General features: G+C 41.4%; 3 protein-coding genes and 1 pseudogene across 3 annotated transcripts in view; 1 reads left to right on the forward strand and 3 right to left on the reverse strand.

Annotated features, from left to right (window-relative positions):
• Positions 1-1,437: 1,437 nt before the first annotated feature.
• Positions 1,438-13,085, reverse strand: psmb10 (proteasome 20S subunit beta 10). Its single transcript, XM_034234221.1, has 8 exons — positions 12,830-13,085; positions 11,096-11,189; positions 8,987-9,084; positions 6,173-6,313; positions 5,672-5,787; positions 4,629-4,687; positions 2,885-3,036; positions 1,438-1,649 (listed from the first exon to the last, which is right to left on the reverse strand). Exons 1-8 carry the CDS (start codon positions 12,892-12,894, stop codon positions 1,538-1,540), a joined length of 837 nt encoding a protein of 278 aa, XP_034090112.1. The 5' UTR covers positions 12,895-13,085; the 3' UTR covers positions 1,438-1,537.
• Positions 13,086-13,669: 584 nt separating this feature from the next.
• On the reverse strand, positions 13,670-30,735 carry LOC117558194 (carnitine O-acetyltransferase-like). Its single transcript, XM_034234220.1, has 14 exons — positions 30,501-30,735; positions 28,872-29,162; positions 28,357-28,475; positions 28,095-28,148; positions 27,406-27,571; positions 24,684-24,858; positions 23,253-23,431; positions 22,337-22,437; positions 19,391-19,510; positions 18,323-18,445; positions 17,020-17,155; positions 16,590-16,652; positions 15,979-16,116; positions 13,670-14,943 (listed from the first exon to the last, which is right to left on the reverse strand). Exons 1-14 carry the CDS (start codon positions 30,525-30,527, stop codon positions 14,728-14,730), a joined length of 1,908 nt encoding a protein of 635 aa, XP_034090111.1. The 5' UTR covers positions 30,528-30,735; the 3' UTR covers positions 13,670-14,727.
• Positions 30,736-38,636: 7,901 nt separating this feature from the next.
• LOC117558193 lies at positions 38,637-47,043 on the reverse strand (annotated as a pseudogene).
• Positions 47,044-56,119: 9,076 nt separating this feature from the next.
• The window catches only part of ptpa (protein phosphatase 2 phosphatase activator), a 20,008-nt gene continuing 18,627 nt past the window's right edge, over positions 56,120-57,500 (forward strand). Inside the window, exons 1-2 of the mRNA XM_034234222.1 lie at positions 56,120-56,229; positions 57,213-57,322. Coding sequence (XP_034090113.1) covers positions 56,166-56,229; positions 57,213-57,322 — 174 coding nt within the window. The 5' untranslated portion in view covers positions 56,120-56,165. The remainder of the gene's footprint in view (positions 56,230-57,212; positions 57,323-57,500) is intronic.

Genomic DNA, 57,500 nt, shown 5'->3' on the forward strand with positions numbered 1-57,500 from the left:
AGAGGTGGAGGAGAGTCAAGGTGGAGGAGAGTCCTCTCCTGTCAGACTGAGAGACTCAGTGAGCTAAAGGACTCTCAGTGTTATCTCAGTGGGTCTCAAACGTTTTGGTCACCATTAATGTAAACAATTATTTCCGAGCCACACATTTATATGATCATTATAGTTATACAAAAATAAGAGAATAAATGAAAAACAGGTATGAAATACTATATGACATTAAAAAAAGAATAAAGTTTAAAAGGGTGATTTGTAAAATATCCATAAAGAAAAAGTAAATCTGTTTACAGTTCCGTTTCATCTGGGTGTTGAGAGAGGTATCCATAGATCTCTTCATTTTGCTCTCAATGTGTCCACACACCACCTATAAAAATAGCACTTGACCCCTGCTTACACCTATATGCCGTGAGCTGATTATCGAGCCTTCGTTGTAACAGTTGCGGGTACACTGTGTATGTGCGTGTGGAGAGTGTTGCAGTAGACAATTCCACTGTAGCGACCGGTACATTAATGGGAAACCCTAAATGTTTGAGCACCCTCTATGAAACGTCAAGCTACCTCACACCCCCAAAAGAAGTCTTTGGCGTCGCCACTGAGCCTGACTATGTGTGTTGGGGGGCCCCGACTTTTTTTTTTTCTCCAAAGGGGGGGCCTGACAGAAAAAGTTTTGAGAACCACTGAGCTAACCTAACAACTAGCATAACATTGCTGTTTCAACTGCAAACCGCTTTAAATCCCTTTAAATATGGGGAAAATAGTATGTGGCCGACATGTTTACGTTTACGCCTCTTTAATAAACATAGATCTATATTTTCTTACCCAATAAAGTAACTGTAGACTTACCTGTTTAGCAATTTTCACGAATTCTGTTTTCTAAAACGCTGTAACGGAACATTCAGCACATCAACAACCAACCAACTGAAATTCAAACTAGTCGTCTCCGCCGGATCCACCAATCAGCGTTCAACAAGTGGGCGGGGTTAACTATTTGGGAGCGCTTGGTGAATTATATCTAGACGTTCTAAATGGGCGGGGATAAGATTGACAGTGCATTGAGTTAGGTTCGGTAACGGTGTTTGTATGCACTGGGCTGAAGCCATGGATGTATTAAGCGTATCTTGAAGTTGGATGACCAGTCTTTTAAAAAGTAATTCGGACCCACACATCAGGCAGACTGTTTTGACCATACTCTATTTATACATTCTAGATTTTGACCTATAATAGGATGATAAAACATATAATGGACTGCTAAAAGTCGCTATCGATTATTCATTCTTTTTCATATAATTTGTACTTAAAACAGATCAATGTATGTCGTGTGAATGTGTTTTTTAAGAGGAAGAAAAATGTGTCTTGCTTATTTAACACGCAAATAATGTATTGCAAAACTACTTCATACAATGATAATTGAAAGATACTAAGCAACATATTCCAAATCCATTCACCACACCATTTCATTTTTTATTTAGTACATTGATGAATTAGGCTACAACATATTTAAAAGGTTTTGGTCCACGAGGATACTTGTTTTATTGCATTTCTATTCAGTGTCCATGATCTGAACAGACTCGTCGACCACGACCAGAGGGAAGGGGGTCACAGTTTTGGTCAGGACCGCCGTGGTGCCAGGCTTATATCTGTACTGTCCCTCTCTGAAAAGACAAGAAGGAGAGAAAGTCTTATTATGTGTTGCTTAAAGTTCTCTGTAAAGTTAAAACTGCAGGGTCAAACAGTGCTGGAGCTTCAGGGCATTTGTTCTCAATAAGGAACTTTTTGTAGTTTATTAAATACTGTGTGTTGCATCGTTGGAGGTGCTCGGCCATAAGATTTTCATTGCCATTTCTACAATGTAGCTTATCCATCCATCTTCTCCCGCTTATCCGTGGTCGGGTCTCGGAGGTAGCAGTTCCAGCAGAGAGCCCCAAACTTTCCTTTCCCTGGCGACATCAACCAGCTCTGACTGGGGATCCCAAGGCGCGAAGAGATATAATCCCTCCACCTGGTCCTAGGTCTATCCCTTGGTCTCCTCCCAGCTGGACGTGCTTGGAACACCTCCCTAGGGAGACGCCCAGGTGGCATCCTTACTAGGAGCCCGAACCACCTCAACTGGCTCCTTTCGACGCGAAGGAGGAGCGGTTCAACTCCGAGTCCCTCCCTGATGACTGAACTTCACACCTTATCCCTAAGGGAGACACCAGCCACCCTGCGGAGAAAACCCATCTCGGCCGCTTGTACAATGTAGCTTATATTAAAACCTTTGAATCTTGAATCTTGAGGAATTTAACACCCATTAGTCCGAGACTTTGAAACGTTCCTGGACACGGCACAGACAAACGCTGATTGAGTCTTAAAAGATCTTTTGGATAATATCAAAAAATATCAAAATAAGAGTTTATTTTCCATGGGAACAAATAAGATAAGATAAGATCCCGATGTGGGACATGGTTGTGGTGTAGCAGCATAAAACATTACATTACATGTCACTTGTTAGACGCTTTTATCCAAAGCGACTTACATACTCAATACTGTGGACGATCCCCACAGGAGCACTTTGGTGTGAAGTGTCTGAGGGACACAACGACATGCTGACTGCAGTGGGGTTTGAACCTGTGCTCCCCTGATCCCAACACCAACGCACTACCCACTGCGCCACACACATCAAAGACATGGCATTGTACAATACAAATAAAAAAAGACTAGAAATAAACAAGAAATGGTGAATTTACAAATTAACAATAGCAAAAACTAAATATAAAGCAAGTTATTATATATACTTAAGTATGTGAGGGGTGGAATATAAAATATTAAACTGAATATATAAACGTAAATATGTACAAATATTAAATTGAGAACCAAAACAGGTAGAAAAGCCTTCATGACGGCTCACCGTTTGCCCTTCATGGCGGGCTTGTCGTATCCTCGCAGCATCTCCACTCCGGCCTCAGTGATGATGCACAGGTCCACGTTGCTTCCTGACCCCAGGTCACAGAAGATCCCCGCAGTGATGGCTTCTCGTACGAGCTGCTTCGCCTCCTCCAGCTGAACGGGAGAAGCAGGAAGACAATAAAAAAGGTTATTGAGACATAATTATAAAAGAGGATACAGGTAGTAGGTAGTAGGTACTGAACATTTGCAAAATCCTCTGCCACTGTAAAATTGTGAAATCTTGCTAAGTATATTTGTCTAATGTCTAGTCAGAATATGTCTTTACACTTTATATAAGACCTAATACTTAAAGGTCCCATGTCATGCTTTTCCGGTGATCACCCGTCCCCTTGTTGTTATGTAGCTTTTTCTGCATGTAAACGGTCTGCAGAGTCAAAACCCTCAAAGTGCACCCTGTAGTGAGTAAATCTCTAACACAGAGAAGACCTGTCTGTGCTGCCCCAGAACGCCTCGTTGGTGATTTCTCTCTTTCCATTGTTTACTTCTTATAGTGTAGTAAGTACAGTGACGTATTGGGTATAGTGATGTAACGACTTCCTCACACACACACACACACACACACACACACACACTCAATCTTTTCTCAGCTACAGCTCCGCCTGAGACGGCGAGACGCAGCGGGGCTCGGCCTGGACTCATTCTGAGCACACACGCAGACTCACAGCCAGGCTGCAGGTGTGTGTGTGTGTGTGTGTGTGTGTGTGTGTGGTGTGTGTGTGTGTGTTTGTGTGTGTGGTGTGTGTGTGTGTGTGTGTGTGTGGTGTGTGTGTTGTGTGTGTGTGTGTGTGGTGTGTGTGTGTGTGTGTGTGTGTGTGTGTGTGTGTGTGTGTTCAGGCTGGGTTTCGATGTGTCTCGCAGACCCCCCGCAGCAAGCCAGCTCACACGGTCCCCTCCTCACAGCAGCGAGCCCCGCAACGTCCCAACTACATGGCACCCAGACCCCACGCAGCATTCTCATCTGTTTGTCATTACTGGTGTCATTTCCTGGTTGCTAACGCCATGGTAACACATAATCACTGATGTTCAGCTGTAACGGTGGTGGACTCATCAGAGCAGAGTGGGCGAGCTGACCAATCAGAGCACACTGGGCTCATAGGGAGGGGAGGGGGGGGCAGGAGCTCCAACAAGGCGTTTAGGACAGAGAGTGAATACACATACTATACAGAGATGCTGTGAGAAACCAATGTGAGTTTGGAACATTGAACAATGTAAATCTGTTCTAGTAAACCTCAACAATGGAGTTATGATCAGTAGAAAAGGCCATGACATGGGACCTTTAAGAAGTAGTGATATATAAGGTCTTGTTTTTAGACATGCATCCATCTTTTTAAGTCAAAGTCTCTTGAAAACATCTGATTTTGAGTTGGATCTCAGAGGAAGCAGGTTTATTAAGCTGCTGTGTTATTTGTAAAAGATAGATCCTCACATGGAAACGGCAAACATGTTTATAGGGATGGGTTTATATCCTGTCAGATAATAAGAAAGCTAATGTAATAAAGTGGAAGCACATTGTCCTGTGTTCTTGTATTTAGTGATAGTTCTGCACCTCGATGATTTCTGACATCTTGTCTTGTTGTTGAATCCTTGTTGGTAGATGTTTATACAACAGCTATACATCTCCATGATGATATCATTTGCAACGCACAACATGCCTTCAGTGTCACATTGATCATAGTCAGCCTCACCTCCATGTTGGGTTTGAATCTGTCCTCAAACACAGAGACAGCAGCCGCAGCTCCAGATCCTGAAACAACATGTTTGTTTTACACCTTCCAGCCTGGTCAGCACCAGAGAGGCAAAAGTACACACATCCTTTCCTCAAGCAGAAGTACAGATACTCGTGTTTAAAGATACTCTGGTGAAAGTAGAAGTACTGACTAAACTTCTTCACTCAAGTCAAAGTAAAGAGGCTTTGAAATGTACTTCAGTAAAAAGTACCCATAACTAGCAGCTGCTTTAAAGAGTACCTGACCTCCCTTTATATTAATAGAACAATAATGTCATTGTTAGCTAATGAATGTTTCCATGCTGAACAACGGGCAACATGACAACGTTTCCATTGGTCCCTCTTCTTTAGAGAAGACCAGGAAATGATGGATACACGGATCGTGTTCAAATCAATAGGCACGCAATGACTCTAAAGAATAATGATCACGCATCAAACACACATTCAGACTAAAGGAACCAGCTGTTTGGAAATGAGAGAAGTAGAAAGTACAGGTATTTGAGTTCAACATGTAAGAAGTAGAAAGTACAGGTATTTGAGTTCAACATGAGAGAAGTAGAAAGTACAGGTATTTGTGTTCAACATGTAAGAAGTAGAAAGTACAGGTATTTGAGTTCAACATGTAAGAAGTAGAAAGTACAGGTATTTGTGTTCAACATGTAAGAAGTAGAAAGTACAGGTATTTGTGTTCAACATGTAAGAAGTAGAAAGTACAGGTATTTGTGTTCAACATGTAAGAAGTAGAAAGTACAGGTATTTGAGTTCAACATGTAAGAAGTAGAAAGTACAGGTATTTGTGTTCAACATGTAAGAAGTAGAAAGTTCAGGTATTTGTGTTCAACATGAGAGAAGTCAAAGTAGAAAGTCGTCAGAAAAAGAAGTAGTGGAGTAAAGTACTGATTCCAGAAAAATTTACTTAAGTACAGTAACAAAGTATTTGTACTCCACTACTTCCCGCCTCTGGTCAGCACACACAGAGTATACAGGGCAGGGAACTCTTACCCATGGTGAGGAAAGGCAGTTTGTCGTAGGAGCCGTGGGGGTAAACGCTGTACAGCTGAGGTCCCGTCACATCCACTCCTCCAACGATCAGAGAGGCACCGATTTGACCCTGGTACCTGAGAAACAACCAGACATCAGTACAGCATGCTTTCTCTGGGAGGAACACGTCCACCTGCACATGCATGGATATCAATACAGTAAGAGACTGAAGAGACAATAAGGGTGTTTCAAAGTGAAATACGTCAATCAATCAATCAGTGTTTATTTACAGTATATAGCCCAATACATTTGTCTCAGTGGACTTCACAGTTTGTACAGAATATCAATACGACAATACGACACCCTCTGTCCTTAGACCCTCACATCGGTAAACCTCGAAAGAAACCCCACAGTTAACGGGGAAGAAAGGGAAGAAACCTCGAGGAGGGCAACAGAGGAGGGATCCCTCTCCCAGGACGGACAGACGTGCAGTAGATGTCGTGTGTAACTCTGTCTGCTCACCTGAACAGCATCTGTTTCAGCTGCCGGGTCACCATGGTGACGAGTGCAGGTCGCCCGGTGTTGAGCATGTGCAGCTCCACGTTGGAAGACATGATCTGCGTGGTGACGTCAGCGTCTGCAGCGACGCCGGCTCCACAGCAGCTGAAGGACAGTGGACAGCTTCTTAAAGTGCTTTCTACTGCTGCAGATAACTTCAGAACCAAACTCTGATATGTCAGGTATTACCTCAATAAATGGTCAAACCCTCCACCTCTAAAACACTTTTATTTTGTAATCCTTTTACACGAGTAGCCTGACTACAATTCACTTAAAGCCGGGGTTTCCAAACTCAAGGACTTCATTGTATGTGGCCCGCAAGAGCTTGCAAAGAATATAATACGTTTATTATACGATTACACGCCGCTTAACAGAAGCACGTTGCCCATAAACTACATGTCCCACAATGCATCTCATTTTGTGACATGCACACTGAAGAGACTTGCAATTATTTTCCCTAGACTTCTGCTTTCAGACGTAGTTATTTATGAAGTTATTACCCTATCCGATAATAATCCAATGCAGAGGCAACGATGTAATATAATACATTATTTTATATCTTTATATGTATATTTATATAATCTTAAAGTTACAACCGGCCCTTTGAGTGAAACCATAATGCTGATGTGGCCCGATTGAGTTTGACACTCCTGACTTAAAGGAAATGTCTTTCTCATGGATTCTTAAACACAAGCACAGGAAGAGCATGTAAGTATATATACATATGTACTAGTAGAAAGGACATGAATAACAAAGAATACTCAAGATAACATGTTCCAGATAAGGTACACTGTTCTATAAAAGACCCATATATTACAGTAGCAGATATATACATATGATTGTATATAAATTACAGTTGTGTAAAATGTTCATTGTTATGGAGAGGGAGAAACTAAAACTATGAGGCAGTGAGTTCTCTGTCAGACAGATTGAACAACACAGTATGATGTCAATGTATGTAACACAAACACCTTGAGGAGTGTATAAGGAATAAAGGTCAAATGATACCGGGGAGTAATACTGTGAGATGCTGGGTTAGGGTCAGAGGTGGGAAGTAGTGGAGTACAAATACTTTGTTACTGTACTTAAGTACATTTTTCAGTACTTTAATCCACTACTTATTTTTGTGACAACTTTTTACTTTGACTTCTTACATGTTGAACATAAATACCTGTACTTTCTACTTCTTACATGTTGAACACAAATACCTGTACTTTCTACTACATGTTGAACTCAAATACCTGTACTTTCTACTTCTTACATGTTGAACACAAATACCTGTACTTTCTACTTCTTACATGTTGAACCCAAATACCTGTACTTTCTACTTCTTACATGTTGAACTCAAATACCTGTACTTTCTACTTCTACATGTTGACACAAATACCTTACTTTCTACTTCTTACATGTTGAACTCAAATACCTGTACTTTTCTACTTCTTACATGTTGAACACAAATACCTGTACTTTCTACTTCTTAACATGTTGAACACAAATACCTGTACTTTCTACTTCTTACATGTTGAACTACAAATACCTGTACTTTCTACTTTCTTACATGTTGAACTCAAATACCTGTACTTTCTACTTCTTACATGTTGAACTACAAATACCTGTACTTTCTACTTCTTACATGTTGAACACAAATACCTGTACTTTCTACTTCTTACATGTTGAACACAAAATACCTGTACTTTCTACTTCTTACATGTTGAACACAAATACCTGTACTTTCTACTTCTTACATGTTGAACTAACAAATACCTGTACTTCTACTTCTTACATGTTGAAACTCAAATACCGGTACTTTCTACTTCTTCACATGTTGAAACTCAATACCTGTACTTTCTACTCTACATGTTGAACTCAAATACCTGTACTTTCTACTTCTTACATGTTGAACTCAAATACCTGTACTTTCTACTTCTTACATGTTGAACACACGATACCTTGGTAACTTTCCGTACTACTACTTCTTACATGTTGAACTCAAATACCTGTACTTTCTACTTCTTACATGTGAACTCAAATACCTGTACTTTCTACTTCTTACTGTTGAACTCAAATACCTGTCTACTTTCTACTTCTTACATGTTGAACTCAAATACCTGTACTTTTCTACTTCTCACATGTTGAACTCAAATACCTGTACTTTCTACTTCTTACATGTTGAACACAAATACCTGTACTTTCTACTCTTACATGTTGAACTCAAATACCTGTACTTTCTACTTCTCACATGTTGAACTCAAATACCTGTACTTTCTACTTCTCACATGTTGAGCTCAAATTACCTGTACTTTCTACTTCCTCATTTTCCAACAGCTGGTTCCTTTAGTCTGAATGTGTGTTTGATGCGTGATCATTATTCTTTAGAGTCATTGCGTGCCTATTGATTTGAACACGATCCGTGTATCCATCATTTCCTGGTCTTCTCTAAAGAAGAGGGACCAATGGAAACGTTGTCATGTTGCCGTTGTTCAGCATGGAAACATTCATTAGCTAACAATGACATTATTGTTCTATTAATATAAAGGGAGGTCAGGTACTCTTTAAAACAGCTGCTAGTTATGGGTACTTTTTACTGAAGTACATTTCAAAGCCTCTTTACTTTCACTTGAGTAAAGAAGTTTAGTCAGTACTTCTACTTTTACCAGAGTATTTTTAAACATGAGTATCTGTACTTCTACTTGAGTAAAGGATGTGTGTACTTTTGCCCTCTCTGGTTAGGGTAGAACTGGCCTGTGTGTTGTCTCAGTAAACGGTGGCTCTACTCACTAGATGTTAGGAGCGATGAAGTGGATCTTCATGCAGTTTTTATCTGCCACCACCATGTCGTCTGTAGCCCGGGTGTCAGCTCCCAGGATCACTCCATCCTGACAGAGAGGAGAGAGAGAGTCAGCTGGCTCATATCAAGAGTGAAAAATGCTGCTCCAAAAACAGGTAGAAATATAATAAAAACAAGGTGTGTTTGTGTTGGGAACATTCTGAACGTCCTCTTCCAATATGAGAGTAACGTGATGACAAAGGTATCCCAACTGTAGCTGTGAACATGACAGGATGTGTGATTACCTAGAAGAGCATCAGGACTGTTTGAGGCAGATGATAGCTATGTGATTAACATGATGATTCAGCCTCTATGGAGAGAGACATCAAGCATGCTCATTTCTGACGTGGAGCTAATCTGAAGTAAACATTGAATACTGCTTTCTATTCCTCCATCTTGTGACTGTGTGACTCCCTCTCTTGGATATCAGCATGTGAAGGACACTGAAGGAACTAGTTGATGCTCTGTATGTGACGACTCCTTCCATTCTGGAGAGGATCACAGATTCATGGATCCTGAGGTTGAAGCTCAAACCGGGGACCAGTGAGAGTTTTCTAACAGCTTGTAATAAGTGAACAAATCTGCCAATAGAACAAGTACAAAATGGCTTCAGTTAGATAAATCAGATCTTGTAATTAGCTGGGAAAACTTATTTTGAACTATATTTAATTATTATATGTAACAGAATTAGGGAATTTGTTACAAAAAAGGCAGAAACGTTCAGACGTTTTCTGATGTTAGTTCGTGACTTTCCTATAAAATAAAATGTTTTTAAGAGAGCTTAAGATGAATTGTCTAAAAAAAGGACTTGAGTTATTAGGTCTTATATCAAGTGTAAACATATATTCTGACTAGATATTAGACTAATATACTTTAGGGCTGAACGACTAATCGATTTTAAATTGAAATCGCGATTTTAAATGACGCAATTATCAAATCGCAAAGCATGCGATTCTTTTTTGTTTTTAAATAAAAAAATGTATTGTTCTTCTTGTGTGTCAGTCATCCACACCAATCAGAAGTGCTGTGCTCCACATGTACCAGCCATTGTTAACCAATCAGAAGTGCTGTGCTCCACATGTACCAGCCATTGTTAACCAATCAGAAGTGGCCCATGATAGAAGGTGATAGACAGATTGATCCAATTACCTACCAAGTATTTTTGAAATACCTTTCCAAATGTCTTCTAATGGAGCTTTAGATGGTTTGGTGAAACAAAGCATCTGGGTCAGGTTAGTAATGCTCCATCACATGTTTCTATTACAGGGTGAATCTTAAACTGAAGCTCGACTTTAAAGCAACCCAACGGAAGTTTCATGTAAGTTTAGTTCTTTCACTCGTAGCTCGGGCTGTGGGGGTGCTAGAGACGGGAGCACGTTGATGCGACCTTCCTAGCCGGAGATATGGCCGCATTTTACAATAAACTTCCGTTGGGTCGCTTAAAAACAAATATCGCAAATCGAATCGCAATATCTGTCAGGAAAATCGCAATTAGATTATTTCCCCAAATCGTGCAGCCCTAATATACTTGGCAAGATTTCACATTCTTGCTGTGTGCTGCCGACGTACAAAGCGACCAAGAGCAGCAACCTGTAACATACATGTTAGTTTCTTACAGGTAAAGTCAGAGATACTTGCTTCATCCCCATCGGAAGAATTGTTTCAGGTGAAAAATGTAATGAGGAAACATTTATTTTGAATATGTTGAAAGTATTCCTGATGGCCGATAACACAAATCTCTTTCCTGTATGCAGCACAAGCCAATGCCTGCAGGATTCCTGTTTTCTTGAGTTTGTATCTTCATGGTTGATTGAACTTACTGTCGTTTCCTTATAGTGTTAGCTGAATGAAATGAAATATTACATCTGTCTTCGTCCATTTTAATAAATATCGTGAAGGATATTCATAAATCATCTTTAAAATGGCATGGGTAACAAGTAGACGAAGAAGTGTTGCAACCCTCCCCAGTTTCCCCTACAGCAAAGTCATCATATTTCCAAAAATACCATAATGTACGTTGTAGTGGCAGTTTCCGGTCCACACTGAATGCAGACCCTCACCTTGAAAACTATCCCAGCTATGGTGGTCCCGGTCTTTCTGGCGCCTGGAGCTTTGTATCCGGACTCTGACAAGCTGGACTCCAGAACTGCATTCCTGGAAAACATGAATGAGACAGACTCCTATCAACTCCTTCAGTGTACCAGTGATAGAGGTTTAGACAGAGATGGCAAAAGTACACACATCCTTTACTCAAGTAGAAGTACAGATACTCCTGTTTAAAAATACTCTGGTAAAAGTAGAAGTACTGACTAAACTTCTTTGCTCAAGTCAAAGTAAAGAGGCTTTGAAATGTACTTCAGTAAAAAGTACCCATAACTAGCAGCTGTTTTAAAGAGTACCTGACCTCCCTTTATATTAATAGAACAATAATGTCATTGTTAGCTAATGAATGTTTCCATGCTGAACAACGGCAACATGACAACGTTTCCATTGGTCCCTCTTCTTTAGAGAAGACCAGGAAATGATGGATACACGGATCGTGTTCAAATCAATAGGCACGCAATGACTCTAAAGAATAATGATCACGCACCAAACACACATTCAGACTAAAGGAACCAGCTGTTTGGAAAATGAGAGAAGTAGAAAGTACAAGTATTTGTGTTTCAACAGGTAAGAAGTAGAAAGTACAGGTATTTGAGTTCAACATGTAAGAAGTAGAAAGTACAGGTATTTGAGTTCAACATGTGAGAAGTAGAAAGTACAGGTATTTGAGTTCAACATGTAAGAAGTAGAAAGTACAGGTATTTGAGTTCAACATGTAAGAAGTAGAAAGTACAGGTATTTGTGTTCAACATGTAAGAAGTAGAAAAGTACAGGTATTTGTGTTCAACATGTAAGAAGTAGAAAGTACAGGTATTTGTGTTCAACATGTAAGAAGTAGAAAGTACAGGTATTTGGGTTCAACAAGAAGTAGAAAGTACAGGTATTTGAGTTCAACATGTAAGAAGTAGAAAGTACAGGTATTTGAGTTCAACATGTAAGAAGTAGAAAGTACAGGTATTTGAGTTCAACATGTAAGAAGTAGAAAGTACAGGTATTTGTGTTCAACATGTAAGAAGTAGAAAGTACAGGTATTTGTGTTCAACATGTAAGAAGTAGAAAGTACAGGTATTTGTGTTCAACATGTAAGAAGTAGAAAGTACAGGTATTTGGGTTCAACAAGAAGTAGAAAGTACAGGTATTTGAGTTCAACATGTAAGAAGTAGAAAGTACAGGTATTTGTGTTCAACATGTAAGAAGTAGAAAGTACAGGTATTTGTGTTCAACATGTAAGAAGTAGAAAGTACAGGTATTTGTGTTCAACATGTAAGAAGTAGAAAGTACAGGTATTTGAGTTCAACATGTAAGAAGTAGAAAGTACAGGTATTTGTGTTCAACATGTAAGAAGTAGAAAGTACAGGTATTTGTGTTCAAAATGTAAGAAGTCGAAAGTACAGGTATTTGAGTTCAACATGTAAGAAGTAGAAAGTACAGGTATTTGAGTTCAACATGTAAGAAGTAAAAGTAAAAAGTCGTCAGTAAAATAAGTAGTGGATTAAAGTACTGATACCAGAAAAATGTACTTAAGTACAGTAACGAAGTATTTGTACTCCACTACTTCCCACCTCTGGGTTGTATAGAGAGGGTAAAGGCAGAGCTACATGTGCACAGATCATGGTAGATTCGAGTCACTCAGTATTCCCTCCACCATTTTAGCAGTGACAGTAACAAAGGGACAATAGTTGTTGGTTTACCTGCGGGTGTTCTCGAAGCAGAATCCTCCAGTCTGAATCTCACAGGGCTTCGCGGAGTGCAGCATGTTCTCAGAGAGCAGAGGGTGAACACGGGGATCAAAACCTTCAACTAAAGCCCTCAGAAGTCAAGCGGCGGAGTGTCAGCACTTCTCAGGTTTTTACTTTTACTTTCACTTCTTTACCACAAGCCAAGCCTTCCTGCTCTCCACTGCAAAACATATCCACACTCCTATCAAAACATATCAACACACAATCAGACCTTTGTTCTCATTTTGAGTTTGAAATAGGATGAACAGAGATGTGTTTTGTTGACACTTGAATTGTCTCCCAGTTCAACTTGTATTTTCTTCTCCTGGATCAAATCTCTCAGGTGAGGAGTAAAGGAGGGGTCTCCGCCTCTAACTGTAATAACTTCATCTTAACTTTGGCATCATTTATGAAATAACTTCATAGTGAGTTAACTATGTTTCTGAATGGATAGCCTGTAAGTCACTCGCTATTACAAATGATTAAGAAACTAATGAGACAATACAACTGCTTAAAATATATACTGATCTTTCTTGCAGTGTATTACATTGCCCACATCATAGTGTTACATAAAAAACTGTCACGGTGAAACAATAAGGGACTCAACATGGTTCCTGGAGGCCTGAAATGTGAGCTGAACTACTTTCACTTTTTCTCCCTGCGTTTAATGAAGTGGAGTGGACCTAAAATAACCAAACATTCACTGTTCATTGTTCCTGCTCTTATCCAAAATGTGTTTTAAGATCGTGCTGAAATGTAAATCTACATTGAAACTCAGAAAAAATGCTTCTGTAAGGAAAAATCAGTCATAAGTGTTTTTGAAAACAATGTATTTCAAGTGTTGAACAAGTCAATCAAACACAGTGCTTCATGTTATTATGCATGTTTCCTGCTAGACTGTCCTCCCAATATGATTAGCATCACTTCTGCACAGAATCATTTCATCTCTTCCATTACTACTGTATGCAGAATATCACAAACACATGATGAAATGCTGACTGGCCAACATAGTCTATTACATGAAGACACACCCCTCCCATAGATACAGAGATCTTATTGAAGTTTACACACGGATAACTGGCGCATCACAACATCATCTTACATCAATATAAACACTTCAAAGTTGTTTAAATTCAAATGTTTTCTGATTAAATTCTGAATTGTGTCACTTCCTTGTTTGGAAAAGACACGGTGGGAGACATTAAGCAGAATACACCACTGGCTGTCGTATGGTAGAACATGTGGAAATCACAGGGCACAGATTAATACAATCATTAAATAAAACCATGGATTAATAAACTGCATGTTCTGAGTATCAATGCTCAGTGAAGACATGTTTATGGCAGCCACAAGACTTCATGAGTGATGATACAACACCATTCGTTGTGTGATCTTAGAAAGCCATGATTATTAATAGAGTGAAGAAGTTATGAACTTTATAAAATCCTTGGACTGTAAATATAAGACTTAGCAAAGTTATGTTAGAGCAGACATGTCCCCTGAGTTATCAAACAGTGTACATTTAAGGCACAGAGGCACAACCCAGAGTGTGTCATGTAAAAATAATGAATAACTGAGTTTCATCTCATCAGGTTTTTGTTGATATTAAAAGGATTTAAAGAAAATCCATCCACAGGTTCATTTGTGTTAATCAGTGTTACACTTTGAAACAGAACGGGCTGTAAATCGATTGTCCATCATTATGATTAGTGTGCATTGTACCAGCAGAGGAACAGCACCTGCCTGCCAGTCGTTACAAATCAGTAATCACACATTATTTAAAGTGCATAATCGATCAAATCAGGAGAATACTGTAGCTTGGACGTCCTGCCACAGATCCATTTCACTTCACAGGTTATTAAAGTCCTGCTTCACAGTTTGGCTCTGGGCGTTTGCTCCAGCAGTTTCCTCATGTCCTGCAGAGCTGCTTCCACAGCGCGGGCCAGATGTGCTGCGTTAGTTTCTGAACAGCTGTTGAAAGAGGACACTGCGAAGTTGATGTGATCGTCCATGGGGTTGTAGCACACGCCGTATCCGCTGGGTGAAACCGGGCCGAAGCACATCACACAGTCGGTCTTTGACGGTACCTTGCGAAGACATGAGAATGTAGTGTTAGCAGTTAGCCTTCTCCATCTGGAACTCACTCCCCAAAAACATCTGTGAATGCACTGACCTCCCCATGTTCAAATCACATTTAACAAAACCTCTTCAGAACTGCTTTAATGTGATCATATTTTTTTTAATGTAAGCAGAAACACATGGTACAAAACACATACGTGAAAGAACATACAAACCGTTCCCTTACAAAACAAATAAAAATGAAATAAAAACCCTCAGGACCACTTCAGAGACATGTTTTCTATAGATCTGAGGTCTATAATATATTCATGAAAAACAGTATAATAATACATTTTATTTCTATAGCGCTTTTCTTGAACCCAAAGACGCTTTACATTTGGGAGGGAGGGTAGACAAACAAAACAAAAACAAAAAGAAACAAAACAAAACAGAAAAGCAGTCAGGAGGAAGTTGGTTGAGGGGGGGGGGGGGGGGGGGGGCTTATGGATACAGAGTTGAAGAGGTGAGTTTTGAGGCGGGACTGGAACAGGGTGAGGGACTCAGACTCACGGAGGTATTGGGGGAGGGAGTTCCAGAGCTTCGGGGCTGCCACAGAGAAGGCTCTGTCCCCGATAATATTATAATATAATATAATACAATATATGACAGTATAATAGGGGCCCTTTAAGTCTTAGGAACACATCTATGCGCCGTTCACCCCCTGATCCCACTGGAAGCGTCTGCGCTGCGACCTCCTCCTGCGTCATAACCCACCAGGCGCGTTTCAAAACGTTGCGGAAGCGGAGTGTCGTGTGTGCAGCCTCGCAGTATTCCACCAGACCCGCTGCGCTGCGCCGCGTCAAAAATAGGATTCATCCTATATTTTAGAAATCCCTTGCGGCGAGGAGCTTCTGGGACGCTTCGAGCCGCGGCGCAGCGGGTCTGGTGGAATAGCACCCATTGACTAGAGTGGCCGCGATCGCTAAAAACGCCGCAGCCGCAGCGCAGACGCTCCTGGTGGGATTAGGGGGTAAGTAGTGGCGGTTCACAGCGCTGGTCCATACCTGACTTGTAGAGAGTTTGTACTCTAAGGCTTTGGAGTAGGCGGGGTCCGTGTAGATCTCAGGGACGGAGACTTTCTCCTCCAGAGCGATCATCTTAAGGCCCAGCAGGTGTCTGTCGATGGCCTGGCCGCTGATCGCCTGATGGAGAGAAGGATGTTAGTCACCAGATGTTAACTACTTATTAACTAGACATGCTTTATTCTGTATCTTCCTTGTTGCAGGAGCTAGACGTACAAATTCAATAATACAGTGTTTACCCAAGCAGTAGGTTGTTGTAATTATAAGTATAAGTAAGTATTGAAAGTGCCTCAAACAAGACAAAATAGTACTTGTGTTTTGGGGGAGTTGGTGGTGTTTAGGTGAGTATTTGGGCAGCAGGATTGTGTGCATGGGGTTGAGTCTAAATAAACTACAGTGTGTGTTCATGGTAACGAAGGAACATGTGCCTCAGGTTCTTTGTAAAACAATGCCTCTCGATGGCACAAAGGAAGAAGATATATTAAGCGTTGACACACACCGTGCTTCTCAGTAGGAAACATTCACTGTAAGTTTGAGCTTTGTTGACAATTATTACTAGACGTGTTGACTTTGTTCATGCTGTGAATACTCACCATGTTAGTATACGCCCTGTGAGCATGAACAGCTTTCTCCATTAGATCCACCTTCTCTGTGTTCTGGTGAAAACAGGAAAAGGCGGGAAACATTACAACACAAACTGTTTCTCCTCAACGTAGAATTGTTTCCTAGAAGAAGAATCTATACTCATTTGGGGACGTGCCCATAAAGCGTTTTGTCTCTGGCAGAAAAGCGCTTTCTTTAGTTTTTATACTGCCATTGTAACTTAGACTGACACAGACTTTGCTTTTTATTACCCAGCTCCATTACTATATGTATGTTTAAAACTGTTTTTAACATGAGCACCAATCAGAGGACAGATGATTTGCTGCCTGTGAAGAAGTGACTGACAGAGTTCCCTATGAACCAGCTGGTGTACCGCGTCAATACAAATACATCCCATACAAATGTCCCTTTTAATCACACCTGTTTGCTGAGGTCATCAAAGGCCTTGACGAAGGCAGCGGAGGCGCTCGAAGCAGATCTGATTGTGTCTGTGCGGCCGAATCTGAACATACGCAGGGAGGCGCTCTCGTACGTGGCACAGCAGCGCTGGTTCATCCTGAGAGAGAAGACCAGAGCAGTGTGCAAAAACTGACTGGTGGCTACTAGACTAATACAGGGTTCATACACTTTTTCACCAATGATTCTCCATGACTTCTCCATGACCTTTACCTCATTTTCCATGACTTCTCCATGACCTTTACCTCATTTTCCATGACTTCTCCATGACCTTTACCTCATTTTCCATGACCTTTACCTCATTTTCCATGACTTCTCCATGACTTCTCCATGACCTTTACCTAATTTTCCATGATTTCTCCATGACCTTTACCTCATTTTCCATGACCAAAACAAATCTCTTTCTCAGCGGTACCACTGCAAATTGTTTATTTTAACGTGGAACAGGAAAATAAGGTCTGCATATGAAATAACTTATATCAAATAGTAGGCTTACTAGCTCCGACAGGCTAAAGCCACTAGAGGGCGTGATTGTAAACATCTCTCACCAGAGAATTACCGCAACAGTTAAATGCCTACGTTTCATTACTATACGATAGAGTATGTATTATCATTATAGTATTACTATTTCGGCGATTAGATAAAATATAAATTATATTTGATGCAACTTTAGTTACATTTCCATGACTTTTCCAAAACTTTGGGAAAAATATTGTTTTCCAAAACTTTTCCAGGGCCTGGAATTTGCATTTTGAATTTCCATGACTTTTCCAGGTTTTTAATGACCGTGCGAACCCTGCTAATAATAATAATATTTGGGTTAACAAAACTCAAAGTGCTACAGAGTAAAATGGTTGAAACCAAACAACAACAAATATATATATTTAATAAAGTAAACAACGGAATAAAAACAGTGACGTTTAGGCCGGCATGGCAACAAGTGGGGTTTTTAAAGATCTAGCAAAAGGCTATTCTAAAAAGATGCTATGTTAGGCCTTTTCTAAAAGCATCCACAGACTAGGTAACATTAAGCTGTCTGTGGCTCTTTTCTGCTGTAACAAATGGAAATGTCCTCTCTGTGGGACGAACAAAGGTATTCTGATTCTGAATGTACCTCAAAACTTGAATCTATTACATCTCAGTCAAGGACACAATCTTCCTTATTGCAGCGTACATGATAAAGATGAATTTACATGAAGCTCTCTGGTTAGCTTAGCGTTAAAAGTCTCTATAAAAACCACTTATCTAAGTCTTCCCAGCCTCTCACCTGTAGTAAGCCAGCTGAAGCGCCACCTGTATGAAAGCATCAGGGCTCATCTTGTGGGTCTTTGGGATATTTTTACCAAAGTGGTCAAATACGATGACCTTGGTGTCCAGCTCCTGGGCCAGTCTGTGGGGGGAGAAATGAACCTCTCATTACGGGACCCCCTTGAAAACGAGATGGTGCATCTCAAGGGGTTTATCCCAATCAATAAAAATGTCTATATATTACCATCATAACATAAAGAAAACATACATATATAAATACACTTAATAATAAATGTTATTTGTAGAGCACCTTTCATGCACAGAAAACACAACAACAATATTAAAATAAATACAGTAACAAGATAAAACATCAACAGTGATCCCAATGAAATTCCCTTGAAGTAAAGCTGACTTTAAAATAGGTTAAAATATAACAATTAATTAAAAATGTGACATAAAAGCAAAGCAGAACAAAAACAGTAAAACACAGACAATGGGTTGGAGAAGTGAGAATTGAAAGTTAACCCAAATTAAAAGCCATATTAAAAAGATTAATTTGCTTTTAAACATTTCAAAGCAGTCACTAAATACTTGAAGAACTTTTAGCGGATACTACTTCTGTACTTTATTATTCTGAAATGGGCCATTGTGCAGAATGAGTACTTTTACTCTTTGTAATAAGTAACTTTTGATCTTAATACTTTGGTACTTTTACATTTTGAAATCAGGACTTTTACTTACTAGTAAAGGACACATTTAAGACCATTGTATTTGTAAATTTAACTTAAGTAAAGGCTCTGAGTACTTCTTCCAATACTGCAATTTACTGTGTGTGTGTGTGTGTGTGTGTGTGTGTGTGTGTGTGTGTGTGTGTGTGTGTCACCTGAAGCGTCTTGTCAAACCAGACCATAGTATTTGTAGTTTTACTTAAGTAAACTACTTGAGTACTGCTTCCAATACTGCAATGTACTACTGTGTGTGTGTGTGTGTGTGTGTGTGTGTGTGTGTGTGTGTGTGTGTGTGTGTGTGTGTGTGTGTGTGTGTGTGTGTGTGTGTGTGTGTGTGTGTTAGTAAAGTAATCCCTCACATGTCCATGGCGTGCTTGGCCTCCTCGATGTCCTTCTTGATCTCAGGCGTGATGTTGAAGTGCAGTTTTTGGGGCATGGGCAAAGGCACCATGGGAGTCCGCACCAGGTCTGGCTTCCTCCTATTAGCACAAACAAAAACGATCATCAAAATGGAATAAAAACTAAATAAGGTTGCAGTCAAATAGTGCTTTTTGCTTAGGACGGTTCCTAACTGAGTGATATGAGTACTTATAAGTGTCAGCCACGATTAGAGCTATTTCAACTCTGTAGAAGGAAATAAAAGGAGCTTCCTTCAGTATCTCCTTTACCATAGGATACATCGGACCATCCTTTACCAAGGGGAAGGAGACTCCCACAATTCCTTGCAGCTGCTATATTTAAAGTGCCATTACTCCATTTGGGAAAGCAACTCATGATGGACGAATGCACATGATGTCAATTAACGTGCGTACTAAGCATTTTCCATCTCATGCGATATATTGCCGGAGTGCTTCTCCGTTTGAACTTTCATTAATATGTTAAACCAAAAAGGAGAACTATGAATTCAACGTGAAAACACGACCAAAGGAAGTCAAACGTTCACTATGTTTTTCTTTCAGTCTTTATTTCGAACAGATTAAAAGAATAACAAATGTGAAAAACAGAATACCGTATTGTTATAATAAAGTATTTATCCACATTCATGGTAATATTTGTATATTCAACAAAAAAACTAAAAATGTCTTCATATTAATAATAAATCATATGTGTCCGAAAGGGAGCAGGAGGAAGCAAATGCTTATTAATTCCCACCCCTTACTTGATCAATGATTGTCCTTTAAATCATTATGCAAGTTATTCCTACATACATTTATACATATACAATAATTTCTCATCTTCAATCACTTTCTTCATTCTCATAGTTTTCCCAAAAAGTGTTTCTGTACATCCTTTTAAACTGAATTAAGCTTGTGCTTTGTTTTAACTCCTGCTCCAAACCATTCCATAAAATCACCCCACAGATTGTTAAACTCATACTTCTCAGAGTTGTTCTGACCTTGAGTTTCAAATGTAGATTTCCTCTCAAATTATAACCACCCTCTCCGTCTACGAACAATGTTTTTAATGTCCTAGGAAGTAGATTATGTCTGGCTCTGTACATGATTTGTGCCGTTTTAAATGTAACCAGATCAATGAACTTCAATATGTGTGACTTCAAAAATAATCCATTAGTGTGTTCAAGATATCCAACATTATTGATAACTCTTATAGCCCTTTTCTGTAATGTGCATAACGGCTGTAGGTTGGTTTTGTACGTTGTTACAGCCGCTGCTACCTTGTGCCCTTAACTCTGGTTGTGTGTAGATGTAAATGAGCTGTGCAGTTCCTCTGCTATCATTGGCCGTCCCGACCTCTCAACATCCGCGGGGATTGGACAGACGTCACCCTATCCCTGCTCGCTTCTGCCACGTCATCCGGGGGAGGAGTATAAAGGCTGGGCACGGACACCATTCGGGAGGCTCTGTATTGTGTGACAGATGCCTCAACCCTCTCATTGTGACAAAGCCTTCGTTCTGTGATTCTGTTAGCAGTGTGTTACCCAGGTGGTTAGCGCCTGTAGATCAGCATTCTTGTGTGTATTGCTTAGACCCAGGTGGTTAGCGCCTGTAGATCAGCATTCTTGTGTGTATTGCTTAGACCCAGGTGGTTAGCGCCTGTAGATCAGCATTCTTGTGTGTATTGCTTAGACCCAGGTGGTTAGCGCCTGTAGATCAGCATTCTTGTGTGTATTGCTTAGACCCAGGTGATCAGCGCCTGTAGATCAGCATTCTTGTGTGTATTGCTTAGACCCAGGTGGTTAGCGCCTGTAGATCAGCATTCTTGTGAGTATTGCTTAGACCCAGGTGATCAGCGCCTGTAGATCAGCATTCTTGTGTGTATTGCTTAGACCCAGGTGATCAGCGCCTGTAGATCAGCATTCTTGTGAGTATTGCTTAGACCCAGGTGGTTAGCGCCTGTAGATCAGCATTCTTGTGAGTATTGCTTAGACCCAGGTGATCAGCGCCTGTAGATCAGCATTCTTGTGAGTATTGCTTAGACCCAGGTGATTAGCGCCTGTAGATCAGCATTCTTGTGAGTATTGCTTAGACCCAGGTGGTTAGCGCCTGTAGATCAGCATTCTTGTGTGTATTGCTTAGACCCAGGTGATCAGCGCCTGTAGATCAGCATTCTTGTGTGTATTGCTTAGACCCAGGTGATCAGCGCCTGTAGATCAGCATTCTTGTGTGGATTGCTTAGACCCAGGTGATTAGCGCCTGTAGATCAGCATTCTTGTGAGTATTGCTTAGACCCAGGTGATCAGCGCCTGTAGATCAGCATTCTTGTGTGGATTGCGTAGATCCAGGTGGTTAGCACCTGTAGACCCGCACCAGCTGTGTTCTTCCACAGTGAGATTTTCTTTCCTTTTGTATAGCGGGGCAACTCTCTTTTAGAGACCCCTTTTGTTGGATAGTGACAGCTTGACCCGTTGTTGGGCCAAGCTGTTTGTGTAGCCTACATCATTTTACTTACTTGCAGTAACAATTAAACCACCGGTAACGTATACCAATTCCAATCTGGTCGTGTCGTGTCCTTTTGGTCCTCCTAGCCCAATTGGGAACGTAACATACGTGTTTCCCCAAATCTCCACACAGTAAGTTTAGTTGGGTAAGTGATTTTTCAAGCAGGTTTATTTGTAATCAACATGTTTGAATGATGATATGCACAGAAGTAGATGTGTATATGTGTGTAATCCATATATTTCATTGGTTATTATTTATTCATACAGTTTCGTAACTAACTGGGATCCATGTTGATTCACACGAGTGGACAGTAAGGGGAAAACATTTCCTCTCCGTCCTGCTCTCTTACTTGTTGCTGAACTTCCTACAACAAGAATAGATACAAACGATCTTAGACCTACTTACGTGTATTCCACAACATGGTCGATCAGGGCCACTATCGGCGGGCCCTCAGCTGGGGCGTGCTCATAGTTCGCACCACATGTCCCGTCTTCTCCAATAATAAACTGAGAGGAAGAACAGACACAGAACGTGTAAAACATTGGCATTCAATCATCTTAGCTTATCAATTCTGTTAGAGCCAGGCAAGTCCTTCTGCTCAAAATCAAGTGTTGAGTTTACACAGGGGTATCGGAGTACTTCTTCCAATACGGCAATTTACTACTGTGTGTGTGTGTGTGTGTGTGTGTGTGTGTGTGTGTGTGTGTGTGTGTGTGTGTGTGTGTGTGTGTCTAATACTTTATTACTCTGAAATGGGCCATTGTGCAGAATGAGTACTTTTACTCTTTGTAATAAGTAACTTTTGATCTTAATGCTTTTGTACTTTTACATTTTGAAATCAGGACTTTTACTTACTAGTAAAGGACACATTTAAGACCATAGTATTTGTAAATTTAACTTAAGTAAAGGATCCGAGTACTTCTTCCAACAGTGCAATTTACTACTGTGTGTGTGTGTGTGTGTGTGTGTGTGTGTGTGTGTGTGTGTGTGTGTGTGTGTGTGTGTGTGTGTGTGTGTGTGGTCTAGCATTACTATACTTGTGGGGACCTAAATCTGTTAACATAGTCACATGTGGGGACTGGCTTCCCTTATGGGGACAAATTGGAGGTCCCCATGAGGGGAATCATTAATTTTAGGGTGAAGACTTGGTTAAGGGTAAGGTTAAGGGTAAGGGTTAGGGTTAGGCATGTGTTGGTTATGGTTAGGATAAGTCTCCATGAAATGCATGTAAGTCAATGTAATGTCCCCTGAAGTGATGTATACATGGTGTGTGTGTGTGTGTGTGTGTGTGTGTGTGTGTGTGTGTGTGTGTGTGTGTCACCTGGAGCGTCTTGTCGAACCAGCGGTTGCCACTGTTCCACTGGCTGCCTCCTCCGTGCAGCATCTGGACGGCGGCAGAGCTGCGGTACGTCTCATCAGAAACCTGAGGCATGGCTCCGTCCAAACACAGAGTGAAGATGCTCCTCTGGATGGCCCACACCGACTTTTTGTTGGTCTTATCTAGACATGTCAGATAACCCGCAAACATGAGACTCATTGTTTTCTTCTGCTATCGGAGAAGACTTCACGTCACTGATATCATGGCAGTTATCGTGGCTTCCTTCCTTGTTTTCTATCAAGCCACTAGACGCCTTCAACAGACATTTTAAACTTTTTTTCTGTTGGGAAAATACTGAATGTCCTCTTCCAACATGAGAGTAACATGATGACAAAGGTATCAACTGTAGCTGTGAACATGACAGGATGTGTGATTACCTAGAAGAGCATCAGGACTGTTTGAGGCAGATGATAGCTATGTGATTAACATGATGATTCAGCCTCTATGGAGAGAGACATCAAGCATGCTCATTTCTGACGTGGAGCTAATCTGAAGTAAACATTGAATACTGCTTTCTACTCCTCCATCTTGTGACTGTGTAACTCCCTCTCTTGATATCAGCATGTGAAGGACACTGTTTGAGATTTTGAGTAAAGTCAGAATTTTGAGATTTTTCGAAAAAATACATAATTTTTAGAATTTGAGAAAAAAGACAGTATTTTGAGATTTTTTGAAATAATTCATAATTTTGAGAAAAAAGTCCGAATTAGTAGATTTTGGGGGAAAAATATCATAATTTTGAGAAAAAAGTCAGAATTTGTAGATTTTGGGAAAAAAAAATCAGAATTTTGAGAAAAAGTCAGAATTTTTTCAGATTTTTCGAAAAAAGACATAATTTTTAGAATTTGAGAAAAAAGACAGAATTTTTAGATTTTTAGTCCGAATTTTTGGGGGAAAAAATCAGAGTTTTGAGAAACAGACTGTTCAGGAACTAGCTGATGCTCTGTATGTGATGACTACTTCCATTCAGGAGAGGATCACAAACACATGGATCCTGAGATTGAAGCTCAAGCCGGTGACGAGTGATATTTTTCTAACATATTCTTTCCTTTATATTCGTCTCTCACAGTCTACTCACAGTTGATAAGTTGCTTGGCCTCCGTTAATGGGATGATTGTGCAATGCTCAAAATAAAATAAACAACTTAGGTATTCTTTCTTGCTTTCTTTCTTGCTTTGATAAGGCTTATATAACTTGATAACTCAAAGGAAAATTGAACGGTAAAAAACTGTGCTTCGACGGTGTCTTTAAGAGGTTGCCCATCACTGCCGTGGGAATTGTAGTCTTTTATGCTCTGGTTGACTACAGACGTCACGATTAGGTGGCCTTTCTTATAAAAACGAAATACTGGCTCAAACAGGAGTGTTATCTCACCCTTGTTGAGGTTGACGTAGGCCTTGCCCCAGGAGTCTCGATGCTGCGTGGTGAGGATGCCCACGGGCTCCATGTTTGTTTGAGAGGAGGAGCTGCAGATCCTGTCCAGCTGAACACAGAACTGATCCGCTGTCAGTGGAGTGCCATCACTGTTGTACACCTCCAACACAAAGAACTGAGGGCATGTGGAGGGAAGACAGGAAAGGCTCAGTCAGGCTTCTCACATAGTAAGCACACAATCATCATAATTTTACTCAATCTGGACGACTGAACTCTACTGTGCTTGTTGACTTTTCTAGAGCATTAATGTAAGACCCAGTGAAGCCAGGTTACTCAAAGAGCCATTCTAAATTTGACTTGTGATCTGGATTAATACTGTTTCCAGAGCATCCTTGTCTTTATCTGTGATAATTAGGCCAATGGAAAGACTCAGTCAGGCTTCTCATATTTAGTTAACAATTGTCAAATTGACAGAAGAGTGACTGTGCTGGCAAATGTCATCAGCTGATCAACGTTTTAACAAGTCCAAGTTAAAAGACAAAATAACAGCTGGATTCTGTGCAGTGTGTGTGCAAGCCCGTATCAGTTTCCTACAGGTGTACTGGTCCTACCCCCTGGTGTCTCTGGGGATAGGACCTATAATCTCCAAAGGTGAATCTTGCACCTCTTCGTCATATGTCTCCAGAGAATCCTTGTCTTTATCGGTGTACACAATCATTATTTTACTCTATCTGGACGACTGAACTCTACAGTGCTTGTTGACTTTTCTAGAGCATTAGTGCAACGTCCCCACTAGAGATGAGGAAATGCAACACACACCAGTTGGAATTGGTATAATGGGTTTATTTTAAATAGCAAGTAACAAAATGGAAGTAGCTAAAAGGGCACAGGTTGATAAGTAACCAAACAAAAAGGAGGACTCTAAAAACAATCACAATCTTCAGGAGGCGGACCAGGAGATGGCAGCCAATGACGTCAGGGCAACCACACAGCTCATTTGCATATAACACAAGTTAACACAGTTAAAACGACCAGGAAGGCGACAGTCGTAATAGTGTAAGACCGTGTGAAGCCAGGTTACTCAAAGAGCCCTTCTAATGTGATCTGGATTACTACTGAGCAAAACCCAGAGGTATCGCGCTCAGTGGGGGATGAAGATTCCCCGCTGAATCTCTATTGAGCATGTTCCACTCTCTGATTGTTCTTGGAAACAGTGAGTATTTCAGAGTGTCACTCGATGTGGATATTGTTAATTTACATGCACTATTTCTGTGTATGTTTGATGTGCTCACTTTGAGTTTTATTGTGAAGAACCGTCCGGAAGTGTTACCGGATGTTGTCAAGTGTTACGTGGGAGTTACGTGTTGTATGTGTTATCCGAAGATGGCCGTGTGCTGAAATAAAGTGTCGTGCTAAGACGAAAGTGTGTCTTATTATCGACTAACAGATATTCTCTGGAAGTTCAAGGAGTTAGCTTTGCGGGTCATCGTTCTAAGAGGCTTTAGGGTATATTGATGCATCAAGGCCTGAGACGTTATGGACAATCTTGAAGAAGAGAACTCGTTAAACCGTTTGAGCATTTCTGTGACACTGCTGTCCAATTTATAATCTCTAACTGCACCTCTACGTTATACTGTTTCCAGAGCATCCTTTTCTTTATCTGTGATAATTAGGCCCCTGGTACCGGAAGAGCTTAAAGGTCCCATGTCATGGCCATTTCTACTGATCATAACTCCATTGTTGAGGTCTACTAGAATAGATTTACATTGTTCAATGTTCCAAACTCATATTGGTTTCTCACAGCATCTCTGTAAAGTATGTGTATTCACTCTCTGTCCTGAACGGCTTGTTGGAGCTCCTGCCCCCCCCTCCCTCCCTATGAGCCCAGTGGCCGTCTGCGAGACAGCGAGACACAGCGAAACCCAGCCCGAAACACACATACACCCGCAGCCTGGCTGTGAGTTTGTGTGTGTGCTCACACACCGACTCACAGCCTCGCCGCGTCCCGCCGTCTCAGGGAGGAGAAATCGGCGGAGCTGCAGCTGAGAAAAGATTGAGAGTGTGTGTGTTTGTGAGGAAGTCCGCGGATTGGTCCAAATTGACCAATCCACGGACTTAACGTAACGGCTCCTTGGATTGGTCCATTTGGGTATGGGCATGTCACTGTACCCAGGAAGAAAAAGAGAAATCTTCAACGAGGCGTTCTGGGGCAGCACAGACAGGTCTTCTCTGTGTTAGAGTTTTACTCCCTACAGGGTGTACTTTGAGGGTTTGTGACTCTGCAGACCGTTTACATGCAGAACAACCTTCATAACACACAAGGGGACGGGTAATAACCGGAAAGCATGACATGGGACCTTTAAAAAAATGTGCAACGTTGACCAGTGTAGTTCCGTCTAATCCAAAAATGTATGTATCCACAAGTAGCAATAAGCTTGACTCCAACAAAAATACGTCTCCGGAAAGTTTGGTTGACTCTTTACTTAAACAAAATATATCAGTACAAACACATATTTTCAAAGGTCAAAAAACTTAATTGCTCCGAGATTCTTTTCTCCTTCAGTCGGCTATGACGTCAATTTTACAACGGCTGGTTTAAATAAATGATATAATAATAATACAAATAACAAAGGATTACAATGTTCAAATATATCTATATACACACACAATATATCAAATTATACATTTTAACATATGGCTCCTACAACCAGTGTTCACTCACCTGATGGTTGTGCACTACAGTTATGTGTGTCGGGGGTCTGGAGCTTTTAGCATGGTTCACCACCGAGTCGCTCTTCAGGCCTGGGATACGGCAGGACGACAGCACCTTGTAGTACTGATTCATACACAGGGGCTTCGCTCCCATAAATTCAACTGGCAGGGTCTCACTGCAAGAAATATTCATGACTCAGCTGATTAGTTACAATATTCAAAGCTCTACGGTGTTTCAAAACGTGGGTTCACTCATGTGAAAAAAGCGTATTATTCCAAATGATGTTATCAATAGACTCTCCACTAAATTGGGAGAATCAAATCAAATCAATCTTTATTTGTATAGCCCAATATCACAAAACACATTTGTCTCAGTGGGCTTTACAGATTCAAACAAATAACAACATTGTAAATGATGGAGTTACAGCTAAATGAAAATACAAGATAGAAAAGACCTGTTCCAGAACAACAGCTGGCTCAGTGATGATTTGTGACAATTGTTAATGTAATAAGCTGCATTTTTATACTGTGGAAGTTTATTTAAGAAGGTATGGTAGACTGCGTGACCCAATAAGAACACAGTTGTTTACTTGTTCTTATTATAGGCAACAAAAGCAAAAGGAGGCTAGGAGACAAACCCATTAATAGGACAAAATAAGCAGGAGTCCACAAGGAGGATATTATGAACACGGTACTCACTTGTCAATCATTGTCTTAAAGTCCAGAACACCTGCTATCAGTTTGGAAGCAAACCTAAGCAGAGAGAACATGATGTTATTCAATAGTTCAGAAGTGATTATTAAATGACCAAACCATTCGTGTTTATGGTTAAAATATACCAGTATGCATCTAAATCAGATAATCATAATGTATGCTTTCATTGTTTCAGAGTAACACAAGAATGCATCTCTGCCACCTGTCTGTAAATGGGTTGGATATAAACTGAGAGGACATGTGATACCTTATTTGTCCCTGTTTATCTCTGAAGTTCATGCGGGGCAAGACCAACCCGGGACTTGAATGCACCACCACAGGCAACCGGTAGTCCAGATAAGCAATCTGCACCCACCATTGTGACAACTACAAAGACAGAGAGAAACAGAGCCAATAACAGATCAATAATACACTTTATGAAAAGGAAATCGGTGAAATGTCCGAGGGGTTTTCAAATACATTGATTAGGCAAAGAACAAAATCCTAACAGGTCGTGTCAGGGCAACGCATCTCAAGTCAATTTGGATTAACTTAAAAATAGTGTATGTATATATATAATTTTGTTTATCTGTGTGAGTATTTAATTAAGGAATTATCTTTTATTTCTTTATCCTGCAATCCTCTGTATAAGCCTTGCTTTCTGCCCTCCCGCTTCTACTCATTTATTTTTATTTTTCGGATGTATAAACTGTCTAATTGTTGAAATAGTAGAATACATTTAAAAATAATAATAATAATACAAATTTCCCACACAAGTCTCACCCAGTTCTCGGTGTTCTGTGCTCTCTTTTCCAGACTTTTCTGAAGTCTCTCTCCCAGCCCTCCTGCTTTCTGGAACTCGTCCACCAGCTCTTTGGTGTGCTTCAGCTCATCCAGCTCCATGATGGGCTCCAGAGCTGAGATGTAGCGCTCGCAGGTCTGCTGCAGGGGGGGCACCGGCAGCGTGGGCAGGCCCTTCTGGTGCGTCAGGTATCTGCCGGAGACTCGAGTCAAAGACACCGGCTTCACCAGGTGACGGAGCTTCATGAGGCCGCAGGGTTTCGCCCTCCCCACCTTCACAGGAAGACAAAGCAGTGTATGTTTAATAAATGTTTGTGGTGTTACTTTGTGAAAGTGTGTGGTCATCATTTCCCTAGTCAACTGTCTTTTAATAATGCTAAATAAACCGACATGACTAAAATATGCTGAGTTAACTTACTTGTATTTCCACATGTATATTTATTTTACTTTTTTATGCCATTTTGTTTCTATTTCAGAAATATTTTGGACTGTTTATTTCTTGTATCTTAATTTGTCTTATGTCCTTGTTTTTTATGCTGCTGCAAAATGGATTTTATCATAGTATTATAATAATTAGGTTATTATGTGTTCGTGTTATTTATACATGTAAAAGCATTTATTGTTCATGAGTTTGGACACATTTAGATACTAGAAATACTGTGTAGATACAGTATACTGCATTATATCATATCAGCATATCATGTTACTTTACATGTACAAAGTAGCTGTGAGTGTTTAAATACATGTAGTGGAGTACAAGTCAGTACACAACTTGAACAAATATACTTTTCTGATAAATTGTGACCATATCTAAAGAATAGTTGTTGGTTGCAGTTATAACGAGGTACCGGTAGGGGTAAAAATAAATTGGTAAAATAAATGTCAAAAGTATTCAGATTAAGTTTCTGTTATCCTATTAACTGGCTTAACTGAATACATTAAATGTACGTACTTAATGTTCTTCAGATATTTTATTCCAGTGAGTTTGCCGAATAGCGAGATAAGTCTTATGCTGACCTAACTTTATGTTATCTTCTTTCCCATCTACATTTCTGTATTTAATTCACTATACGTTGACTTAACGTTGGACCAGAAGTGAAGTGTATTTTCAGTCAAGCTTGTGCTTCAGAGTCTTTTGGCTAAAGCTATATTGTTTCTTAGCTAAACATAATTCACCTTTCACCCATTTAGCTTAGCTAAAGGTTAACTAGCATTACCTACTATCAGCTAGCCTAGCACACATTCATATTACCTGCTAACAGCTAGCACAGGTTCATTTCCCCTGCTAACAGCTTGCACACATTCATGTTACGTGCTAACAGCTAGCACACATTCATTTGAACTGCTAACAGCTAGCACAGGTTCATTTCCCCTGCTAACAGCTTGCACACATGTATGTGTGCTAGCTGTTAGCACACACTCCTGTTATCTACTAACAGCTAGCACACATTCATGTTAACGTCTGCCGTTAATCAGCGTTAGCCAATTAGCACAACACACCACAACCATTAATGTTCTTAACTTCAATAATGACTAATATTAATATCAGAGTCTCGTGTTGGCTTAAGACCAATGTCAATAAACCTACTCAGCGAAAAGTGCCTTACTTACCATAGTTCTGCAGCAAATGCCCCACATTGTAAAGAAACGCCCACAGTCAGTGCTCGAAGTCCAGCAGGATTAGATTGGAGAAAAGCTCTTTATTTCACTGTTGTGTTTGATAAGTGAGAGTAACTGCAGACAGGCTGGAAACTCTCCTGACTTCCCCACAACACAGGTCAGCTGTCAGCACAATGTAGGAGAGTCACCCTGCTGGGAATGCCTAAGGTATGCCACTGCTATTTGGTGCTGGGTGTGACTGTCATTGGTAGTCTTATTACTCATGCTGCCCTATGGCCCATTTCAGAATAAAGAACATAAGTATTACCAGCTAAGTGCACTTCAAGTATTAAAAGTTAGAGTCCTTGTTGCAGAATGGATCTTATATTATTATGTTCATTACATGTATCTGTTTTTATACATATAAAAGCATTTTAGGATTATAGTTTGTCAATGTGGACGAGATTAGATACTGTGTATATTGGTACTACAGCACTGCATAATGCCGTATATGCATATCAAGATTTCAAAGGTTTAATGTCATAAACAATACACTGTAGTTGTGCAATGAAAAACTTGGGTAAATCTGCTCAATGGCCCATTTCAGAATAATATAAAGAACACAAGTATCACCAGCTATGTGTATAAGTATCAAAAGAAAAAGTGCAGAATCTTATCGGATCTTATATTATTATGTTCATTATATTGATCTGTTTTAATACATATAATAAGAGCATATTAGGATTATAGTTTGTCAATGTGGACCAATTTAGATATACTGTGTAGATTGGTGGTACAGTATTGCATTATACCATATCAGCATATCATGTGTGACTATCTGTAAAAAAGTAACTTTTAATAGAAATATAGTGAAGTAAAAAAGTGCAATATTTGCCTCTTAGATGTAGTGGATTGGAGTATAAAGTAACATTAAATGGTAAAGTTAAATACAAATATGTCATAATAGTAAGTACAATACTTGAGTAAATGTACTTAGTTACTTTGCACTACTGGTACTATGCAGCTTAAAACACACAGTCCAACATAATATGGTTACATAGGGGGTCAAGACTGTAGAGGAAACTTCTGTGTAGCTATGCAGTGGGAGTCACCGACTCAGGAAGGAGACACGGGAAGAGCAGTAGCTTTGATGTCAAACACATGATGGTTTATTTGGAGTTAACGGCCGGAGGATTCACATCACAAGTCCAAGAGTCAGAGGTTCTGACTTCACGGTAGAGTTGCCACGTCAATTCTGAAGAACTCTACCCCAGACCCATGTATTTAGCTAGTTCAGAGAGCATCATCAACATGCTGCATAACAAGATAGAATGATAACACCTCTATCAGCTGACGCCAACAGGCAGGAACAGGGAGACAAAACACTGAGAGCACAGCAGCCAAGGTTACAGGTGCCTGTGCTCAGTCAGGACAGTTTGAACTGGTACACTGGGTCAAAGTTATGGGCCTTGGAAAATATTCCACAACAAAGACAATGTCCTGGAAGTACTTTAAAGTTAAAGTAAGTAATAAATAAAAATCATGGTATTTATTTAAGTCTTGGAGGCTAATAGAAAACAGTGCTTTGGTCGACAGCTCTATTTTTAGAAGCTTATTTGGTCAAGTCTACAATTTGATAAGACAATGCCATCTGTATTAACTTTTAAAAGTGGCAATTGTGTGATCGGCAGTTTTTAAATATTTGCATGGCTTTTAAATCTCAGTAAAATAATGAGTAATTAAGAGTCAGAGAACAAATGTCTTTCTTTCTTTGTTTTTCTCCAACCAGATTCATGTTTAGCTTTCTCCTTATTACATGGCAATGGTACCTCATTATTTTTGTATTGCCTCAGAATAACATACTGTCCAGTACACAATCGATATCAGTGGCTCATCATGAACCATTGCCTACTTGCATGCCCGCAAATGGCAGATACCTGTTGTGTAACTTGGCTTTTATAATTATTTTATTTTGTTTAAAACGCTGTGCATCCTATTTAGTCATTCCTCCAAGAGCTTCTACTTTATCTTGACTGCATGTTCAACCTCAGTATTTTTTAGTTTTAAGCACATTTGAAGGCAGATAGAAAACTGCATTTCACCAACCATTAAAAAAGGTAAGTTGGAAATGATGTTAAAAGTACTAGTCACTTTTGATATTTGGCTGATATAAACAGATACATCCTTCTCTTGAATTATATTTTAAAGATGAAAATGCAAAGAAATCAAATTTTCTGCAGTGGGACAGCTGTGTCAGTTAAATTACCGACAAAGTGTGACGACATAAGGCTTCTCATTCCTGGGTACACTTGAAAGAATCTTCTGAAGGTAAGTGGGCTCATTTCTTGGGTGACCTATATATTTTAGATTCTTCAAAGTAGCCCCCTTTTGCCTTGATGAAAGCTTCACACACTCTTGGCACACCCCTGTCAGCTTCATGATGTCGTCACCTGGAATGGTTTTCAATTAACACGTGTGCCTTGTCAAGAGTCAATTTGTGGAAACACTTGCCTTCTTAATGTGTTTGAGACCATCAGTTGTGTTGTGCAGAGGTAGGGTTAGTGCACAGTGGAAAGCCTATCTGACTACTGTTGTAATCCATATTATGGCAAGAACCACTCAACTCAGTAAAGATAAACGACCGTCCATCCTTACTTACTTTCATTACTAAGAAATGAAGGCCAGTCGATCGGGATAATTTCAAGAACTTTGAATGTATCCTTAAGTGCAGTCGCAAAAACAATCGAACACGAGGAGACTGCGTGAAACAGACCTTCATGGTCCAACTGCTGCAAAGATCCACTACTGAGGATCAACAACAAGAAGAAGATAATTGTCTGGGCCAAGAAACACAAGGAATGGACATCAGACAGTGGAAATCTCTACTTTGGTCTGATGAGTCCGAATTTGAGATTTTTGGTTCCAACCTCCGTGTCTTTGTGAGACGCAGAGAGGGCGAGCGAATGGTTTCTGCATGTGTGGTTCCCACGTGAAGCATGGAGGAGGAGGTGTGATGGTGTGGGGGGGGCTTTGCTGGTGTCACTGTTGGTGATTTATTCAGAATTCAAGGCACACTTAACCAGCATGGCTACCACAGCATTCTTCAGCGCTATGCCATCCCATCTGGTCTGCGTTTACTGGGACCATAATTAGTTTTTCAACAACACAATGACCCCAGACACACCTCCAGACTGTGTGAGGGCTATTTGACTAAGAAGGAAAGTGAGTGCTGCGTCAGATGACCTGGCCTCCACCATCAGTTGGGCCGCAGAGTGAAGGAAAAGCAGCCAACCTCTGGGAAGTCCTTCAAGACGGTTGGAAAACCATTCCAGGTGACGACCTCATGAAGCTGAGAGAAGCCAAGAGTGTGCAAAGCTGTCATCAAGGCAAAAGGGGGCTACTTTGAAGAATCTAAAATATAAATCATATTCTGGATTGTTCATCACGATTTTGTAAGTTTACCCACTTGCAAGGGGATCAAATACTTATTTCCCACGGTTAAATGCAAATCAATTTATATCTTAGATATAATGTCAATTTTTGGATTTACTCTCACTGTTAAAATATTATTATTAAGCCTGCTTTTAGTATAAGGCTCTCTAACCAGAGGTTATTTGCTTTGTTAGCTAACATTATCTGCTGGTTATATAGGCTACTTGATTTATCTGCTCCATAACATTATAGAAAACGTGGGAACATCTTCAACATGAATATTGTAGAAGCTGGAGATGTTTGGCATTTGTAGCTAAACAACAACTTTCTGTTAACCGATTAATCGACATATTATTTTTTACAGTAGTGTTAAGAATTACTGCTGGATCAATGATGTATGTAGACACTTTTGTCTTTTGATAGAAAATGAATCAATCTACCCTTTATGATAATTCATGAAAAAATTACGTATTTTAACGTTTATATTTGCACACGGAAAAACATTTGACTTTTTGAATATATTAAGCCCTTTATGCAATTTGTTGCTGTTCTCTTTTCACTTTGCAAGTCATGAAGCAACAATAGTGTTTGCCAGGTGAAACCTCAATGTAATGTATTAATAGACATGGCTGATCCAAATATAAATGAACAAGGAGTCTTTACATTTAGTGTAGGGCATATGCAAGTGTTTATAGTTTCATGTCTCCATGTTTTTCAAGAGAAACATAATTAGAAAACCTGAGAAATCCTGATGTTATATTCTAAGTAGGTGTTGTTGCATTAAATGTCCACTAGATGTCAGTAATCAATTTATTTAAAATGTCATGGAGGTTGTGGTGCCCTTATATGATGTAGCAGTGAAGAGTTTCAGGTTAACAGTTGTAATTACATTTTAATTCAATCTAAACATGTCTCTCACTTTCAGAATCTGAACCTGGCGACTTCATAGGGTAACAAAAGGTAAAGACAGTGTGTCACACACACACACACACACACACGCACACACACACACACACACACGCACACACACACACACACACACACACACACACACACCATGTATACATCACTTCAGGGGACATTACATTGACTTACATGCATTTCCTGGAGACTTATCCTAACCTTAACCATAACCAACACATGCCTAACCCTAACCCTTACCCTTAACCTAACCCTAACCCTAACCCTAAACCTAATCCTAACCAAGTCTTCACCCTAAAATTAATGATTCCCCTTATGGGGACCTCCAATTTGTCCCCATAAGGGAAGCCAGTCCCCACACGTGACTATGTAAACAGATTTAGGTCCCCACAAGTATAGTAATGCTAGACCACACACACACACACACACACACACACACACACACACATATACCATGTATACATCACTTCAGGGGACATTACATTGACTTACATGCATTTCCTGGAGACTTATCCTAACCTTAACCATAATAACCAACACATGCCTAACCCTAACCCTAAACCTAACCCTTAACTTTACCCTAACCCTAATCCTAAACCTTAACCTAACCCTAACCCTAATCCTAAACCTAACCAAGTCTTCACCCTAAAATTAATGATTCCCCTTATGGGGACCTCCAATTTGTCCCCATAAGGGAAGCCAGTCCCCACACGTGACTATGTAAACAGATTTAGGTCCCCACAAGTATAGTAATGCTAGACCACACACACACACACACACACACACATTCACACACACACACACTCTCACACACACACACACACACACACACACACACACACACACACACACACACACACACACACACACACTCTTGTTTTTACATTCTTTGTTGAATTACTTTAGAAGTTATTATACACTGTATGCTGTGATTCTGATCTGGGAAACATTAAAGACATTCATAGCCAGTCTGCAGATTTGATCTCTTTATTGAAATAGTAAACAGTAGTAAGTATACATGTTAACAATATAAAGAATGAATGGTATTTTTTATTACGTAAATATAAAGAATCAGGTACTTCACCGAAACAAAAGAAAGATCATTTAAGATGCTGAACTTGAATAAAACAAACGTTGTCATAAGTGATTAATAAAAGTAAATATATGATATCAGGTACTTAGTTGAAAGAAAACAAAAGTCGTTACAGATTTTGAGCAAAGACAATTACATATCATACTGGATTAGGTAAGAGAAACAACCTGAAGAATAACCTACATGTTTTTAGACAGAAATATCTTTAAAACATTAAAAAGGCAACCAAAGAAAAATCGAATAGATGAACCTTCTGGAAAACAATCGCAGATCATCCTTAACTTGATTCAAACGGTTTTTGTTCTTGATGCAGCCAAAAACGAAAACTAACATAATACATTTTGAGTAAATTGTATAAAATGGTAAATACTTAATTGAAATAAAAAGACAGATTTTCATGTTTTGGTAAAAAGAAAAAATACATATAGCACTCAAAAAGGTAAGAAGAAAATGCATGTGTAATCTCCATGTTGACATTTAGATTGAATGACATTTAAAAAATGTAATATGTAAATATTTGTAACTGATGTTTATATGTATTCACAGAAACAAAATAAGAATATAATCTAACTCTCTGGGAAACGGTCACATATCAAACTTAACTTGATTACAACAGACTTTCTGTCATGTTTACGTGTTGACTGTACCACCACTAAAACACAATGATTCATTCACTGATTTAAAAATCTAAATTTGTGGCTTTTGATGCAGCTCAGACATGAAAAGACATTGTATAATCTTCATGTTGACATGAAGAATTAATGATATTTTAAAACATTGAACTTGTTAATATTTACAAAACCACAGAAAAACCTTAAAGGTGACATGTCATGCTTTTCCGGTTAGTACCCGTCCCCTTGTTGTTATGAAGGTTTTTATGTAAACGGTCTGCAGAGTCAAAACCCTCAAAGTACACCATGTAGCGAGTAAAACTCTAACACAGAAAATACCTCCCCAAAACGCCTCGTTGGAGATACGTCATCATCCATTTGATTCTTCCGGGGACATCATGATGTCATGTCGTCCCCGGAACGAAATGGACCAATCCGTGGAGCCGTTACGTTACGTCCGCGGAGCCGTTACGTTAAGCCCCCGCTGATTGGTCCAAATTGACCAATCCACGGACTTCCTCACACACTCAGTGCAGGCAGCTCTGCTGATCTCTCCTCCCTGGCTGCAGGCTGATAACAGACAGTTGGGATCGCGGCGAAATTCTCTCTGCAGACCCATTCTCTCTGCAGACCCATTCTCTCTGCAGACCCATTCTCTCTGCAGACCCATTCTCTCTGCAGACCCATTCTCTCTGCAGACCCATTCTCTCTACAGACCCATTCTCTCTACAGACCCATTCTCTCTGCAGACCCGTTCTCTCTGCAGACCCGTTCTCTCTGCAGACCCATTCTCTCTGCAGACCCGTTCTCACTGCAGACCCATTCTCTCTGCAGACCCGTTCTCACTGCAGACCCATTCTCTCTGCAGACCCGTTCTCACTGCAGACCCATTCTCTCTGCAGACCCGTTCTCTCTGCAGACCCGTTCTCTCTGCAGACCCATTCTCTCTGCAGACCCGTTCTCACTGCAGACCCATTCTCTCTGCAGACCCATTCTCTCTGCAGACCCATTCTCTCTGCAGACCCATTCTCTCTGCAGACCCATTCTCTCTACAGACCCATTCTCTCTGCAGACCCATTCTCTCTGCAGACCCATTCTCTCTGCAGACCCATTCTCTCTGCAGACCCGTTCTCTCTGCAGACCCATTCTCTCTGCAGACCCATTCTCTCTGCAGACCCATTCTCTCTGCAGACCCATTCTCTCTCTACAGACCCATTCTCTCCGCAGACCCATTCTCTCTGCAGACCCATTCTCTCTGCAGACCCGTTCTCTCTACAGACCCATTCTCTCTGCAGACCCATTCTCTCTGCGGACCCGTTCTCTCTGCAGACCCATTCTCTCTGCAGACCCATTCTCTCTGCAGACCCGTTCTCTCTGCAGACCCATTCTCTCTGCAGACCCATTCTCTCTGCGGACCCATTCTCTCTGCAGACCCGTTCTCTCTGCAGACCCGTTCTCTCTGCAGACCCATTCTCTCTGCGGACCCATTCTCTCTGCAGACCCGTTCTCTCTGCAGACCCGTTCTCTCTGCAGACCCATTCTCTCTGCAGACCCATTCTCTCTGCAGACCCATTCTCTCTGCAGACCCATTCTCTCTGCGGACCCGTTCTCTCTGCAGACCCGTTCTCTCTGCAGACCCATTCTCTCTGCAGACCCGTTCTCTCTGCAGACCCGTTCTCTCTGCAGACCCGTTCTCTCTGCAGACCCGTTCTCTCTGCAGACCCGTTCTCTCTGCAGACCCGTTCTCTCTGCAGACCCGTTCTCTCTGCAGACCCGTTCTCTCTGCAGACCCATTCTCTCTGCAGACCCATTCTCACAGCGTTTATCAACCTTTTTCTTACTCAATATCAAGCCACACTTATTGTTTTTACTTCGGCTGTGACTTTGTGTGCTCAGGGTGAGTTTGGCTGTGTTTCGCTGTGTATCGCTAAACAAGGAAATCACACCTCCACGGAGTTCAGCGCGATTCACAACGTCCCGACTGGTCCCGACCAATCGGAGCACACTGGGCTCACAGGGAGGGGGGGGCAAGAGCTGCAACGAGCCGTTTAGTGGAGAGAGTGAATACACATACTTTACAGAGATGCTGTATGCGAAACAATGTGAGTTTGGAAAATTGCACAGTATAAATCTATTCTAGTAGACCTCAACAATGGAATTATGATCAGTGGAAATGGCCATGACATGGGACCTTTAAAGCAAATATTTGTGCATCAGTTACTTTAAGGAAATAAAAACACTCAATCAAATGAAATGTGATTAACTGATACTACAATAACAACCAAAGAAGTAGGATTCAAAGTCTGATTTAATCAAACTGAATTGTTTACAAATTCCTTGTAAGTTTTTGTGGTGAAATATATGGTCAACCTCGCCATCTCATAAACAGCATGTTACTTTGTGTGCTTCTCTTCATATACATCAAGTGAAATCTAAATGTCCACGAGAGGATGATGACTGTAATGAGGAGGACGTGACCCTCTGTGAGCACAAAGCTTTTAGTTTCTCATTTGATATGAAAGGACTCTCTGAGGCTTTCTTCTGCTTCCTCACGTGTGATGTAATTCCAAGCTGCAGGAATAACAGCAGGCTCAATGAAATGCTTCAGCCAACTGTTCGTTGTACTTTACCATTACATATTTCCAGTAGTCTGATGCGTCGCGGCTTGAATCTGGTTTGATCATCCAGGATGAATTTCTTTGTAATCCTTGTAAGGGTGCCACTGCCATTCATCATTTGTTTCACTGCATTTAAAACGATTGCCACTGCTCACAGAGGAAGAACATATGTTAATGTTACGTTTTCCTGACTTAATCCAATAGCTTCCAGCCAGACCACTTGGACGATGAAGTGAAGCGAAGTGCTCAGTGTGGGCTGTTCCTCCTGCCTCACGGGGCGCTCTGCAGAACGGACAGTGGACACCCTTTACCACATCCAATCAGTGTGTTGAAAAGCTCGTTCTGAGGATTCACATGAAGGTTCTGTAGCTTAGTTTGGATGTCTGCTTTCTTAAACTTCTCTCTAAGAGTTAGTTCCATCTCCTTCACACACTCAGTGAGCCTGTGAGCAAACTGTTCCTGGTTGGCATTGTTCAGGATATTGAATGCCCCAAGAGCTTTCTGGTCAATGACCAGTTTGTCACCAAGTTCCTGACAGACAACTTCAACAAATGACTTTACGTTGTGACTCTTTTCTGTTTTAGCTTTCTGGATAGCATTATTTATGCTGCGGATACATGATTGGAGATGTTTATCCTCGAACATCGTAGACGCATTTGAGAAGCGTTCCACTATTTTGTCGAGTATCCATTCCTTTACATACTTCTCATAGGAGCAAATAAAGCTCTGGTACTCTTTAAAGTCATCCTTTGAGGTCAAATCCAGTAAAAGTGAATACTGGACGGACATTCTTGTGCTGAACTGCTCACTTGTCTTCATTTCACCAATGATATCAGGACCCAGGTAGCGGTTGACAAAGTCTTCGACTGCAGGCTTCAATCAGCGGTCTGTGAATTCTTCTGCCTTCTTCTGGCACTGGTCTACATTATAGAAGACGTCTTTAAATCTGGAACAAAATGTGTCTTTGTTTTCGTTCAGACGTCTGTGGGGATCATTCTCACGGATGAAATCTTCATGCATTTCCTGAAACCTTCTGGCTGCGTCTCCACAGATGTGCTGTTTCAGAGAGACTTCAAAAGTGATGTCTTTTCCAACATCGGGATTGTTTTGCAGCTTCTCATCTATCATGTTTAAAATCTCCTCAATGTAGGCATCACAGTAATTGCTCTTTTTTTTTTTTTTTTCACTCACCATCTGTGAGCAAGCTGTAATGATGCTGTCAGCTGTTTGTTGTACAGCCTTTGTGGGACTTTGAGCACTGAACAGGTCTTTATATCGCTTGAGAAGTCCTTCAGCTGTGTATTTAAAAGGCAACCGTCCACACTGTTTCAGGCTTTTTTGATTTAACAGAGAATATGCGTGACTTCCCTTGGTTGATAGATTTGCTCTCAGGCGGTGAGACACACTGTTGAAAATGTCCTCAACCTTCATTTCTGAACCGGATAGTTCTTTCACTGTTTTAGTCCACATCTTGTCAAATTCTTTGACCAGCTCTTCCTCTGTCATCTTTACATTTGTCTTCCGACATTCTGCAATCAATGCACATACTCTGCCCTCTAATTCCTTTGTCTGATTCTCCTGGATGTTATCAAGTTCTGTCCTCCCCTCTCTGATGTGAGCTGCTGCTGTGAGTTGATTATACACAGACCTTTCCATTTCTCCTCGAAGGCTCTTTGCACTGTTTTCAAACGCCTGTTTGTGTCCTTCAACAAGATGGACATTACCCCCTGTTTCCTTGAAGTACTGTTTCAGATTTCCAAGAAGCTTTTGTTCCCCGTTTAGAAGCTCTGTCAAAGCTTCGCTTTTCTTTAGCTTGAGAAGTTCTCTCATGTCAGATTTGTTAGATTTATCAGCAGCTGTACCGAAGTTGGAGATTCTTGTTTCAGCTTGTGTAACCCATGTGTACATTTCTTTTTTGAAGTCCCATTCCCATCTGTTGATTTGAGTGCACAGCTTCATGTATTCATCAGCCACGAGACTGTTTCTGTTTCTGAAGATGAAGTTTTCATGTTGTACTGCAGTCCACAGGCTCTTCATCCACTCAGTAAACTCTGAGATATTATTAGCTGATGATCCACAACTTCTCAAAATGTGGATTATGTTCTTCTTGAGCTCATAAACAGCCTCGCTGTAGCCTGCATTGACTGGTGCCATCGGTGGGTTTCCATTCCAGAGCCCAGGAATGTACCAGTTTCCAGTGTCTGGACTGTACTCCATCACATCAGTGAAGCTCGAGTACTCCTCTTTCTTTTCCATGTTGGCTGCTGCCTGGGTCATCTTGTTTAATTGTTCCAGGAGCAGTTTCCTGTCTCGCCAGTTCTTGTCATAGGCTGAAACATCGGACACATTCTGGTGAACAAACTGACATTTGGGCTTCTTTTTCCCCACCTCTTTCATCCTGAGGAAAGCGTGTACAACTATCCGTAGGATGTCCTTCATTTCTGCTGAATTCTCCATTGCAATATTGATGATGGTGATATCACTCAGCCCCACAACAAGTGTTGCAAGCTCATTGTCGTGCTCATAGCTATTGTCCAGTTGTGCGAGCTCTTGTGACTTTAAGCCCTCAGTGTCGATGATCACCATGAAGTCACAGTTGAGGTCTTTTCTGACATCTTCATTGATTTTAATCAGCAACATAAAGGCACCTCGAGTGCATCGACCACTGCTGACTGCAAACTGCACTCCAAACATGGTGTTGAGGAGAGTGGACTTTCCTGTGCTCTGAACTCCAAGAACTGAGACTACCAGGATCTTGTTCTTAGGAGACACCAAGTCATTGAGCTGAGAGAGAACATCAGTCACCCATCTGAGAGGTATGTTGGATGCTTCTCCATCTACAAGCTCAAGTGGAAATCCATCAAGCATTAATTCTGCACATAGCTTGGGGAGATGCTGTAGTTGTTGACGTGCTGGGTCTGTTACAGCAAGGGAAAGGGAAGCTTCATAGATCTGCCCCATCTCACGGAAGAAGTGTTCAGTCCCTAATGAGCTGTTGGAAAGTTGTTGTTCAATTTTCTTTATCTCCTCTTTGTTCCCAGAGTTTTTGCATTTTTCTTTGTACTGCTCCCCGAGATCAAAGAGTTTTTCTCGAGAAACGTTATCGAGGTTCATTCGCATCCATTTCAGGAAATAGCACCTCTGTATCCCTGGGATTGATATTGCCTTGATGAAACGTGTCATTGCCTCCGACATTTTACGAGAGTTCTGTTTTTTCCGAAGTTCTTTTTTCTCTAGCTTAAGGTTGCTTTTGTACGTTTCTATATTTTCAGACCCAACTTTCCGAAGTCGCAATTCTTCCTTCTCTAAGCGAGTAAGCTCCTTCCATATTTGTCCTTGCAAGGGAAGCTCAGATTCTTTGTATTCAAGAATGTCTTGAATGTCTGAAGTGATGGCATCTGCGTTTTCCCTGGCAGTCTGGCAGTCTGAAGTGTCTTCATCCACACAGATTCCCAGGTTATGGGCAACGTCAGCCATCTTCTCAATTCCCATCTTCACCTTTGAGTTTTCCAATGCATTGCTGACTCTTTCCCGCAAATCTTTGACAAAGTCTGCATCATTTATGTTCTTATCTTTCAAAAGGATGTTGCTCTTGTTTAATCTCAACTTGATTGCTACCTTTTTTACAGCATCTCCTTTGAAATCTTTGCTTTGACGGTTACCCACCAAGAAGATTTGGGCCTTGTGGTGTTGGTTGGTTAGCAGCTCACACTCAGAGTCCAAAGCGTCAAAGAACACAAAAACTGCTGCAGATGTGTGACACAAGAAAGCAAATTGTGTTTCAAATGAAGCAATGTCCCCACGAAGGTTAGATACAGCAACTGGCTGGCTGAAGACATCCATGTTTTCGTTCCCACAAGGAAGGTACCAAGTCATTTCAACCAATCCATTGGATATTCTCCTTGGGCTGTCCCCACCCTCCATGTCGGAGTGAACAAAGGTGTTATGGTTCTGCTGAGAATTGCTCAGAAGCTTATTGAGGATCTCTGACTTGGACAAGGAGCACTCACCCAGTCTCACAAAAGATATCATTGGAAGTTCAGAGACAACAATTCTCTCTTCAATAAATCCCTTGGATTCTGAAAGTGACTGAGGTCTGTACTTTTTAACAATGTCTCTCATGGCCCAAAGCATGAGTGTGCACTGCTTTGTGTCACAGTTGGGAAGTAACAGAGGCACGGAAAACTGACACATGGACATTTTGAGGGCCAGTTCCTGCTGTACAAAACCATCAGAGCACAGGAAGAGAGCAGTGATAATATCAAGGGGATTCAGTTTGTCACCTGAAATTGTACTTTTGTCTAAATCATCAAGATCTAAATCATCAAGATCATCAGTGTAATCCTGACGGTTTGACTCGTGCTGTGCGGGTGTACATTTCACATTCCTAGCTGTCACATTAACCATCATTAGTTTCTTTAGAAAATACCATGGAAGATCTGAATTACATTTGGCAGGTTCATCTGTAATGGTCTTCTCTTCAATCCTCAGAAGGGTGCTTAGGGACAGCTTCTCTCTGTCGTGGTGATCTAACCCCAGTTCTTCCAATAAGCTCTTTAGGGGTCTCTCTGTAGAAAAGATCATATTAAAAACATTATTGGTTCCATCATGGATTCATTCATTTTTACAACATTTTACATTTGGCTAAAACTATGACTACGTTGGCCAGTCAGTCAATACACTGCTTGTCTAATCGCAGCCTGCTAAAGAATTGTTAGTTAAAGGACCTTAAAGAGGTGGATAGAGACATTTCTTTGTTTCAGAATACAGCAGGTTGATGAAAATGTTATTTGCACTGAGGTTGGACATTGGCATTATTCATAGGTGATCATTTAAAAAAGAAAATCAGAAGGGGTGCTGTCATGATCAATCATATGACTTAACAGCAGAACCACATATCCTGTGATGCTCACCTGGGAGGGCAGGGAACTGTATAAATATGCTGCAGACCCATGAGAGGTCAGCTATTCTAAACTTAATTTAAAGTGGACCTATCATGCTATATTTGAATAATATATCGTAGGGCCATACCTATATAAAACATGTCTGTGAAGTTTTTTTTTCAAAATACCAAACAGTTCATGCATTTCAGCCATGCCTCATTTCGCTCTATTTGCTCTTTTCCAGCCCTGTTTTTGCAAGGGCTGATTCTGTGAGAAGTCTTCTTCACTGCTTTTGTGGCAGACTACAGCGCCACTTACAGGCATGATAGGTCTCCTTTAACTATTACGCATTTCATTATACTTTTTACCGGTGGTGAAAAAAGTACTCGGTAAATATGAATACAAAAGTTTAGAAAGGACCAGTAACACTTCATAGAAAAGTAACCCTTGGTATCTCCACATAACTGCAGGTATATATGTATTACAATAGATCAGTTATTGACAGTCACACTTACGGTCGGACTCTGGTGCTCCTGGAGTGTTCTTTCCTTCCTCACAGCACGGGTCAGGGAAGAAAACTCCATGATGTTCCTTGGTAATTGAGAACAATATGTTTAGTTTTTTAATTCTAATCAATAAATGAATCATGCCATATTCACATTATTTATCTCGTAATTGTATTGTAATTTCATTATTTACCTCCTCATCAGAGCTATCCATTGCAGAAACACTCTCAGCCATCCCACACTCTCAAGATTCTTCAAACAGCGTCTCACTGAAAGTGTTAGAAGAAAACCGTGTTACAACATCTAATCTAATGTAGATTCTACTCCAACAACTGTGTTACACAAAACTCACACAGCTCGGTGAACTCTGCAGCCTGCTACACTACAATTTAGATTAAACAAGAAGAACCAAATGGTCAGCCCTCTTTAAGAGCCGTAAAGGCGTGCTCGAAGATCTCATTATTTGTTACCTTAAGGGCTATACATGAGGCCCTAAAGCAACTGTTCCTGTATCAAATGCGCACATTGATGCCACCAAATGAGACAATAAAAATAGAAAGTATTACAAATAGAACCATCTTTTTAATAGTAACATTAAACTGGAATTAATTTACATCTTTAAATTATGAATACATACACAAAAAAATTTCACAAATATCCAACCTTCAAATTGCCATTTTAAATCAACATTACTCTGCACACTTAGTAAAGAACAGTTAAAAGCAACTACATGAGTAGTGACATACATTTAATCAAGTATTGTACTTAAGTACAATTTTGGGGGACTTAATGTTAATGTTATGCTACTTTGTACTTCTACTCCACTACAGTTCAGAGGTAAATCATGTACTTTTACTCCACTACATGTATTTAATACCTTTAGTTACTTTACAGATGTGGATGAATGATGTGAAATATGATCAAGTGTTAAATCAGACTTTAGTTCCTCCTGGAGTAAATTCACAAGCTACCCTGCAGTATACAAAGTCATTCAAACTAGCTGCACCTTTACCAGCTTTGAGAACACTTTCATGATCAATCATTATAAAACACATCATATATATTATTCTGAAATGGACCAATCTGCACAACGACTACTTTTACTGTCGCTACTTTCACTATATTTAGATGATAATACTTTTACTTGAGGAACATTTTGATTGCGGGACTTTTACTGTAACAGAGTATTCCTACACTCTGGTACAAGATCTGAATATTTCTCCCGCCTCTGAGAACATCTTAAAATATGTGTGTGGAAATCTCAGTTATTATGGCGCGTTTCCACTGCAGCGCGGAGCCCCGTTTAAGAGAGCTGTGACGTCAACGGCCCGTCTTTGGTTGCGTTTCCACTTGGCCTAGTACCGGCTAGCGGGTCCTAATTCACAGTTTTTCTGGCCCCATAAAATCGTGGTTCTAGGGCCAGGAACAACCAGGCTGAGTCGGGCTAAGTATGCTAAACTAGAGAGAGAATCGCTGGCAAGGGGGCTACAACTACAACAAGAATAGATGAACATATTTGACCGTGATTTAATTGTAATACACGTTTCTAAATGATGCCGAAGTAACAACATACTGATACCGGATAGTAAAAACCATGAATTAATGCTTTGACAAGTCTGCAGACAGACGGCAGGCGAAAAAGTGTGAAGATCACCATCGGAGACACAAGCAAACGAGCCCACAAACTACAGCCGGTCGCAGAGATCTGCTATTCTAAAATAAAGTTCACACATATCGACCACTCAATTATTAAGAACCTTAAATATATAGTCTCTGTTGAGAGCGAGAACAGTTTTAACATATATATCGTTTTTTGTAAACATATGACAAATGTGCGAGGCTGATGACGTCAGAACATCGCGCTATGTGAGCCCCGGACAGTCCCGGCCCAATTTAACCCCTGCTTGTATGGGTCACAAATACGGCCTCCCCAGGAAAATCTTGCCGGTCTGCCTTATCTAAGAGTGGGTTATTGAACCCGAAGTCTGCTGCCTCGCCCTAGAAGACTGAAGGCAGTCATCCCCTGTATTCCTCGACTACGGTCTGGGAGCCACGCAGGAAAGTTCAACAAGGCTGTTGGAAGCCTTTAAAACTATTTTAGGTAGGCCTATCAATCACAGACAATGAAATTGTTTCCTACCTTTGTGGAATAACCATGGTAAAATGCTGTTCTTGATTCCCACAGTCTATATTCAACATTTAGTTATAAGTGAATCTGTCCTGAGTTAACAGCTCTGCTCTTCTCTGGGAATGCAACATTCCAAGTGTGTCCTTTTATAGCTGCTAAGTGAAGTCACTTTCTCTTTCGTCCTCCAGATAAAGATCATTTATACTGATCACGTGGTTTCTCGGAAAAGATGATTACCTTTTTCAGAGTCACAAAGTGTTTTCTCAGTACCAAGGTGTTACGATGTGAGGTGCAGGTGAAAGAACGATACGTGGAGAGAGGGTTTTCTTGCAAAAAATAAACAGGCGTTTTATTCTTAGCCTTCCACATTATTCCACAGAAACACAAACTGCATGCCTGGAGCTGCATTCACCAGCAAGGAACAAACACGAACACGAATGCCCTTCCCCTCTCTTCCCAACCACATTTATAGGAGACTGCCCGCCTTCCCACTCCAACCTGGCAACCTGGTTCTGAAAGCGGAGTGAAGGGTTAAATACAAAATTAAACACTGTTATACCTTTAATAAAACCCTAAAGGCTTAAGTAAATTAATTATTGCATCGCCATAAATATTATACCTTCAAGAACAACCAGGTCTGCTTAAAACGGATAGTTTTTAACCTAATTGACACTCGTAAAATCACACATTTCCTGACCAATCGCGTCCAAGACTCCGCCTACTCATACGGCACATGTAAGGAGTACTTTGGAGGCGTGCTCCCCCTTTGAGCACTGGGACAAGATGGCCTCCAGGTCTGAACAAAGGAAATGGTGATTACTTGGTGCTTGTGTGTTTTACAGACTGACAAACGAATTTAGACGCATTTTATTAGTTTGTCTACGTAAAATGTTTTTATAACTTTAACTGAAATAAAGACAACTCAGAAAAAAACATGTACTACCTTTCTTAACACACAAATAGTTAAGACCAACATGTTAGTGAGGGAGTGTGTGCGCTTCCTCACACAAGGTAAAATCAGGATTCATTACATTATATTACATGTTACTTGTTAGACACTTTTATCCAAAGCGACTTACATACTCAATACTGTGGACAATCCCCACAGGAGCAATTGTCTCAGGGACACAACGACATGCTGACTGCAGTGGGGTTTGAACCTGTGCTCTGAGCCCAACACCAACGCACTAGTCCACTGCGCCAAAGCCTTAAAGTCTTGGGCGCTTTCACACCGCAGTACTTTTCCCACAAAGGTTCATCAGAACTTAGTTCTCATGAACTAAGTTCTGATGAACTAAGTAGGCCTACAGGTCGCGTTCACACCGGAATAAGTCCCTGGGGGAGGATTAGGCAAATGAAGCCGCTGACGTCACTTCCTCTTCTTCTGCTTTAGGTTTACTGGCAGGCCGAAAACAACTTCACGGCGTATACTGCCACCCGGAGTCCCCGGCCGGAAGTCCCCGAAGCCTTCCGAGTAAATCGCCAGAAACGCCGACACCTCCTCATCTGCACCGTTCCCATGTTTTCTTTTGTGTTGCCGTAAGTTAGTCTCTGCGTTTGTGTGCTGGGCTAATGCTAATAATGCTAATGCGAGGATAATAAAATGGCGGCTTCACTAAACTTTTTGGGAGTTTTACGGGGCGCGGTTTGCAATCCGCCCAGCCAATCAGACATAGGAACCTTTTCTCCCACTAAAGTACCTGCTCTCTAGAGCCATATAATATGCCATATATATAGCCATATATATACTATTATATGGCTCTGCTGCTCACTAGCAGGGACTGAAAAGGGGGTAAAAAGGTTCTCATGAAATAATTTTAGTTCCGGATTGTTTTGGTGTGAACGCGACATTTCGGAACTATATCGGAACTAAAGTGGGAAAAGTACTGCGGTGTGAACGCGGCTATTGTTCCATTTACAAAATGACAGTCCAGTATAAAGGGCAACCAGAGCATTCATTTTATTTAGGTAATGGGATCTAAGTAAGCAAGATAGGAAATTCATTTGTGCTGTTGCCTAAAACTGTATTTTCAAAATGCTTGCTTTTGAAGTCTTCAACAATAAATGGAAAGCAAATTTGTGCCAATCAAGTGATCGGCTGTTTTGAAATAATAACATGGCTTTTACAACTAAAATCCTGTATTCTACAACGTCTGCAGACATAAGATGGTTTATCAGGTTGTTACCACTCTGTTCTTTATAAAATAAATAATGCTATCAGGCTTTTCGATGGTCTGATAAATCATTACAGTAGACGTTAAAGAGGGCTGATAAAGGTACACCGAAAGTACAATCATGAGTAATAATGCTTTACAGCCTCAGTGTTTTCTCCTTCAATAGACCCTTAGCCTTGAGCTTTAGACAGTACATTAATCATGTGGTTTCTTGGAAATGAGGATTCAGTTTACATTAAATGATCAAAAACTTAATGAAACCCACCTCAGATGACTTCACGAGCAAAGGTGTTTTCTTTTCTTTTTATAGAATTAGGACATTACATTACATTGCATTTAGCTGACGCTTTTATCCAAAGCGACTTACAATAAGTGCATTCGACCAACAAAATACAAACTTAAAGAAAACAGAATCATAAAGTACATCAGGTTTCATAGAGCAAAAACATTTCAAGTGCTACTCAACTGGCTTTAGATAAGCCAGTCCTTTATTAGTATATAAGTGCTTTGTTAGCAATTCTATCGCTCGAAGTGGAGTCGAAAGAGATGAGTTTTCAGTCTGGAAGGTGTGTAAGCTATCTGCTGTCCTGATGTCAATGGGGAGCTCATTCCACCATTTAGGAGCCAGGACAGCAAACCCACGTGTTTTTGCTGATGGGAACTTGGGTCCCCCTCGCAGCGAGGGTGCAGCTAGTCGTTTGGCTGATGCAGAGCGGAGTGCACGTGCTGGGGTGTACGGTTTAACCATGTCCTGGATGTAGGAAGGGCCAGATCCATTCGCAGCATGGTAAGCAAGTACCAGTGTCTTGAAGTGGATTCTAGCAGTTACCGGAAGCCAGTGGAGGGAGCGGAGGAGCGGAGTGGTGTGGGAGAATTTAGGAAGGTTGAAGACCAGACGAGCCGCTGCATCCTGGATGAGCTGCAGAGGTCGGATGGCACATGCAGGTAGACCAGCCAGGAGGGAGTTGCAGTAGTCTAGGCGTGAGATGACGAGAGCCTGGACCAGAAACTGCGTGGCTTTCTGGGTCAGCTGGGGACGTATCCTCCTGATGTTGTAAAGCGTGTATCTGCAGCAGCGGGTTGTAGCAGCGATGTTTGCAGTGAAGGACAGTTTGTTATCTAGGGTCACACCCAGATTCCTTGCAGTCGGGGAAACAACAGAGGTGCCGATGTTGATTGTCAGGTCAAGAGTGGGACAATCTTTTCCCGGAAGGAAAAGCAGTTCAGTCTTGTCAAGGTTGAGCTTGAGGTGGTCCATCCACTGAGAGATGTCTGCTAGACAAGCAGAGGACACATCGTTTCCTTCAATCAGACAATGATGGTTACACATTCCCAGGTATAGCCTATAAGTAAAACTATGAATACATTCAAGGTTACATTTTCCCATTTATTAATTTAAAAAGGTAACCATTTGCTCTTTCTATCACAATGGGATCCAAGCAACATATTGCTAATCAGGCACGTGCACATATACATCAAAGTGAGCTTGAGCCCCTGCCCTTTTTATGGGGTGCTTTTTTTTCATTTTATTTTTCAATAAATTAATATATATGCTGCTGTTTGCGCACAGTTTCCCTTTCCAAAAATATATTGATTGAATACAAAATAAAAATATCAGGTCGGAACTGTGAAGTTCCGATGCTCTCTCTACCCTCCCTCCCTCCCCGTCTCCTGCACATCGGTGCGGACATCGGCAGTCCCTTCAGACAGACAGGTAGCAGCACCTCCCACTATACAGTCCCTTCAGACAGACAGGTAGCAGCACCTCCCACTTTACTGTCCCTTCAGACAGACAGGTAGCAGCACCTCCCACTACTGTCCCTTCAGACAGACAGGTAGCAGCACCTCCCACCTTACAGTCCCTTCAGACAGACAGGTAGCAGCGCCTCCCACCTTACTGTCCCTTCAGACAGACAGGTAGCAGCACCTCCCACTTCACAGTCCCTTCAGACAGACAGGTAGCAGCACCTCCCACCTTACAGTCCCTTCAGACAGACAGGTAGCAGCACCTCCCACTTTACTGTCCCTTCAGACAGACAGGTAGCAGCCCCTCCCGACTTACTGTCCCTTCAGACAGACAGGTAGCAGCACCTCCCACCTTACTGTCCCTTCAGACAGACAGGTAGCAGCACCTCCCACTTTACAGTCCCTTCAGACAGACAGGTAGCAGCACCTCCCACTTTACAGTCCCTTCAGACAGACAGGTAGCAGCACCTCCCACTTTACTGTCCCTTCAGACAGACAGATAGCAGCACCTCCCACTTTACAGTCCCTTCAGACAGACAGGTAGCAGCACCTCCCACCTTACAGTCCCTTCAGACAGACAGGTAGCAGCACCTCCCACTTTACTGTCCCTTCAGACAGACAGATAGCAGCACCTCCCACTTCACAGTCCCTTCAGACAGACAGATAGCAGCACCTCCCACCTTACAGTCCCTTCAGACAGACAGGTAGCAGCACCTCCCACTTCACAGTCCCTTCAGACAGACAGGTAGCAGCACCTCCCACTTCACAGTCCCTTCAGACAGACAGGTAGCAGCACCTCCCACTTTACAGTCCCTTCAGACAGACAGGTAGCAGCACCTCCCACTTTACAGTCCCTTCAGACAGACAGGTAGCAGCACCTCCCACTTCACAGTCCCTTCAGACAGACAGGTAGTAGCACCTCCCACTTTACAGTCCCTTCAGACAGAAAGGTAGCAGCACCTCCCACTTCACAGTCCCTTCAGACAGACAGGTAGCAGCACCTCCCACCTTACAGTCCCTTCAGACAGACAGACAGCAGCACCTCCCACTTTACAGTCCCTTCAGACAGACAGGTAGCAGCACCTCCCACTTCACAGTCCCTTCAGACAGACAGGTAGCAGCACCTCCCACCTTACAGTCCCTTCAGACAGACAGATAGCAGCACCTCCCACTTTACAGTCCCTTCAGACAGACAGGTAGCAGCACCTCCCACTTCACAGTCCCTTCAGACAGACAGATAGCAGCACCTCCCACCTTACAGTCCCTTCAGACAGACAGGTAGCAGCACCTCCCACTTCACAGTCCCTTCAGACAGACAGATAGCAGCACCTCCCACCTTACAGTCCCTTCAGACAGACAGGTAGCAGCACCTCCCACTTTACAGTCCCTTCAGACAGACAGGTAGCAGCACCTCCCACCTTACAGTCCCTTCAGACAGACAGGTAGCAGCACCTCCCACTTTACAGTCCCTTCAGACAGACAGGTAGCAGCACCTCCCACTTTACAGTCCCTTCAGACAGACAGATAGCAGCACCTCCCACCTTACAGTCCCTTCAGACAGACAGGTAGCAGCACCTCCCACTTTACAGTCCCTTCAGACAGACAGGTAGCAGCACCTCCCACTTTACAGTCCCTTCAGACAGACAGATAGCAGCAACTCCCACTTTACAGTCCCTTCAGACAGACAGGTAGCAGCACCTCCCACCTTACAGTCCCTTCAGACAGACAGGTAGCAGCACCTCCCACTTTACAGTCCCTTCAGACAGACAGATAGCAGCACCTCCCACTTTACAGTCCCTTCAGACAGACAGATAGCAGCACCTCCCACTTTACAGTCACTTCAGACAGACAGGTAGCAGCACCTCCCACTTTACAGTCCCTTCAGACAGACAGATAGCAGCACCTCCCACTTTACAGTCCCTTCAGACAGACAGATAGCAGCACCTCCCACCTTACAGTCACTTCAGACAGACAGGTAGCAGCCCCTCCCACTTTACAGTCCCTTCAGACAGACAGATAGCAGCACCTCCCACTTTACAGTCCCTTCAGACAGACAGGTAGCAGCACCTCCCACCTTACAGTCCCATCAGACAGACAGGTAGCAGCACCTTACAGTCCCTTCAGACAGACAGGTAGCAGCACCTCCCACTTTACAGTCCCTTCAGACAGACAGGTAGCAGCACCTCCCACCTTACAGTCCCTTCAGACAGACAGATAGCAGCACCTCCCACCTTACAGTCCCTTCAGACAGACAGGTAGCAGCACCTCCCACTTTACAGTCCCTTCAGACAGACAGGTAGCAGCACCTCCCACTTTACAGTCCCTTCAGACAGACAGATAGCAGCACCTCCCACCTTACAGTCCCTTCAGACAGACAGGTAGCAGCACCTCCCACTTTACAGTCCCTTCAGACAGACAGGTAGCAGCACCTCCCACCTTACTGTCCCTTCAGACAGACAGGTATAGCAGCACCTCCCACCTTACTGTCCCTTCAGACAGACAGGTATAGCAGCACCTCCCACCTTACTGTCCCTTCAGACAGACAGGTAGCAGCACCTCCCACCTTACTGTCCCTTCAGACAGACAGGTATAGCAGCACCTCCCACCTTACTGTCCCTTCAGACAGACAGGTAGCAGCACCTCCCACCTTACTGTCCCTTCAGACAGACAGGTAGCAGCACCTCCCACCTTACAGTCCCATCAGACAGACAGATAGCAGCACCTCCCACCTTACAGTCCCTTCAGACAGACAGGTAGCAGCACCTCCCACTTTACTGTCCCTTCAGACAGACAGGTAGCAGCACCTCCCACTTTACAGTCCCTTCAGACAGACAGGTAGCAGCACCTCCCACTTTACAGTCCCTTCAGACAGACAGGTAGCAGCACCTCCCACTTTACAGTCCCTTCAGACAGACAGGTAGCAGCACCTCCCACCTTACAGTCCCTTCAGACAGACAGGTAGCAGCACCTCCCACTTTACAGTCCCTTCAGACAGACAGGTAGCAGCACCTCCCACCTTACAGTCCCTTCAGACAGACAGGTAGCAGCACCTCCCACCTTACAGTCCCTTCAGACAGACAGGTAGCAGCACCTCCCACTTTACAGTCCCTTCAGACAGACAGGTAGCAGCACCTCCCACTTTACAGTCCCTTCAGACAGACAGGTAGCAGCACCTCCCACTTTACTGTCCCTTCAGACAGACAGGTAGCAGCACCTCCCACCTTACTGTCCCTTCAGACAGACAGGTAGCAGCACCTCCCACCTTACAGTCCCTTGTTATGCCGGCTTTTCTTGGCTTGTTTGAAGGTGAGTGGAGATGAACAAATCACTAAGCTGCCAGTGCCTCGAGTTTACAGCTAATTAGCTATAAGACAAAAACAAATAGTATAGGCTACTAGCTAATGGATAAGTTAGCTCAAGGTTTAGCTAAGACAATTGATCATGGGCATACTTTATATATTACTGTATTCACCGGTAGTGTCTCCCCTTAAGTACAGTATAATGTACTGTACGAATACAGTAACATGTGTATCTAATAACGTCATCACAATCGCCACATTGATATGCAAATGAGGCGTTAACTAGGGCTAATTAAAATGTGCAAATGTGCATGCAGTTACCAAGGCATTGCAGGTGAAAAGGATTAAAAAATAAATACAAATAAAAACATAACACCTCACAACTTCCCCAGATAGTTACTTACGTCAAGTCAGTATTTTCCTCTGAAATGTTATGTTTAAATGCAGATTAGCTTCATATCTATAGATGAATTCAGACATAACGATCTTTGTGCCTGTAATGTCCTTAAACAGTAACTTCATCATTTTGATTGTTGGCTGCTCATTTAATAACTATTAATTGTACTAGTTTGTTGTCTGCTCTTGTGCTCAGTGAATACTGAAGAAGACCATTGTCTCTGTGTTAACTGATTATTTTGTAGAATTCTGTTGAGTATTAAACAATTGCGTGAGTGTGAGGGTATTAAAATAAATTGGTCAGTAGCCTAAGTCAGAGATGTGCAACAAGGGCTTTGTGCAGAATGTGGCCTTATTGACGTATGGCGTCAACTAAATCAAGATGTCAAAGATTACACTTTCTTTTCAAATGTCCACAACTCTTATTCTAGAATAGATTATTTTTGTATTCCCTCAAAATACATGCATAAGGTAAAAGAATGTAACATTGATTCCATTAATATTTCAGATCATGCAAGAGTTCATTTAACTATTCACTTGGAGAGTGGAGAATTTGTATCCAGGCGCTGGAAATGTGATAACTCCTTACTTAGAGACGAAAAATTGGATAAGGTACTATATAAAAGAAAACAATGACCCCTCTATAGATCCGGATATTAATTGGGAAGCTGCAAAAGCTATTTTAAGAGCACTTATTATCTCATACACATCTTTTAAAAACGTGACAAAATTAAGCTCAGACAAGAACTTGAAAGAGAAGTAAACAGATGTGAAGTACTTCATAAATCCGCATCAACAGATGAAAACTGGAAACAATTCAACACAGCCAGAGCTAAATTAAATATTGACTTAGCAAATGAAATCATAACACAAATGAATCTTATCAGACAAAAGAATTATGAACTGGACAATTATCTCCATAACATTAATTTACCTACATTATCTGAATCAGATCAAGAGTATCTAAACTCATCAATTGCAGAAGTAGAAGTTTTGGCTGCAATTAAATCTATGCCTATAAATAAAAGCCCAGGGCCAGATGGCTTCTCGGCAGAATTTTATAATGAGTTTTGGACTGTACTTCAACCTATATTTATGTCAATGGTTAACAACTTCTCTCACAACAGAACACTTCCTCAATCAATGAATCTTGCATATATTACTGTACTACATAAAGATGGGAAAGACCCCTTGAATTGTTCTTCATTTAGGCCTATGCCTCTTGGATCATGATTATAAGATTATCACCAAATTATTAGCAAAACGACTGGAAATTATTTTACCTAAACTAATTAGTCCTGATCAAACAGGTTTTGTCAAGGGCAGATATTCTTCTGATAATATAAGGAGACTTTTGAATATTATAAACCATTTGGACACCGGTCAGAAGCCATCTCTGCTTCTTTCTTTAGATGCAGAGAAGGCTTTTGACAGGGTTGAGTGCAATTTTCTTTTTGCTATCTTGAACAGATTAAATATGGGCTCTCGGTTCATAGAGTGGGTCAAATCAATTTATAAAAATCCTAAAGCAGCGGTTATTACTAACTGCAGTTCCTGGGAGGGAGGGGGGAGTGTAGTGAGTGTACTGTGGTACTGTGATATTACAATACAAATTAAATGGCATCGATTACTGTACACTATAATGAAATAAAAAGACTGTGCAACTATATTTAACTTTTTTTATAAATTATTATGGGAAGTACCCTTTTTCTCACTTGAGCTCCTTGTCCCCCGAATATCTGTGCACGTCCCTGCTTGGAGCGCATCAACAGGGAGAAAGTAGTAGAACAAAAAGTATGAGCTACAGAACCTGTGACGTAATTTATTTTCCAACCAGCGGGGGGCAGTAGTGAGCTGCGGTTGTTTTTAAATGTACCCGAAACCCGCGAAGGAGACTGTTAGCCTCACCATGGCGGAAGCAGAGCAGCAGTCAGGTAAACACAACGCTTCAGATTAGCATTAGCATCTTCTCTACCACTTTTACTGTCTTGTGTTAAACGCTTATTAGCAGGTACACCACACTGCAACATGTGAGAGTGAACGAATGAACTTTTAAGGTGTTTTAAATGCGTCCAAAAGGCAAATCGCTCCTAGCGCACCATACGACGTTACATTCTGCATAACTCAAAGGGGCTCTTTTATACTCATTTTCATGTTTCATACTAGTATTTAGTACATGTCTCTCTGCTTTATTGTTCAAAAAGCTCTTTATTTTTCTCATGATGCCTGTGCTGCAGCACCTCTTTTCACCCTCTGTCTGAAACCAGAGCCCAGTCTGCTGGGTTAGCTGGCCGGCTCTGTTGTGATTGGTCAACCGCTTAGAGGTGTCCCGCCCCTTAGCCTATCACGTATAATGTGTTGGAGCCTAGCCAATAGAAGTGCGATGTTTCATAGCACTATGTCCCAGGAGTAAACAAAGGAGTCCAATGGAGGCTTTTACATGCACCAAAACCGATATTAGACACTAAAGGAAAGGGAAAACACCACCATTTTGTAGTAGTAATATTCTTACAATCACACTTAAAGTCGTATTCTGTAATGCTTTGAAAACAATAGATGTTTATTTCTACACTTTTGGACAACTAACCTCCGGCCGGAAGGAAGAAGCTTACATTCTGATTGCAGAGGGTGGGAGTCCTCTTGAGCTGGATAAACACTGCAACTGTCTGAGGTTCAGGGTCTCCAGGTTTAGCTGTGGTTCAACAATCAGTCTGACCACTTTGTGATCTGAGTCAGAGAGTTTCTGCTCTTTAAAGGCAGGTTACCAAACCATGACATGACAGAGAACGACAGAATTGACTCAATAAATTACGATCATCATGGTTTTTTCAATGTTAAGATGGGATAGTTTCCTGAGACAGAACAAATGTCCCTTTTTGCACACAGCTTAACAATTTTCTCTTTTTTTCGACTTTAGGATCCACTCCTGAGGATGAAGCATCTAAAGCCACAGACAGCGTCACCTTCATGGTGCCCAAGAAAGAAATCAGCATGGTGCCGGACATGGGGAAGTGGAAGCGATCTATGGTAAAGCTGAACACCTTTCACATGTTTTCAAGTAGAAAACTAAACCATGAACAGTTTAGAAACAAAATAATAATATCATTGTTTTATGTGTTATTTTTATTTATGTTGCATCGTTGGAGGAGCTCAGGACTTCAGATGTTCATTGTCTACACTGTAGCTGGTGCATATGACAATGAAG

Source organism: Gymnodraco acuticeps, unplaced genomic scaffold (assembly GCF_902827175.1).
Source record: "Gymnodraco acuticeps unplaced genomic scaffold, fGymAcu1.1, whole genome shotgun sequence".
Taxonomy (NCBI): Eukaryota; Metazoa; Chordata; class Actinopteri; order Perciformes; family Bathydraconidae; genus Gymnodraco; species Gymnodraco acuticeps.

What these genes read in the sequence shown, in the direction of transcription:
- psmb10 (XM_034234221.1), bottom strand. Translation starts at nt 12,894, where the DNA reads ATGCTGCACTCCGCGAAGCCCTGTGAGATTCAGACTGGAGGATTCTGC. An exon ending in TGCTTCGAGAACACCCGCAG is followed by an intron (nt 11,190 to 12,829) that starts GTAAACCAACAA and finishes CATGTTTTCCAG; the next exon opens with GAATGCAGTTCTGGAGTCCA. An exon ending in TTCATCGCTCCTAACATCTA is followed by an intron (nt 6,314 to 8,986) that starts GTGAGTAGAGCC and finishes ACTGTCCTTCAG; the next exon opens with CTGCTGTGGAGCCGGCGTCG.
- LOC117558194 (XM_034234220.1), bottom strand. Translation starts at nt 30,527, where the DNA reads ATGTGGGGCATTTGCTGCAGAACTATG. An exon ending in GACCATGTTGTGGAATACAC is followed by an intron (nt 19,511 to 22,336) that starts GTAAGTAGGTCT and finishes TTGTGCTAATAG; the next exon opens with GAGGAAGCCAGACCTGGTGC. An exon ending in ACAAACTCTCTACAAGTCAG is followed by an intron (nt 14,944 to 15,978) that starts GTATGGACCAGC and finishes TGTCTTCGCAAG; the next exon opens with GTACCGTCAAAGACCGACTG.